Source organism: Schistocerca gregaria, chromosome X (assembly GCF_023897955.1).
Source record: "Schistocerca gregaria isolate iqSchGreg1 chromosome X, iqSchGreg1.2, whole genome shotgun sequence".
Lineage (NCBI taxonomy): Eukaryota > Metazoa > Arthropoda > Insecta > Orthoptera > Acrididae > Schistocerca > Schistocerca gregaria.
The window spans coordinates 434,403,067-434,475,155 of NC_064931.1; positions in this window are offsets into that span (position 1 = coordinate 434,403,067).

Sequence of the window (72,089 nt, forward strand, 5' to 3'; positions counted from 1 at the left end):
AACCAAGGCCCTCCGAAAAGAGATCAGCAAAATCATCGCATAGTACGAACGCACTGTCTGCATGGCCACAGGCGTTGATGCAAAGTACATTGTCCTGAATCGTGAGGCCAGAAATTTCAAATGCATCCATGCCATAAATGTTTGGAGCATTACTAGAGTGGAGATTAGGCATGGAATTGTCTCCTACTACAACATGCGCTGCAAAGTCTGTGGTACAACCAAGGTACTCAGAAAAGAGTTCAGCAAAATCATCGCACAGTGCGACCTCACTGCCTGCATGGTCACAGGCATTGATGCAAAATACATTGTCCTGAATTGCGATGACAGAATGTTCAAATGCATCCATGCCAAACATGTTTGGAGCATTACTAGAGTGGAGAATAGGCATGGAATTGTCTCTAACTACAATATGCACGGCAAAGTCTGTGGTACAACCAAGGCCCTCAAAAAGGTGATCATCATAATATCACATAGTGCCACCACACTGTCTGCATGGTCACAGGCGTTGACGCAAAGTACATTGTCCTCAGTTGCGTACTAGAGTGGAAAATAGGCATGGAATTGGCTCTAACTACAATATGCGCTGCAACGTCTGTGGTACAACCAAGGCCCTCAGAAAAGATATAATCAAAATCATCGCATATTGCGACCACACTGTCTGCGTGGTCACAGGCGTTGATGCATAGTACATTGTCCTGAATTGCGAGGCCAGAAAGTTCAAATGCATCAATGCCAAGAATGTTTGGAGCATTACTAGAGTGGAGAATAGGCATGGAATTGTCTCTAACTTTAATATGCGTTGCAATGTCTGTGGTACAACCAAGGCCCACAGAAAAGAGTTCAGCAAAATCGTCGCATACTGCGACCACACTGTCTGCATGGTCACAGACGTTGATGCAAAGTACATTGTCCTGAATTGCGAGGCTAGAAAGTTCAAATGCATCCATTGTATAAATGTTTGGAGCTTTACTAGAGTGGAGAATAGGCATGTAATTGTCTCTAACTACAATATGCACTGCAAAGTTGTGGTACAACCAAGGCCCTCAGAAAAGAGATCAGCAAAATCATCGCATAGTATGAACGCACTGTCTGCATGGCCACAGCCGTTGATGCAAAGTACATTGTCCTGAATTGTGAGGCCATAAAGTTCAAATGCATCCATGTCATAAATGTTTCGAGCATTTCTATGGTGGAGAATAAGCATGGAATTGTCTCTAACTACAATATGCGCTGAAAAGTCTGTGGTACAACCAAGGACCTCAGAAAAGATATCATCAAAATCATCGCATAGTGCCACCACACTGTCTGCGTGGTCACAGGCGTTGATGCAAAGTACATTGTCCTGAATTGCGAGGCTTGAAAGTTCAAATGCATCGATGCCAAAAATGTTTTCAGCATCACAAGAGTGGGGAATAAGCATGGATTTGTCTCTAACTGCCAAATGCGCTGCAAAGTCTGTGGTACAACCCATTCCCTCAGAAAAGAGTTCAGCAAAATCATCGCAGAGTGCTACCACACTGTCTGCATGGTCACAGGCATTGATGCAATGTACATTGTCCTCAATTGCGAGGCCAGAAAGTTCAAATGCATCCATGCCAAAAATGTATGGAGCATTACTAGAGTTGAGAATAGGCATGGAATTGTCTGTAACTGCCATATAGGCTGCAAAGTCTGTGGTACAACCAAGGCCCTATGAAAAGAGACCAGCAAAATCATCGCACAGTGGGACCTCACTGCCTGCATGGTCACAGGCGTTGATGCAAAGTACATTGTCCTCAGTTGCGAGGCCAAAAAGATCAAATGCATGCATGTCAAACATGTTTGGAGCATTACTAGAGTGGAGAACAGGCATGGAATTGTCTGTAACTACAATATGCGCTGCAACGTCTGTGGTACAACCAAGGCCCTCAGAAAAGAGATCATCAAAATCATCGCATAGTGCCACCACACTGTCTGTATGGTCACAGGCGTTGATGCAAAGTACATTGTCCTGAATTGCGAGCCCAGAAATTTGAAATTCATCCATGCCATAAACGTTTGGAGCATTAGTAGAGTGGAGAAAAGGCATGGAATTGTCTCTAACTGCAATATAGGCTGCAAAGTCTGTGGTACAACCAAGGCCCTCAGAAAAGAGATCAGCAAAATCATCGCACAGTGCGACCTCAATGCCTGCATGGTCACAGGCGTTGATGCAAAGTACATTGTTCAGAATTGCGAGGCCAGAAAGTTCAAATGCATCCATGCCAAAAATGTTTGGGGCATTACTAGAGTGGGGAATAGGCATGGATTTGTCTCTAACTGCAATATGCGCTGCAACTTCTGTGGTACAACCAAGGCCCTCTGAAAAGAGGTCAGAAAAATCTTCGCATAGTGCTACCACACTGCCTGCATGGTCACAGGCGTTGATGCAAAGTACATTGTCCTGAATTGCGAGGCAAGAACGTTCAAATTCATCCATGCCATAAATGTTTGGAGCATTACTAGAGTGGAGAATAGGCATGGAATTGTCTCTAACTGCAATATAGGCTGCAAAGTCTGTGGTACAACCAAAGCCCTCAGAAAAGAGATCAGCAAAATCATCGCACAGTGCGACCTCAATGCTTGCATGGTCACAGGCGTTGATGCAAAGTACATTGTCCTGAATGGCGAGGCCAGAATGTTCAGATGCATCCATGCCAAAAATGTTTGGGGCATTACTAGAGTGGAGAATAGGCACGGAATTGTCACCAACTGCAATATGCGCTGCAAAGTCTGTGGTACAACCAAGGCCCTCAGAAAAGAGATCAGCAAAATCATCGCATAGTGCTACCACACTGTCTGATTGGTCACAGGCGTTGAAGCAAAGTACATTGTCCTCAATTGCGAGGCCAGATAGTTCCAATGCATCTGTGCCAAAAATCTTTGGAGCATTACTAGAGTGTAGAATAGGCATGGAATTGTCTCTAACTACAATATGCGCTGCAATGTCTGTGGTACAACCAAGGCCCTCTGAAAAGAGATCAGAAAAATCATCGCACAGTGCGACCACACTGCCTGCATGGTCACAGACGTTGATGCAAAGCACATTGTCCTCAATTACGAGGCCAGACTGTTCAAATGCATCCATGGCATGAATGTTTGGAGCATTACTAGAGTGGAGAATAGGCATTGAATTGTCTCTAACTGCAATATATGCTGCAAAGTCTGTGGTACAACCAAGGCCTCAGATAAGAGATCAGGAAAATCATCGCGTAGTGCATTGTCCTGAATTGCGAGGCGGGAAAGTTCAAATGCATTCATGCCACAAATGTTTGGAGCATTACTAGAGTGGAGAATAGGCAGGGAATTGTCTCTAACTACAATATGCGCTGCAAACTCTGTGGTACAACCAAGGCCCACAGAAAAGAGATCAGCAAAATCATCGCATAGTGCATTGTCCTGAATTGCGAGGCCATATAGTTCAAATGCATCTATGCCAAAAATGTTTGGGGCATTGCTAGAGTGGAGAATAGGCATGGAATTGTCTCTAACTACAATATGGGCTGCAAAGTCTGTGGTACAACCAAGGCCCTCAGAAAAAAGGTCAGCAGTATCATCACATAGTTCGACCACACTGTCTGCATGGTCACAGGCGTTGATGCAAAGTACATTGTACTCAATTGCTAGGCCAGAATGTTCAAATTCAGCCATTCCATAAATGTTTGGAGCATTACTAGAGTGGAGAATAGGCATGGAATTGTCTCTAACTGCATGATAGGCTGCAAAGCCTGTGGTACAACCAAGGCCCTCAGAAAGGAGGTCAACAAAATCATTGCACAGTGCGACCACACTGCCTGCATGGTCACAGGCGTTGATGCAAAGTACATTGCCCTGAATTGCGAGGCCAGAAAGGTCAAATGCATCCATGCCATAAATGTTTGGAGCATTACTAGAGTGGAGAATAGGCAATGAATTGTCTCTAACTACAATATGCGCTGCAAAGTCTGTGGTACAACCTAGGCCCTCAGATAAGAGATCAGCAATATCATCGCGTAGTGCGACCACACTGTCTGCGTGGTCACAGGCATTGATGTAAAGTACATTGTCCTAAATTGTGAGGCCAGAAAGTTCAAATGCATCTATGCCAAAAATGTTTGGGGCATTACTAGAATGGAGAATATGCATGGAATTGTCTCTAACTACAATATGCAGTGCAAAGTCTGTGGTACAACCAAGGTCGTCAGAAAAGAGTTCAGCAAAATCATCGCATTGTGCATTGTCGTGAATTGCCAGGCCAAAAAGTACAAATGCATCCATGCCAAGAATGTTTGGAGCATTAATAGAGTGCAGAATAGGCATGGAATTGTCTCTAACTGCAATATGCACTGCAAAGTCTGTGGGACAACCAAGGCCCTAGGAAAAGAGATTAGCGAAATCATCGCACAGTGCGACCATACTGTCTGCATGGTCACAGGCGTTGATGCAAAGTACATTGTCCTGAATTGCGAGGCCAGAAAGTTCAAATGCATCCATGCCAAAAATGTTTGCAGCATTACTAGAGTGGAGAATATTCATGGAAATGTCTCTAACTACAATATGCGCTGCAAAGACTATGATACAACCAAGGCCCTCAGAAAAGAGATCAGCAATATCATTGCACAGTGTGACCTCACTACCTGCATGGTCACAGGCATTGATGCAAAGTACATTGTCCTGAATTGCGAGGCCAAAAAGTTCAAATGCATCCATGCCAAAAATGTATGGAGCATTACTAGAATGGAGAATAGGCATGGAATTGTATGTAACTACAATATGCGCTGCAAAGTCTGTGGTACAACCAAGGCCCTCAGAAAAGAGGTAATCAAAATCATCGCATAGTGCCACCACACTGTCTGCATGGTCACAGGCATTGATGCAAAGTACATTGTCCTGAATTGCGAGGCCAAAAAGTTCAAATGCATCCATGCCAAAAATGTATGGAGCATTACTAGAATGGAGAATCGGCTTAGAATTGTCTCTAACTACAATATGCACTGCAAAGTCTGTGGTACAACCAAGGCCCTCAGAAAAGAGATCAGCAAAATCAACGCATAGTCCCACCACACTGTCTGCATGGTCACAGGCGTTGATGCAAAGTACATCGTCCTGAATTGCGAGGCCAGAAAGTTCAAATGCACCCATGCCGAAAATGTTTGGGCATTACTAGAGTGGAGGATACGCATGGAATTGTCTCTAACTGCAATATGCACTGCAAAGTCTGAGGTACAACCTAGGCCCTCAGATAAGGGATCAGCAAAATCATCGCATAGTGCGACAACACTGTCTGCGTGGTCACAGGCGTTGATGCAAAGTACATTGTCCTCAGTTGTGAGGCCAAAAAGATCAAATGCATGCATGTCAAAAATGTTTGGAGCATTACTAGAGTGGAGAACAGGCATGGAATAGTCTGTAACTACAATATGCGCTGCAACGTCTGTGGTACAACCAAGGCCCTCAGAAAAGAGATCAGCAAAATCATCGCATAGTGCCACCACACTGTCTGTATGGTCACAGGCGTTGATGCAAAGTACATTGTCCTGAATTGCGAGGCCAGAAAGTTCAAATTCATCCATGCCATAAATGTTTGGAGCATTAATAGAGTGGAGAAAAGGCATGGAATTGTCTCTAACTGCAATATAGGCTGCAAAGTCTGTGGTACAACCAAGGCCCTCTGAAAAGAGATCAGCAAAATCATGGCACAGTGCGACCTCAATGCCTGCATGGTCACAGGCGTTGATGCAAAGTACATTGTCCTGAATTGCGAGGCCAGATTGTTCAAAAGCATCTATGCCAAAAACGTTTGGAGCATTACTAGAGTGGAGAATAGGCATGGAATTGTCTCAAACTACAATATGCGCTGCAAAGTCTGTGGTAAAACCAAGGCAATCAGAAAAGAGGTCATCACAATCATCGCATAGTGCCACCACACTGTCTGCATGGTCACAGGCGTTGATGCAAAGTACATTGTTCAGAATTGCGAGGCCAGAAAGTTCAAATGCATCCATGCCAAAAATGTTTGCAGCATTACTAGAGTGGAGAATATTCATGGAAATGTCTCTAACTACAATATGCGCTGCAAAGACTATGATACAACCAAGGCCCTCAGAAAAGAGATCAGCAAAATCATCGCATAGTGCTACCAAACTGTCTGCTTGGCCACAGGCGTTGAAGCAAAGTACATTGTCCTCAATTGCGAGGCCAGAGAGTTCGAATGCATCCGTGCCAAAAACGTTTTTAGCATTACTAGATTGGAGAATAGGCATGGAATTGTCTCTAACTACAATATGCGCTGCAAAGTCTGTGGTACAACCAAGGCCCTCAGAAAAAAGGTCAGCAACATCATTGCATAGTTCGACCACACTGTCAGCGTGGTCACAGGCGTTGATGCAAAGTATATTGTCCTGAATTCCTAGGCCAGAAAGTTCAAATTCATCCATGCCATAAATGTTTGGAGCATTACCAGGGTGGAGAATAGGCATGGAATTGTCTCTAACTGCAATATAGGCTGCAAAGTCTGTCGCACAACCAGGGCCCTCAGAAAGGAGATCAGCAATATCATTGCACAGTGTGACCTCACTACCTGCATGGTCACAGGCATTGATGCAAAGTACATTGTCCTGAATTGCGAGGTCAAAAAGTTCAAATGCATCCATACCAAAAATGTATGGAGCATTACTAGAATGGAGAATAGGCATGGAATTGTCTGTAACTACAATATGCGCTGCAAAGTCTGTGGTACAACCAAGGCCCTCAGAAAAGAGATCATGAAAATCATCGCATAGTGCCACCACACTGTCTGCATGGTCACAGGCGTTGATGCAAAGTACATTGCCCTGAATTGCGAGGCCAGAAAGTTCAAATGCATCCATGCCAAAAATGTTTGGGGCATTACTAGAGTGGGGAATAGTCATGGATTTGTCTCTAACTGCAATATGCGCTGCAAAGTGTGTGGTACAAACAAGGCCCTCAGAAAAGAGATCAGCAAAATCATCGCATAGTGCTACCACACTGTCTCCATGGTCACAGGCGTTGATGCAAAATACATTGTCCTCAATTGCGAGGCCAGAAAATTCCAATTCATCCATGCCATAAATGTTTGGAGCATTACTAGAGTGTAGAATAGGCATGGAATTGTCTCTAACTGCAATATGCGCTGCAAAGTCTGTGGTACAACCAAGGCCCTCAGATAAGAGATGAGCAAAATCATTGCATAGTGCGACCACACTGTCTGCATGGTCACAGGCGTTGATGCAAAGTACATTGTCCTGAATTGTGAGGCCAGAAAGTTCAAACACATCCATGCCAAAAATGTTTGGGGCATTACTAGAGTTGAGAATAGTCACGGAATTGTCACCAACTGCAATATGCGCTGCAAAGTCTGTGGTACAACCAAGGCCCTCAGAAAAGAGATCAGCAAAATCATCGCATAGTGCTACCACACTGTCTGCTTGGTCACAGGCGTTGAAGCAAAGTACATTGTCCTCAATTGCGAGGCCAGAGAGTTCGAATGCATCCGTGCCAAAAACGTTTTTAGCATTACTAGATTGGAGAATAGGCATGGAATTGTCTCTAACTACAATATGCGCTGCAAAGTCTGTGGTACAACCAAGGCCCTCAGAAAAAAGGTCAGCAACATCATTGCATAGTTCGACCACACTGTCAGCGTGGTCACAGGCGTTGATGCAAAGTATATTGTCCTGAATTCCTAGGCCAGAAAGTTCAAATTCATCCATGCCATAAATGTTTGGAGCATTACCAGGGTGGAGAATAGGCATGGAATTGTCTCTAACTGCAATATAGGCTGCAAAGTCTGTCGCACAACCAGGGCCCTCAGAAAGGAGATCAGCAATATCATTGCACAGTGTGACCTCACTACCTGCATGGTCACAGGCATTGATGCAAAGTACATTGTCCTGAATTGCGAGGTCAAAAAGTTCAAATGCATCCATACCAAAAATGTATGGAGCATTACTAGAATGGAGAATAGGCATGGAATTGTCTGTAACTACAATATGCGCTGCAAAGTCTGTGGTACAACCAAGGCCCTCAGAAAAGAGATCATGAAAATCATCGCATAGTGCCACCACACTGTCTGCATGGTCACAGGCGTTGATGCAAAGTACATTGCCCTGAATTGCGAGGCCAGAAAGTTCAAATGCATCCATGCCAAAAATGTTTGGGGCATTACTAGAGTGGGGAATAGTCATGGATTTGTCTCTAACTGCAATATGCGCTGCAAAGTGTGTGGTACAAACAAGGCCCTCAGAAAAGAGATCAGCAAAATCATCGCATAGTGCTACCACACTGTCTCCATGGTCACAGGCGTTGATGCAAAATACATTGTCCTCAATTGCGAGGCCAGAAAATTCCAATTCATCCATGCCATAAATGTTTGGAGCATTACTAGAGTGTAGAATAGGCATGGAATTGTCTCTAACTGCAATATGCGCTGCAAAGTCTGTGGTACAACCAAGGCCCTCAGATAAGAGATGAGCAAAATCATTGCATAGTGCGACCACACTGTCTGCATGGTCACAGGCGTTGATGCAAAGTACATTGTCCTGAATTGTGAGGCCAGAAAGTTCAAACACATCCATGCCAAAAATGTTTGGGGCATTACTAGAGTTGAGAATAGTCACGGAATTGTCACCAACTGCAATATGCGCTGCAAAGTCTGTGGTACAACCAAGGCCCTCAGAAAAGAGATCAGCAAAATCATCGCATAGTGCTACCACACTGTCTGCTTGGTCACAGGCGTTGAAGCAAAGTACATTGTCCTCAATTGCGAGGCCAGATAGTTCCAATGCATCCGTGCCAAAAATCTTTGGAGCATTACTAGAGTGTAGAATAGGCATGGAATTGTCTCTAACTACAATATGCGCTGCAAAGTCTGTGGTACAACCAAGGCCCTCAGAAGAAAGGTCAGCAATATCATCACATAGTTCGACCACACTGTCTGCATGGTCACAGGCGTTGATGCAAAGTATATTGTACTCAATTGCTAGGCCAGAATGTTCAAATTCAGCCATTCCATAAATGTTTGAAGCATTACTAGAGTGGAGAATAGGCATGGAATTGTCTCTAACTGCAAGATAGGCTGCAAAGTCTGTGGTACAACCGAGGCCCTCAGAAAGGAGGTCAACAAAATCATTACTCAGTGCGACCACACTGCCTGCATGGTCACAGGCAGTGATGCAAAGTACATTGTCAAGAATTGCGAGGCCAAAAAATTCAAATGCATCCATGCCAAAAGTATTTGGAGCATCACTAGTATGGAGAATACGCATGGAATTGTTTCTAACTACAATTTGCGCTGCAAAGTTGTGGTACAACCAAGGCCCTCAGAAAAGAATACAGCAAAATCATCGCATAGTGCCACCACACTGTCTGCATGGTCACAGGCGTTGATGCAAAGTACCTTGTCCTCAATTGCAAGGCCAGAGAGTTCCAATGCATCTGTGGCAAAAATGTTTGGAGCATTGCTAGAGTGGAGAATAGGCATGGAATTGTCTCTAACTACAATATGCGCTGCAAACTCTGTGGCACAACCAAGGCCCTCAGAAAAAAGGTCAGCAACATCATCGCATAGTACGACCACACTGTCTGCATGGTCACAGGCGTTGATGCAAAGTATATTGTCGTGAATTGCTAGGCCAGAAATTTCAAATTCATCCATGCCATAAATGTTTGGAGCATTACTAGAGTGGAGAATAGGCATGGAAATGTCTCTAACTGCAATATACGCTGCAAAGTCTGTGGTACAACCAAGGCCCTCTTAAAGGAGGTCAACAAAATCATTGCACAGTGCGACCTCACTGCCTGCATGGTCACAGGCGTTGATGCAAAGTACATTGTCCTGAATTGCGAGGCCAGAAAGGTCAAATGCATCCATGCCATAAATGTTTGGAGCATTACTAGAGTGGAGAATAGGCAATGAATTGTCTCTAACTACAATATGCGCTGCAAAGTCTGTGGTACAACCTAGGCCCTCAGATAAGAGATCAGCAAAATCATCGCGTAGTGCGACCACACTGTCTGCGTGGTCACAGGCGTTGATGCAAAGTACATTGTCCTAAATTGCGAGGCCAGAAAGTTCAAATGCATCTATGCCAAAAATGTTTGGGGCATTACTAGAATGGAGAATATGCACGGATTTGTCTCTAACTACAATATGCAGTGCAAAGTCTGTGGTACAACAAAGGTCGTCAGAAAAGAGATCAGCAAAATCATTGCATAGTGCATTGTCGTGAATTGCCAGGCCAAAAAGTTCAAATGCATCCATGCCATAAATGTTTGGAGCATTACCAGAGTGGAGAATCGGCATGGAAATGTCTCTAACTGCAATATAGGCTGCAAAGTCTGTGGTTCAACCAAGGCCCTCAGAAAGGAGGTCAACAAAATCATTGCACAGTGCGACCACACTGCCTGCATGGTCACAGGCAGTGATGCAAAGTACATTGTCAAGAATTGCGAGGCCAAAAAATTCAAATGCATCCATGCCAAAAATATTTGGAGCATCACTAGTATGGAGAATACGCATGGAATTGTTTCTAACTACAATATGCGCTGCAAAGTTGTGGTACAACCAAGGCCCTCAGAAAAGAATACAGCAAAATCATCGCATAGTGTGACCACACTGTCTGCATGGTCACAGGCGTTGATGCAAAGTACATCGTCCTGAATTGCGAGGCCAGAAAATTCAAATGCATCCATGCCAAAAATGTTTGGAGCATTACTAGAGTGGAGAATAGGCATGGAATTGTGTCTAACTACAATATGCGCTGCAAAGTCTGTGGTACAACCAAGGCCCTCAGAAAAGAGATCAGCAAAATCATCGCATAGTGCCACCACACTGTCTGCATGGTCACAGGCGTTGATGCAAAGTACCTTGTCCTCAATTGCAAGGCCAGAGAGTTCCAATGCATCCGTGGCAAAAATGTTTGGAGCATTGCTAGAGTGGAGAATAGGCATGGAATTGTCTCTAACTACAATATGCGCTGCAAACTCTGTGGCACAACCAAGGCCCTCAGAAAAAAGGTCAGCAACATCATCGCATAGTTCGACCACACTGTCTGCATGGTCACAGGCGTTGATGCAAAGTATATTGTCCTGAATTGCTAGGCCAGAAATTTCAAATTCATCCATGCCATAAATGTTTGGAGCATTACTAGAATGGAGAATATGCATGGAATTGTCTCTAACTACAATTTGCAGTGCAAAGTCTGTGGTACAACCAAGGTCGTCAGAAAAGAGATCAGCAAAATCATCGCATAGTGCATTGTCGTGAATTGCCAGGCCAAAAAGTTCAAATGCATCCATACGAAGAATGTTTGGAGCATTAATAGAGTGGAGAATAGGCATGGAATTGTCTCTATCTGCAATATGCACTGCAAAGTCTGTGGGACAACCAAGGCCCTCGGAAAAGAGATTACCGAAATCATCGCACAGTGCGATCATACTGTCTGCATGGTCACAGGCGTTGATGCAAAGTACATTGTCCTTAATTGCGAGGCCAGAAAGTTCAAATGCATCCATGCCAAAAATGTTTGCAGCATTACTAGAGTGGAGAATCTTCATCGAAATGTCTCTAAGTACAATATGCGCTGCAAAGACTATGATACAACTAAGGCCCTCAGAAAAGAGATCAGCAAAATCATCGCATAGTGCTACCAAACTGTCTGCTTGGTCACAGGCGTTGAAGCAAAGTACATTGTCCTCAATTGCGAGGCCAGAGAGTTCCAATGCATCCGTGCCAAAAATGTTTTTAGCATTACTAGAGTGGAGAATAGGCATGGAATTGTCTCTAACTACAATATGCGCTGCAAAATCAGTGGTACAACAAAGGCCCTCAGAAAAAAGGTCAGCAATATCATCACATAGTTCGACCACACTGTCTGCATGGTCACAGGCGTTGATGCAAAGTATATTGTCCTGAATTGCTGGGCCAGAAAGTTCAAATTCATCCATGCCATAAATGTTTGGAGCATTACCAGAGTGGAGAATAGGCATGGAAATGTCTCTAACTGCAATATAGGCTGCAAAGTCTGTCGTAAACCAGGGCCCTCAGAAAGGAGATCAGTAAAATCATTGCACAGTGTGACCTCACTACCTGCATGGTCACAGGCATTGATGCAAAGTACATTCTCCTGAATTGCGAGGCCAAAAAGTTCAAATGCATCCATGCCAAAAATGTATGGACCATTACTAGAATGGAGAATAGGCATGGAATTGTCTGTAACTACAATATGCGCTGCAAAGTCTGTGGTACAACCAAGGCCCTCAGAAAAGAGATCATCAAAATCATCGCATAGTGCCACCACACTGTCTGCATGGTCACAGGCGTTGAGGCAAAGTACATCGTCCTGAATTGCGAGGCCAGAAATTTCAAATGCATCCATGCCAAAAATGTTTGGAGCATTACTAGAGTGGAGAATAGGCATGGAATTGTGTCTAACTACAATATGCGCTGCAAAGTCTGTGGTACAACCAAGGCCCTCAGATAAGAGATCAGCAAAATCATCGCATAGTGCCACCACACTGTCTGCATGGTCACAGGCGTTGATGCAAAGTACCTTGTTCACAATTGCGAGGCTAGAGAGTTCCAATGCATCCATGGCAAAAATGTTTGGAGCATTGCTAGAGTGGAGAATAGGCATGGAATTGTCTCTAAATACAATATGCGCTGCAGAGTCTGTGGTACAACCAAGGACCTCAGAAAAAAGGTCAGCAACATCATCGCATAGTTCGACCACACTGTCTGCATTGTAACAGGCGGTGATGCAAAGTATATTGTCCTGAATTGCTAGGCCAGAAAGTTCAAATTCATCCATGCCATAAATGTTTGGAGCATTACTAGAGTGGAGAATAGGCATGGAAATGTCTCTAACTGCAATATAGGCTGCAAAGTCTGTGGTACAACCAAGGCCCTCTTAAAGGAGGCAACATAATCATTGCACAGTGCGACCTCACTGCCTGCATGGTCACAGGCGTTGATGCAAAGTACATTGTCCTAAATTGCGAGGCAAAAAAGATCAGATGCATCCATGCCTAAAATGTTTGGGGCATTACTAGAGTGGGGAATAGTCATGGATTTGTCTCTAACTGCAATATGTGCTGCAACGTCTGTAGTACAAACAAGGCCCTCAAAAAAGAGATCAGCAAAATCATCGCATAGTGCTACCACACTGTCTCCATGGTCACAGGCGTTGATGTAAAATACATTGTCCTGAATTGCGAGGCCAGAAAGTTCAAACACATCCATGCCAAAAATGTTTGGAGCATTACTAGAGTGGAGAATAGGCTTGGAATTGTCTCTAACTATAATATGCACTGCAAAGTCTGTGGTACAACCAAGGCCCTCAGAAAAGAGATCATCAAAATCATCGCATGGTCCCACGACACTGTCTGCATGGTCACAGGTGTTGATGCAAAGTACATTGTCCTGAATTGCGAGGCCAGAAAGTTCAAATGCATCCATGCCAAAAATGTTTGGGCATTACTAGAGTGGAGGATACGCGTGGAATTGTCTCTAGCTGCAATATGCACTGCAAAGTCTGAGGTACAACCTAGGCCCTCAGATAAGAGATCAGCAAAATCATCGCATAGTGCGACAACACTGTCTGCGTGGTCACAGGCGTTGATTCAAAGTACATTGTCCTAAATTGCGAGGCCAGAAAGTTCAAATGCATCCATGCGAAAAATTTTTGGGGCATTACTAAAATGGAGAATATGCATGGAATTGTCTCAAACTACAATATGCGCTGCAAAGACAGTGGTACAACCAAGGCCCTCAGAAAAGAGATCAACAAAATCATCGCATAGTGCACTACACTGTCTGCATGGTCACAGGCGTTGATGCAAAGTACATTGTCCTGAATTGCGAGGCCAGAAATTTCAAACGCATCGATGCCAAAAATGTTTGGTGCATTACTGGAGTGGAGAATAGGCATGGAACTGTCTGTAACTACAATATGCACTGCAAAGTTTTTGGTACAACGAAGGCCCTCAGAAAGGAGATCAGCAAAATCATCGCACAGTGCGACCACACTGCCTGCATGGTCATAGGCATTGATGCAAAGCACATTGTCCTGAATTGCGACTCCAGAATGTTCAAATGCATCCATGCCACGAATGTTTGGAGCATTACTAGAGTGGAGAATAGGCATTGAATTGTCTCTAACTGCAATATACGCTGCAAAGTCTGTGGCACAACCAAGGCCCTCAGATAAGAGATCAGCAAAATCATTGCATAGTGCGACCACACTGTCTGCATGGTCACAGGCGTTGATGCAAAGTACATTGTCCTGAATTGCGAGGCCAGAAATTTCAAATGCATCCATGCCAATAATGTATGGACCATTACTAGAGTGGAGAATAGGCATGGAATTGTCTCAAACTGCAATATGCACGGCAAAGTCTGTGGTACATCCAAGTCCCTCGGGAAAGAGATCAGCGAAATCATCGCACAGTGCGACCATACTGTCTGCATGGTCACAGGCGTTGATGCAAAGTACATTGTCCTGAATTGCGCGTCCAGAAAGTTCCAATGCATCCATGCCAAAAACGTTTGGAGCATTACTAGAGTGATGAATATGTATGGAATTATCTCTAAATACGATATGCATTTCAAAGTCTGTGCTAAAACCAAGGCTCACAGAAAAGAGATCAGCAAAATCATCGCATAGTGCGACCACACTACCTGCATGGTCACAGGCGTTGAAGCAAAGTACATTGTCCTGTATTGCGAAGCCAGAAAGATCAAATGGATCCATGCCAAAAATGTTTGGAGCATTACTAGAGTGGAGAATAGGCATGGAATTGTGTCTAACTGCAATATAGGCTACAAAGAATGTGTTACAACCAAGGCCCTCAGAAAGGAGATCAGCAAAATCATCTCACAGTGCGACCTCACTGCCTGCATGCTCACAGGCGTTGATGCAAAGTACATTGTCCAGAATTGCGAGGACATAAAGGTCAAATGCATCCATGCCATAAATGTTTGAGCATTACTGCAGTGGAGAATAGGCACTGAATTGTCTCTAACTGCAATATACGCTGCAAAGTCTGTGGTACAACCAAGGCCCACAGAAAAGAGATCAGCAAAATCATCGCATAGTGCATTGTCATGAATTGCGAGGCCATAAAGTTCAAATGCATCCATGCCAAAAATGTTTGGAGCATTACTAGAGTGATGAATAAGTATGGAATTGTCTCTAAATACGATATGCATTTCAAACTCTGTGTTACAACCAAGGCTCACAGAAAAGGGATCAGCAAAATCATCGCATAGTGCGACCACACTATCTGCATGGTCACAGGCGTTGATGCAAAGAACATTCTCCTGAAGTGGGAGGCCAGAAAGTTCAAATGCATCCATGCCAAAAATGTTTGGAGCATTACTAGAGTGGTGAACACGTATGGAATTGTCTTTAACTATAATATGCGCTGCAAAGTCTGTGGTACAACCAAGGCCCTCGGAAAAGAGATCAGCAAAATCATCGCACAGTGCGACCATACCGTCTGCATGGTCACAGGCGTTGAGGCAAAGTACATTGTCCTGAATTGCGCGTCCAGAAAGTTCCAATGCATCCATGCCAAAAATGTTTGGAGCATTACTAGAGTGATGAATATGTATGGAATTATCTCTAAATACGATATGCATTTCAAAGTCTGTGCTACAACCAAGGCTCACAGAAAAGAGATCAGCAAAATCATCGCATAGTGCGACCACACTGCCTGCATGGTCACAGGCGTTGAAGCAAAGTACATTGTCCTGAATTGCGAGGCCAGAAAGTGCAAACGCATCCATGCCGAAATTGTTTGGAGCACTACTAGAGTGGAGATAGGCATCTAATTGTCTCTAACTACGATATGTGCTGCAAAGTCTTTGGTACAACCAAGGCCCGCAGAAAGGAGATCAGTGAAATCATCGCACAGTGCGACCTCACTGTCTGCATGGTCACAGGCGTTGATGGAAAGTACATTATCCTGAATTACGAGGCCAGAAAGTTCAAATGCATCCATTCAATAATGTTTGGAGCATTACTAGAGTGGAGAATAGGAATGGAATTGTCTCTAACTGCAATATGCGCTGCAAAGTCTGTGGTACAACCAAGGCCCTCAGAAAACAGATCACCAAAATCATCGCATAGTGCGACCACACTGTCTGCATGGTCACAGGCGTTGGTGCAAAATACTCTGTCCTGAATTGCGAGGCCAGAAAGTTCAAATGCATCCATGACAAAAATGTTTGGAGCATTACTGGAGTGGAGAATAGGCATGGAATTGTCTCTAACTACAACATGCGCCGCAAAGTCTGTGGTACAATCAGAGCCCTCAGAAAAAAGATCAGCAAAATCATCGCATAGTGCGACCAACCTGTCTGCATGGTCACAGGCGTTGATGCTAAATACATTGTCCTGAATTGCGAGGCCAGAAAGTTCAAATGCATCCATGCCAAAAATGTTTGGAGCATTACTAGAGTGGAGAATAGGCATGGAATTGACTCTAACTACAATATGCGCTGCAAAGGCTGTGGTACAACCAAGGCTCACAGAAAAGAGAACATCAAAATCATCGCATAGTGCACCACACTGTCTGCATGGTCACAGGCATTGATATAAAGTACATTGTCCTGAAATGCGAGGCCAGTGACTTGAAATGCATCCATGCCAAAAATGTTTGGGGCATTACTGGAGTGGAGAATAGGCATGGAATTGTCTTTAACTGCAATATGTGCTGCAAAGTCTGTGTTACAACCAAGGTCCTCAGAAAAGGGATCATCAAAATCATCGCATAAAGCACCACACCGTCTGCATGGTCACAGGCGTTGGTGCAAAGTACACTGTCCTGAATTGCGAGGCCAGAAAGTTCAAATGCATCCATGTCAAAAATGTATAGTGCATTACTAGAGTGGATAATAAGCATGGAATTGTCTCTAACTGCAATATGCGCTGCAAAGTCTGTGGTACAACCATGGCCCTCGGAAAAGAGATCAGCGAAATCATCGCACAGTGCGACCATACTGTCTGCATGTTCACAGGCGTTGATGCAAAGTACATTGTCCTGAATTGCGAGGCCAGAAAGTTCAAATGGATCCATGCCAAAATTGTTTGGAGCATTACTATAGTGGAGAATAGGCATGGAATTGTCTCTAACTACAATATGCGCTGCAAAGTCTGTGGTACAACCAAGGCCCTCAGAAAAGAGATCAGCAAAATCATGGCATAGTACATTGGCCTGAATAGCGAGGCTGCAAAGTTCAAATGCATCCATGCCAAAAATGTTTGGAGCATTACTAGAGTGGAGAATAGGCATGGAATTGTCTCTAACTGCAATATGCGCTGCAAAATCTGTGCTACAACCAAGGCCCTCAGAAAACAGATCAACAAAATCATCGCATAATGCGACCACACTGACTGCATGGTCACAGGCGTATATGCAAAGTACATTGTCCTGAATTGCGAGGCCAGAAAGTTCAAATGCATCCATGCCAAAAGTGTTTGGAGCATTACTAGAGTGGAGAATAGGCATGGAATTGTCTCTAACTACAATATGCGCTGCAAAGTCGTTGGTACAACCAAGGCCCTCAGAAAAGAGATCATCAAAATCAACGCATAGTACCACCACACTGTCTGCATGGTCACAGGCGTTGATGCAAAATACATTGTCCTGAATTGCGAGGCCAGAAAGTTCAAATGCATCCATGCCAAAAATGTTTGGGGCATTACTAGAGTGGAGAATAGGCATGGAATTGTCTCTAACTGTAATATGCGCTTCTAAGTCTCTGGTACAACCAAGGCCCTTAGATAAGAGATCAGAAAAATCATCGCATAGTGCGACCACACTGTCTGCGTGGTCACAGGCGTTATTGCAAAGTACATTGTCCTGAATTGCGAGGCCTGAAAGTTCAAATGCATCCATGCTAAAAATGTTTGGGGCATTACTAGAATGGAGAATATGTATGGAATTGTCTCTAACTACAGAATGCGCTGCTAAGTTTTTGGTACAACCAAGACCCTCAGAAAGATGTTCAGCAAAATTATCGCACAGTGCGACCACACTGTCTGCATGGTCACAAGCGTTGATGCAAAGTACGTTGTCCTTAATTGCGAGGCCAAAAAGTTCAAATTCATCCATGCCAAAAATGTTTGGAGCATTACTAGAGTGGAGAATAGGCATGGTATTGTCTCTAACTACAATATGCGCTGCGAAGTCTGTGGTACAACCAAGGTCCTCAAAAAGAGATCATCAAAATCATCGCATAGTATGACCACACTTTCTGCATGGTCACAGTCGTTGATGCAATGTACATTGTCCTGATTTGCGAGGCCAGAAAGTTCAAATGCATCCATGAAAATAATGTTTGGAGCATTACTAGAGTGGTGAATAGGCATGGAATTGTCTCTAACTGCAATAATGCACTGCAAAGTCTGTGGAACAACCAAGTCCCTCAGAAAAGAGTTCAGCCAAGTTATCGCATAGTGCGACCACACTGTTGGCATGGTCACAGGCGTTGATGCAAAGTACACTGTCCTGAATTGCGAGGCCAGAAAGTTCAAATGCATCCATGCCAAAAATGTTTGGAGCATTACTAGAGTCGAGAATAGGCATGGAATTGTCTCTAACTACAATATGCGCTGCAAAGTCTGCGGTACAACCAAGGTCCTCAGAAAAGAGATCATCAAAATCATCGCATAGTACCACCACACGTTCTGCATGGTCACAGGCGTTGATGCAATGTACATTCTCCTTATTTGCGAGGACAGAAAGTTCAAATGCATCCATGAAAATAATGTTTGGGGCATTACTAGAGTGGAGAATAGGCATGGAATTGTCTCTAACTACAATATGCGCTGCAAAACATGTGGTACTACCAAGGCCCTCAGATAAGAGAACAGAAAAATCATCGCATATTGCGACCACACTGTCTGCGTGGTCACAGGCGTTCATGCAAAGTACATTGTCCTGAATTGCGAGGCCAGAAAGTCCAAATGCATCAATGCCAAGATTGTTTGGATCGTTACTCTAATGGAGAACAGGCATGGAATTGTCTTTAACTACAATATGCGTTGCAAAGTTTGTGGTACAACCAAGGTCCTCAGAAAAGAGATCATCAAATTCATATCATAGTACCACCACACTTTCTGCATGGTCACAGGCATTGATGCAACGTACATTGTCCTGATTTGCGAAGCCAGAACGATCAAATGCATCCATGAAAATAATGTTTGTGGCAATACTACAGTGGAGAATAGGCATGGAATTGTCTCTAACGGCAATATGCGCTGCAAAGCATGTGGTACAACCAAGGCCCTCAGATAAGAGATCAGAAAAATCATCGCATAGTGCGACAACACTGTCTGTGTGGTCACAGGCTTTAATGCAAAGTACATTGTCCTGAATTGCGAGGCCAGAAACTTCAAATGCATCCATGCTAAAAATGTTTGGGGCATTACTAGAATGGAGAATATGCATGGAATTGTCTCTAACTACAATATGCGTTGCAAAGTTTTTGGTGCAACCAAGGACTTCAGAAAGGAGATCAGCAAAATCATCGCACAGTGCGGCCACACTATCTGCATGGTCACAGGCGTTGATGCAAATTACACTGTCCTGAATTGCGAGGCCAGAGAGTTCAAATGCATCCATGCCAAAAATGTTTGGAGCATTACTAGAGTGTAGAATAGGCAAGGTATTGTCTCTAACTACAATATGCGCTGCAAAGTCAGTAGTACAACCAAGGTCCTCAGAAAAGAGATCATCAAAATCATCGCATAGCGAGACCACACTATCTGCATGGTCACAGGCATTGATGCAAAGCACATTGTCCTGAATTGCGAGGCCAGATAGTGCAAATGCAATTATGCCAAAAATGTTTGGAGCATTACGAGAGTGGAAAATAAGCATGGAATTGTCTCTAACTACAATATGCGTTGCAAAGTCTGTGGTACAACCAAGGTCCTCAGAAGAGAGATCATCAATATCTTCGCATAGTACCACCACAATTTCTGCATGGTCACAGGCGTTGATGCAAAGTACATTGTCCTGATTTGCGAGGCCATAAAGTTCAAATGCATCCATGCCAAAAATGTTTGGGGCATTACTAGAGGGGAGAATAGGCATGGAATGAACTCTAACTGCAATATGCACTGCAAAGTCTGTGGTACAACCAAGGCACTCAGAAGGGAGATGAGCAAATCATCGCATTGTGCTACCTCACCGTCTGCATGATCACAGGCGTTGATGCAAATGTACATTGTCCTGAATTGCGAGGCCAGAAAGTTCAAATGCATCATTGCCAAAAATGTTAGGAACATCACTAGAGTGGAGAATAATCATGGAATTGTCTCTAACTACAATAGGCGCTGCAAAATTTTTGGTACAACCAAGGTCCTCAGAACGGAGATTAGCAAAATCATCGCAGAGTGCTACCACGCTATCTGCATGGTCACAGGCGTTGATGCAAAGTACATTGTCATGAATTGCGAGGCCAGAAAGTTGAAATGCATCCATGCCAAAAATGTTTGGAGCATTACTGGACTGGAGAATTGGCATGGAATTGTCTCTAAGTGTAATAATGCACTGTAAAGTCTGTGATAAAACCAAGTCCGTCAGAAAAGAAATCTGCAAAATCATCGCATTGTGCGACCACACTGTCTGCATGTTAACACACGTTGATGCAAAGTACATTGTCCAGAATTGCGAGGCCAGAAAGTTCAAATGCATCCATGCCAAAAATGTTTGAAGCATTTCTAGATGGAGAATGGGCACGGAAATGTCTCTTACTGCAAAATGCGCTGCAAAGTCTGTGGTACATACCAAGCCCCTCAGATAAGAGATCAGCAAAATCATCGCATATTGCGACCACACTATCTGCGTGGTCACAGGCGTTGATACAAAGTACATTTTCCTGAATTGCGATGCCAGAAACTTCACATGCATCCATGCCAAAAATGTTTGGGGCATTCCTAGAATAGAGAATATGCAAGGAATTGTCTCTAACTACAACATGCAGTGCAAAGTCTGTGTTACAACCAAGGCCCTCGGAAAAGAGATCAGCGATATCATTGCACAGTGCGACCATACTATCTGCATGGTCACAGGAGTTGATGCAAAGTACATTGATTTCCATTGCGAGACCAGGAAGTTCAAATGCATCCATGCCAAAAATGTTTGGTGCATTACTACAGTGGAGAATAGGCATGGAATTGTCTCTAACTACAATATGCGCTGCAAAGACCGTGGTACAACCAAGGCCCTCAGAAAAGAGATCAGCAAATTCATCGCATAGTGCGACCACACTGTCTGCATGATTACAGGTGTTGATGCGAATTACATTGTACTGAATTGCGATGCCAGAAAGTTCAAATGCATCCATGCCAAAAATGTTTGGAGCATTACTAGAGTGGAGAATAGACATGGAGTTGTCTCTAACTACAATATGCGTTGCAAAGTGTGGGGTACAACCAAGGCCCTCAGAAAAGAGTTCAGCAAAGTAATCGCATAGTGCGACCACGCTGTCTGCATGGTTACAGGCGTTGATGCGAAGTACATTGTCCTGAATTGCGAGGCAAGAAAGTTCAAATGCATCCATGCCAAAAATGTTTGGAGCATTACTAGAGTGGAGAATAGGCATGGAATTGTCTCTAACTACAATATGCGTTGCAAAGTCTGTGGTACAACCATGGCCCTCAGAAAAGAGATCAGCGAAATCATCGCACAGTGCGACCATACTGTCTGCATGGTCACAGGCGTTGAAGCAAAGTACATTGTCTTGAATTGCGAGGCCAGAAACTTCAAATGCATCCATGCCAAAAATGTTTGGGGCATTCCTAGAATAGAGAATATGCATGGAATTGTCTCTAACTACAACACGCAGTGCAAAGTCTGTGTTACAACCAAGGCCCTCGGAAAAGAGATCAGCGAAATCATTGCACAGTGCGACCATACTATCTGCATGGTCACAGGAGTTGATGCAAAGTACATTGACCTCAATTGCGAGACCAGGAAGTTCAAATGCATCCATGCCAAAAATGTTTGAAGCATTACTACAGTGGAGAATAGGCATGGAATTGTCTCTAACTACAATATGCGCTGCAAAGACTGTGGTACGACCAAGGCTCTCAGAAAAGAGATCAGCATAATCATCGCATAGTGCAACCACACTGTCTGCATGGTCACAGCCGTTGATGGAAAGTACATTGTCCTGAATTGCGGGGCCAGAAAGTTCAAATGCATCCATGCCAAAAATGTTTGGAGCATTGCTAGAGTGGAGAATAGGCATGGAATTGTCTCTAAATACAATAGGCGCTGCAAAGTCTGTGGTACAACCAAGGCCCTCAGAAAAGAGATCAATAAAAATCATCGCATAGTGCGACCACACTGTCTGCATGGTCACTGGCGTTGATGCGAAGTACATTGTCCTGAATTGCGATGCCAGAAAGTTCAAATGCATCCATGCCAAAAATGTTTGGAGCATTACTAGATTACATAATAAGCATGGAATTGTATATAAGTACAATATGCGCATCTAAGTGTGTGGTACAATTAAGGCCCTCAGAAAAGTGATCAGCAAAATCAATGCATAGTGTGACCACACGGTCTGCAAGGTCACAGGCGTTGATGCAAAGTACATTGTCCTCAATTGCGAGGCCAGAAAGTTGAAATGTATCCATGCCAAAAATGTTTGGAGCATTACTAGAGTGGAGAATGGGCATGAATCGCATCTTACTACAATATGCGCTGCAAAGTCTGTGGTACAACCAAGGCCCTCAGAAAAGAGAAAACAAAATCATCGCATAGTGCGACCACACTGTCTGCATGGTCACAGGCGTTGATACAATGTACATTGTCCTGAATTGCGAGGCCAGAAACTTCAAATGCATCCATGACAAAAATGTTTTAGGCATTACTGGAGTAGAGAATAGGCATGGAATTGTCTCTAACTACAATATGCGCTGCAAAGTCAGTGGTACAACCAAGTCCCTCAGAAAAGAGAATAGCAAAATCATCGCATAGTGCGACCACACTGTCTGCATGGACACAGGCGTTGATGCAAAGTACATTGTCCTGATTTGAGAGGCCAGAAAGTTCAAATTCATCCAAGCCATAAATGTTTTTAGCATTACTAGAGTGGAAATTAAGGCATGGAGTTGTCTCTAATTGCAATATAGGCTGCAAAGTCTGTGGTACAACCAAGGCCCTCAGAAAACAGATCAGCAAAATCATCGCATAGTCCGACTACACTGTCTGCATGGTCACAGGCGTTGATGCAAAGTACATTGTCCTGAATTGCGAGGCAAGAAAGTTCAAATGCATCCATGCCAAAAATGTTTGGAGCATTACTAGAGTGGAGATTAGGCATGGAATTGTCTCTAACTACAATATGCGCTGCAAAGTCTGTGGTACAACCATGGCCCTCAGAAAAGAGATCAGCGAAATCATCGCACAGTGCGACCATACTGTCTGCATGGTCACAGGCGTTGATGCAAAGTACATTGTCTTGAATTGCGAGGGCAGAAACTTCAAATTCATCCAGGCCGAAAATGTTTGGAGCATTACTAAAGTGGAGAATAGGCATGGAATTCTCTCTAACTACAATATGCGCCGCAAAGACTGTGGAACAACCAAAGCCCTCAGAAAAGAGATCAGCAAAATCATCGCATATTGCGACCACACTATCTGCGTGGTCACAGGCGTTGATACAAAGTACATTTTCCTGAATTGCGATGCCAGAAACTTCACATGCATCCATGTCAAAAATGTTTGGGGCATTCCTAGAATAGAGAATATGCATGGAATTGTCTCTAACTACAACATGTCGTGCAAAGTCTGTGTTACAACCAAGGCCCTCGGAAAAGAGATCAGCGAAATCATTGCACAGTGCGACCATACTATCTGCATGGTCACAGGAGTTGATGCAAAGTACATTGACCTCAATTGCGAGACCAGGAAGTTCAAATGCATCCATGCCAAAAATGTTTGGTGCATTACTACAGTGGAGAATATGCATGGAATTGTCTCTAACTACAATATGCGCTGCAAAGACCGTGGTACAACCAAGGCTCTCAGAAAAGAGATCAGCATAATCATCGCATAGTGCAACCACTCTGTCTGCATGGTCACAGGCGTGATGCAAAGTACATTGTCCTGAATTGCGTTGCCAGAAAGTTCAAATAAATCCATGCCAAAAATGTTTGGAGCGTTGCTAGAGTGGAGAATAGGCATGGAATTGTCTCTAAATACAATAGGCGCTGCAAAGTCTGTGGTACAACCAAGGCCCTCAGAAAAGAGATCAGCAAAATCATCGCACAGTGCGACCACACTGTCTGCATGGTCACTGGCGTTGATGCGAAGTACATTGTCCTGAATTGCGATGCCAGAAAGTTCAAATGCATCCATGCCAAAAATGTTTGGAGCATTACTAGATTACATAATAAGCATGGAATTGTATACAAGTACAATATGCGCATCTAAGTGTGTGGTACAATTAAGGCCCTCAGAAAAGTGATCAGCAAAATCAATGCATAGTGTGACCACACGGTCTGCATGGTCACAGGCGTTGATGCAAAGTACATTGTCCTGAATTGTGAGGCCAGAAAATTCATATTCATCACTGCCAAGAATGTTTGGAGCATTACTAGAGTGGAGAATAGGCATGGAATTGTCTGTAAATACAATAGGCGCTGCAAAGTCTGTGGTACAACCAAGGCCCTCAGAAAAAAGATCAGCAAAATCATCGCATAGTGCGACCACACTGTCTGCATGGTCACAGGCGTTGATGCAACGTACATTGTCCTGAATTGCGAGGCCACCAAGTTCAAATGCAACCATGCCAAAAATGTTTGGGGCATTACTGGAGTGGAGAATAGGCATGGAATTGTCTCTAACTACAATATAGGCTGCTAAGTCTGTGGTACAACCAAGGCCGTCAGAAAAGAGATCAGCAAATTCATCGCATAGTGCGACCACACTGTCTGCATGCTTACAGGCGTTGATGCGAAGTACATTGTACAGAATTGCGATCCCAGAAAGTTCAAATGCATCCATGCCAAAAATGTTTGGAGCAGTCCTAGAGTGGAGAATAGACATGGAGTTGTCTCTAACTACAATATGCGTTGCAAAGTGTGGGGTACAACCAAGGCCCTCAGAAGAGGGTTCAGCAAAGTAATCGCATAGTGCGACCACGCTGTCTGCATGGTTACAGGCGTTGATGCGAAGTACATTGTCCTGAATTGTGAGGCAAGGAAGTTCAAATGCATCCATGCCAAAAATGTTTGGAGCATTACTAGAGTGGAGAATAGGCATGGAATTGTCTCTAACTACAATATGCGCTGCAAAGTCTGTGGTACAACCATGGCCCTCAGAAAAGTGGTCAGCGAAATCATCGCACAGTGCGACCATACTGTCTGCATGGTCACAGGCGTTGATGCAAGTACATTGTCTTGAATTGCGAGGCCAGAAACTTCTAATGCATCCAGGCCAAAAATGTTTGGAGCATTACTAAAGTGGAGAATAGGCATGGAATTCTCTCTAACTACATTATGCGCCGCAAAGACTGTGGTACAACCAAAGCCCTCAGAAAAGAGATCAGCAAAATCATCGCATAGTGCTACCATACTGTCTCCATGGTCACAGGCGTTGATGCAAAGTACATTGTCCTCAATTGCGAGGCCAGAAAGTTCAAATGCATCCATGTCAAAAATGTTTGGAGCATTACTAGATTGGAGACTACGCATAGAATTTTCTCTAACAAAAATATGCGCTGCACAGTCTGTGGTACAACCAAGGCCCTCAGAAAAAAGATCAGCAAAATCATCGCATAGTGCGACCACACTGTCAGCATGGTCACTGGCATTGATGCGAAGTACATTGTCCTGAATTGCGATGCCAGAAAGTTCAAATGCATCCACGCCAAAAATGTTTGGAGCATTATTACATTACAGAATAGGCATGGAATTGTCTATAAGTACAATATGCGCCTCAAAGTGTGTCGTACAACCAAGGCCCTCAGAAAAGTGATCAGCAAAATCAACGCATAGTGCGACCACACTGTCTGCATGGTCACAGGCGTTGATGCAATGTACATTGTCCTGAATTACGAGGCCAGAAACTTCAAATGCATCCATGACAAAAATGTTTGGGGCATTACTGGACTAGAGAATAGGCATGGATTTGTCTCTAACTACAATATGCGCTGCAAAGTCAGTGGTACAACCAAGTCCCTCAGAAAAGAGAAAAGCAAAATCATCGCATAGTGCGACCACACTGTCTGCATGGACACAGGCGTTGATGCAAAGTACATTGTCCTGATTTGAGAGGCCAGAAAGTTCAAATTCATCGAAGCAATAAATGTTTTTAGCATTACTAGAGTGGAAATTAAGGCATGGAGTTGTCTCTAACTGCAATATAGGCTGCAAAGTCTGTGGTACAACCAAGGCCCTAAGAAAACAGATCAGCAAAGTAATAGCATAGTGCGACCACTCTGTCTGCATGGTTACAGGCGTTGATGCGAAGTACATTGTACTGAATTGCGATGCCAGAAAGTTCAAATGCATCCATGCCAAAAATGTTTGGAGCATTACTAGAGTGGAGAATAGACATGTAGTTGTCTCTAACTACAATATGCGCTGCAAAGTGTGGGGTACAACCAAGGCCCTCAGATAAGAGTTCAGCAAAGTAATAGCATAGTGCGACCACTCTGTCTGCATGGTTACAGGCGTTGATGCGAAGTACATTGTCCTCAATTGCGAGGCAAGAAAGTTCAAATGCATCCATGCCAAAAATGTTTGGTGCATTACTAGAGTGGGGAATAGGCACGGAATTGTCTCTAACTACAATATGCGCAGCAAAGTCTGTGGTACAACCATGGCCCTCGGAAAAGAGATCAGCGAAATCATCGCACAGTGCGACCATACTGACTGCATGGTCACAGGCGTTGATGCAAAGTACATTGTCTTGAATTGCGAGGCCAGAAACTTCAAATGCCTCCAGGCCAAAAATGTTTGGAGCATTACTAAAGTGGAGAATAGGCATGGAATTCTCTCTAACTACAATATGCGCCGCAAAGACTGTGGTACAACCAAAGCCCTCAGAAAAGAGATCAGCAAAATCATCGCATAGTACTACCACACTGTCTCCATGGTCACAGGCGTTGATGCAAAGTACATTGTCTTCAATTGCGAGGACAGAAAGTTGAAATGCATCCATGTCAAAAATGTTTGGAGCACCATTAGAGTGGAGACTAGGCATAGAATTTTCTCTAACAAAAATATGCGCTGCACAGTCTGTGGTACAACCAAGGCCCTCAGAAAAGAGAAAAGCAAAATCATCACATAGTGCGAATAGACTGTCTGCATGGTAACAGGCGTTAATGCAATGTACATTGTCCTGAATTGCGAGGCCAGAAAGTTCAAATGCATCCATGCCAAAACTGTTTGGAGCATTACTAGAGTAGAGAATAGGCATGGAGTTGTCTCTAACTACAATATGTGTTGCAAAGTGTGTGGTACAACCAAGGCCCTCAGAAAAGAGATCAGCAAAATCATCGCATAGTTACACCACACTGTCTGCATGGTCACAGGCGTTGATGCAGAGTACACTGTCCTGAATTGCGAGGCCAGAAAGTTCCAATGCATCCATGTGAAAAATGTTTGGAGCGTTACTGAAGTGGAGAATAGGCTTGGAATTCTCTCTAACTACAATATGCGCTGCAAAGACTGTGGTACCTCCAAGGCAATCAGAAAAGAGATCAGCCAAATCATCCCATAGTGCTACCACACTGTCTCCATGGTCACAGGCGTTGATGCAAAGTACATTGTCCTGAATTGCGAGGCCAGAAAGTTCAAATGCATCCATGCCAAAAATGTTTTTGGGCATTACTGGAGTGGAGAATGGGCATGGAATTGTCTCTAACTACAATATGCGCTGCAAAGTCTGTCGTACAACCAAGTCCCTCAGAAAAGAGAAAAGCAAAATCACCGCATAGTGCGACCACATTGTATGCATTGACACATGCGTTGATGCAAAGTACATTGTCCTGATTTGAGAGGCCAGAAAGTTCAAATTCATCCATGCCATAAATGTTTTTAGCATTTCTAGAGTGGAGAATATGCATGGAATTGTCTCTAACTGCAATATAGGCTGCAAAGTCTGTGGTACAACCAAGGCCCTCAGAAAAGAGATCATCAAAATCATTGCATAGTACCAATACACTGTCTGCATGGTCACAGGCGTTGATGCAAAATACTTTGTCCTGAATTACGAGGCCAAAAAGTTCAAATGCATCCATGCCAAAAATGTTTGGGGCAATACTAGGGTGGAGAATAGGCATGGAATTGTCTCTAACTACAATATGCGCTAAAAAGTGTGGGGTACAACCAAGGCCCTCAGAAAAGAGTTCAGCAAAGTAATAGCATAGTGCGACCACTCTGTCTGCATGGTTACAGGCGTTGATGCGAAGTATATTGTCCTGAATTGCGAGGCAAGAAAGTTCAAATGCATCCATGCCAAAAATGTTTGGAGCATTACTAGAGTGGAGAATAGGCATGGAATTGTCTCTAACTACAATATGCGCTGCAAAGTCTGTGGTACAACCATGGCCCTCGGAAAAGAGATCAGCGAAATCATCGCACAGTGCGACCATAATGTCTGCATGGTCACAGGCGTTGATGCAAAGTACATTGTCTTGAATTGCGAGGCCAGAAACTTCAAATGCATCCAGGCCAAAAATGTTTGGAGCATTACTAAAGTGCAGAATAGGCATGGAATTCTCTCTAACTACAATATGCGCCGCAAAGACTGTGGTACAACCAAAGCCCTCAGAAAAGAGATCAGCAAAATCATCGCATAGTACTACCACACTGTCTCCATGGTCACAGGCGTTGATGCAAAGTACATTGTCTTGAATTGCGAGGCCAGAAATTTCAAATGCATCCATGTCAAAAATGTTTGGAGCGTCATTAGAGTGGAGACTAGGCATAGAATTTTCTCTAACAAGAATATGCGCTCTACAGTCTGTGGTACAACCAAGGCCCTCAGAAAAGAGAAAAGCAAAATCATCGCATAGTGCGAATAGACTGTCTGCATGGTAACAGGCGTTAATGCAATGTACATTGTCCTGAATTGCGAGGCCAGAAAGTTCAAATGCATCCATGACAAAAATGTTTGGGGTATTACTGGAGCGGAGAATATGCATGCAATTGTCTCTAACTACAATATGCGCTGCAAAGTCTGTGGTACAACCAAGTCCTTTAGAAAAGAGAAAAGCAAAATCATCGCTTAATGCGACCACACTGTCTGCATGGACACAGGTGTTGATGCAAAGTACATTGTCCTGATTTGAGAGGCAGGAGAGTTCAAATCCATCCATGCCATAAATGTTTTTAGCATTACTAAAGTGGAGAATAGGCATGGAATTGTCTCTAACTACAATGTAGGTTGCTAAGTCTGTGGTACAACAAAGGCCCTCAGAAAACAGATCAGCAAAATCATCGCATAGTGCGACCACACTGTCTGCATGGTTACAGGCGTTGATGCGAAGTACATTGTCCTGAATTGCGATGCCAGAAAGTTAAAATGCATCCATGCCAAAACTGTTTGGAGCATTACTAGAGTAGAGAATAGGCATGGAGTTGTCTCTAACTACAATATGTGTTGCAAAGTGTGTGGTACAACCAAGGCCCTCAGAAAAGAGATCAGCAAAATCATCGCATAGTTACACCACACTGTCTGCATGGTCACAGGCGTTGATGCAGAGTACATTGTCCTGAATTGCGAGGCCAGAAAGTTCCAATGCATCCATGTGAAAAATGTTTGGAGCGTTACTAAAGTGGAGAATAGGCATGGAATTCTCTCTAACTACAATAGGCGCTGCAAAGACTGTGGTACCTCCAAGGCCCTCAGAAAAGAGATCAGCCAAATCATCGCATAGTGCTACCACACTGTCTCCATGGTCACAGGCGTTGATGCAAAGTACATTGTCCTGAATTGCGAGGCCAGAAAGTTCAAATGCATCCATGCCAAAAATGTTTGGAGCATTACTAGAGTGGAGAATAGGCATGGAATTGTCTCTAACTACAATATGCGCTGCAAAGCCAGTGGTGCAACCAAGCAACTCAGAAAACAGATCAGCCAAATCATCGCATAGTGCGATGAGACTGTCTGCATGGTCACAGGCGTTGATGCAAAGTACATTGTCCTGAATTGCGAGGCCAGAAAGTTCAAATGCATCCATGCCAAAAATGTTTGGGGCATTACTGGAGTGGAGAATGGGCATGGAATTGTCTCTAACTACAATATGCGCTGCAAAGTCTGTGGTACAACCAAGTCCCTCAGAAAAGAGAAAAGCAAAATCATCGCATAGTGCGACCACACTGTATGCATTGACACATGCGTTGATGCAAAGTACATTGTCCTGATTTGAGAGGCCAGAAAGTTCAAATTCATCCATGCCATAAATGTTTTTAGCATTTCTAGAGTGGAGAATATGCATGGAATTGTCTCTAACTGCAATATAGGCTGCAAAGTCTGTGGTACAACCAAGGCCCTCAGAAAAGAGATCATCAAAATCATTGCATAGTACCAATACACTGTCTGCATGGTACAGGCGTTGATGCAAAATACTTTGTCCTGAATTACGAGGCCAAATAGTTCAAATGCATCCATGCCAATAATGTTTGTGGCAATACTAGGGTGGAGAATAGGCATGGAATTGTCTCTCACTACAATATGCGCTGCAAAGTCTGTGGTACAAACCAATGGATCTCAGAAAAGAGATCAGTAAAGTCATCGCATAGTGTGACCACACTGTCTGCATGGTCACAGGCGTTGATGCAAAGCACATTGTCCTGAATTGTGAGGCCAGAAAATTCAAATGCTTCACTGCCAAGAATGTTTGGAGCATTACTAGAGTGGAGAATAGGCATGGAATTGTGTCTAACTACAATATGCGTTGCAAAGTGTGTGGTACAACCAAGGCCCTCAGAAAGAGTTCAGCAAAATCATCGCATAGTGCGACCACACTGTCTGCATGGTCACTGGCGTTGATGCAAAGTACACTGTCCTGAATTGCGAGGCCAGAAAGTTCAAATGCATCAATGCCAAAAGTGTATGGGGCATTACTAGAGTGGAGAATAGGCATGGAATTGTCTCTAACTGCAATATGCACTGCAATGTCTATGGTACAACCATGGCCGCCGGAAAAGAGATCAGCGAAATCATCGCACAGTGCGACCATACTCTCTGCACGGTCACAGGCGTTGATGCAAAGTACATTGTCCTGATTTGAGAGGCTAGAAAGTACAAAGTCATCCATGCCATAAATGTTTTTAGCATTACTAGAGTGGAGAATAGGCATGGAATTGTCTCTAACTGCAATATAGGCTGCAAAGTCTGTGGTACAACCAAGGCCCTCAGAAAAGAGATCAGCAAAATAATCGCATAGGGCGACCACACTGTCTGCATGGTCACAGGCGTTGATGCAAAGTACATTGTCCTGAATTGCGAGGCCAGAAAGTTCTAATGCATCCATGCCAAAAAGTTTTGGTGCATTGCTAGAATGGAGAATATGCATGGACTTGTCTCTAACTGCAATATGCACTGCAAAGTCTGTGGTACAACCATGGCCCTCGGAAAAGAGATCAGCGAAATCATATCACAGTGCGACCATACTGTCTGCATGGTCACAGGCGTGGATGCAAAGTACATTGTCCTTAATTATGAGGCCAGAAAGTTCAAATGGATCCATGCGAAAGATGTTTGGTGCATTACTAGAGTGGAGAATAGGCATGGAATTGTCTCTAACTGCAATATGCGCTGCAAAGACTGTGGTACAACCAAGGCCCTCAGATAAGAAATCAACAAATTCATCGCATATTGTTACCACACTGCCTGCGTGGTCACAGGCGTTGATGCAAAGTACATTGTCGTGAATTGCGAGGAAAGAAAGTTCAAATGCATCAATGCCAAAAAGTTTTGGTGCAATTCTAGAATGGAGAATATGCATGGAATTGTCTCTAACTGCAATATGCGCTGCAAAGACTGTGGTAACACCAAGGACCTCAGATAAGAGATCAGCAAAATCATCGCATAGTGCTCCCACACTGTCTGCGTGGTCATAGGAGTTGATGCAAAGTACATTTTCCTCAATTGCGAGGCAAGAGAGTTCAAATGCATCCATGCCAAAAATGTTTGGAGCATTACTAGAGTGGAGAATAGGCATGGAATTGTCTCTAACAACAATATGCGCTGCACAGTCTGTGGTACAACCAAGTCCCTCAGAAAAGAGATAAGTAAATCATCGCATAGTGCGACCACACTGTCTGCATGGACACAGGCGTTGATGCAAAGTACATTGTCCCGATTTGAGAGGCCAGAAAGTTCAAATGTATCCATGACAAAAATGTTTGGGGCATTACTGGAGTGGAGAATAGGCATGGAATTGTCTTTAACTACAATATGCGCTGCAAAGTCTGTGGTACAACCAAGTCCCTCAGAAAACAGATCAGCAAAATCATCGCATAGGTCGACTACACTGTCTGCATGGTTACAGGCGTTGATGCGAAGTACATTGTCCTGAATTGCGAGGCCAAAATGTTCAAATGCATCCATGCCAAAAATGTTTGGAGCATTACTAGAGTGGAGAATACGCATGGAATTGTCTCTGACTACAATATGCGCTGCAAAGTCTGTGGTGCAAACAAATGTACCTCAGAAAAGCGATCAGCAAAATCATCGCATAGTGTGACCACACCGTCTGCATGGTCACAGGCGTTGATGCAAAGTACATTGTCCTGAATTGTGAGGCCAGAAAATTCAAATGCATCACCGCCACGAATGTTTGGAGCATTACTAGAGTGGAGAATAGGCATGGAGTTGTCTCTAACTAAAATATGCGTTGCAAAGTGTGTGGTACAACCAAGGCCCTCAGAAAAACGTTCAGGTAAATCATCGCATAGTGCGACCACACTGTCTGCATGGTCACAGACTTTGATGCAAAGTGCATTGTCCTGAATTGCGAGGCAAGAAAGATCAAATGCATCCATGCCAAAAATGTTTGGAACATTACTAGACAGGAGAATAGGCATGGAATTGTCTCTAACTACAATATGCGCTGCAAAGTCTGTGGTACAACCAAGGCCCTCAGAAAAGAGATCACCAAAATCATCGCATAGTTCCACCACTCTGTCTGCATGGTCATAGGCTTTGATGCAAAGTACACTGTCCTGAATTTCGAGGCCAGAAAGTTCAAATGCATCCATGCCAAAAATGTATGGGGCATTACTAGAGTGGAGAATAGGCATGGAATTGTCTCTAACTACAATATGCTCTGCAAAGTCTGTGGTACAACCAAGTCCCTCAGAAAAGAGAAAAGCAAAATCATCGCATATTGTGACCACACTGTCTTCGTGGTCACAGGCGTTGATGCAAAGAACATTGTCCTGAATTGCTATGCCAGCAAGTTCAAATGCATCCATGCCAAAAATGTTTGGAACATTACTAGAGTGGAGAATAGGCATGGAATTATCTCTAACTGCAATAATGCACTGCAAAGACTGTGGGACAGCCAAGGCCCTCAGAAAAGAAATCATCAAAATCATCGAATAGTGCACCACACTGTCTGCATGGTCATAGGAGTTGATGCAAAGTACATTGTCCTGAATTGCGAGGCCAGAAAGTTCAAATGCATCAATCCCAAAAATGTTTGGGGCATTACTAGAGTGGAGAATAGGTATGGAATTGTTTCTAACTGCATTATGCAGTGCAAAGTCTGTGGTACAACCAAGGCCCTCAGAAAACAGATCAGCAAAATCATCGTATAATGCGACCACACTGTCTGCATGGTCACAGCCGTTGATGCAAAGTACATTGTCCTGAATTGAGAGGCCAGGAAGTGCAAATGCATCCATGTTAAAAATGTTTGGGGCATTACTGGAGTGGAGAATAGTCATGGAATTGTCTCTAACCACAATATGCGCTGCAAAAGCTGTCGTACAGCCAAGGCCCTCAGAAAGAAGAGCAGCAAAATCATTGCAAGTGCGCCCACACTGTTTGCATGGTCACAGGCGTTGATGCAAAGTACATTGTCCGGAATTGCGAGGCCAGAAACTTCAAATGCTTCCATACCAAAAATGTATGGAGCATTTCTAGAGTGGAGAATAGGCATGGAATTGTCTCAAACTACAATATACGCTGCAAAATCTGTGGTACAACCAAGAAGCTCAGAAAACAGATCAGCAAAATCATCGCATAGTGCTACCACACTGTCTGCATGGTCACAGGCGTTGATGCAAAGTACATTGTCCTGATTTGCGAGGTCAGAAAGCTCAAATGCATCCATGCAAAAAGTTTTGGATCATTGCTAGAATGGAGAATATGCATGGAATCGTCTCTAACTACAGTATGCTGTACAAAGACTGTGGTATAACCAAGGTCCTCGGAAAAGTGATCAGCGAAATCATCGCCCAGTGCGACCATACTGTCTTCCGGGTCACTGGCGTTGATGCAAAATACATTGTCCTGAATTGCGAGGCCAGAAAGTTTAAATGCATCCATGCCAAAAACGTTAGGAGCATTACTAGAATGGAGAATAGGCATGGAATTGTCTCTAACTACAAATGCGCTGCTAAGACAGTGGTGAGACCAAGGCCCTCAGATAAGAGATCAGCAACATCATCGCATAGTGCTACCACACTGTCTGCATGGTCACAGGCGATGATGCAACGTACATTGTCCTGAATTGTGAGGCCAGAAAGTTCAAATGAATCCATGCCAAAAATGTTTGGAGCATTACTAGAGTGGAGAATAGGCATGGAATTGTCTCTAACTACAATATGCGCTGCAAAATCTGTGGTACAACCAAGGCCCTCAGAAAACAGATCAGCAAAATCAGCACATAGTGCGACCACACTGTCTGCATAGTCACAGGCGTTGATGAAAAGTGCATTGTCCTGAATTGCGAGGCGAGAAAGTTCAAATGCATCCATGCTAAAAATGTTTGGGGCATTACTAGAATGGAGAATATGCATGGAATTGTCTCTAATTACAATATGGGCTGCAAAGTTTTTGGTACAACCAAGGCCCTCAGAAAGGAGATCAGCAAAATCATCGCTTAGTGCGACCACACTGTCTGCATGGTCACAGGCGTTGATGCAAAGTACATTGACCTGAATTGCGAGGCCAGAAAGTCCAAATTCATCCATGCCATAAATGTATGGAGCTTTACTAGAGTGGAGAATAGGCATGGTATTGTCTCTAAATACAATATGCACTACAAAGACTGTGGTACAACCAAGGCCCTCAGAAAAGAAATCATCAAAATCATTGCATAGTGCAGCACACTGTCTGCATGGTCACAGGCGTTGATGCAAAGTACATTGTCCTGAATTGCGAGGCCAGAAAGTTCAAATGCATCCATGCCAAAAACGTTTGGAGAATTACTAGAGTGGAGAATAGGCATGGAATTATCTGTAACTGCAATAATGCACTGCAAAGACTGTGGTACAGCCAAGGCCCTCAGAAAAGAAATCATCAAAATCATCGCCTAGTGCACCACACTGTCTGCATGGTCACAGTCGTTGATGCAAAGTACATTGTCTCAATTGCGAGGCCAGAAAGATCAAATGCATCCATGCCAAAAATGTTTACCATTACTAGAGTAGAGAATAGGCATGGAATTGTCTCTAACTACCATATGAGCTGCAAAGTCTGTGGTACAAACAAGGCCCTCAGAAAACAGATCAGCAAAATCATCGCATAGTGCTACCACACTGTCTGCATGGTCACAAGCATTGATGCAACGTACATTGTCCTGAATTGTGAGGCCAGAAAGTTCAAATGAATCCATGCCAAAAATGTTTGGAGCATTACTAGAGTGGAGAATAGGCATGGAATTGTCTCTAACTGCATTATGCAGTGCAAAGTCTGTGGTACAACCAAGGCCCTCAGAAAACAGATCAGCAAAATCATCGCATAGTGCGACCACACTGTCTGCATGGTCACAGCCGTTGATGCAAAGTACATTGTCCTGAATTGAAAGGCCAGGAAGTGCAAATGCATCCATGTTAAAGATGTGTGGGGCATTACTGGAGTGGAGAATAGGCATGGAATTGTCTCTAACCACAATATGCGCTGCAAAGTCTGTCGTACAACCAAGGCCCTCAGAAAACAGATCAGCAAAATCATCGCAAGTGCTCCCACACTGTTTGCATGGGCACAGACGTTGATGCAAAGTACATTGTCCTGAATTGCGAGGCTAGAAAGTTCAAATTCATCCATGCCATAAATGTTTGGAGCATTACTTGAGTGGAGAATATGCATGGAATTGTCTCTAACTACAATATGCGCTGCAAAGTCTTTGGTACAACCAAGGCCCTCAGAAAACAGATCAGCAAAATCATCGCATAGTGCTACCACACTGTCTGCATGGTCACAGTCGTTGATGCAAAGTACATTGTATCAATTGCGAGGCCAGAAACTTCAATTGCATCCATGCCAAAAATGTTTACCATTACTAGAGTAGAGAATTGTCTCTGACTACAATGTGATCTGCAAAGTCTGTGGTACAACCAAGGCTGTCAGAAAACAGATCAGCAAAATCATCGCATAGTGCGACCACACTGTCTGCATGGTCACAGGCGTTGATGCAACATACATTGTCCTGAATTGTGAGGCCAGAAAGTTCAAATGCATCCATGCCAAAAATGTTTGGAGCATTACTAGATTGGAGAATAGGCATGGAATTGTCTCTAACTACAATATGCGCTGCAAAGTCTGTGGTACAACCAAGGCCCTCAGAAAACAGATAAGCAAAATCAGCACATAGTGCGACCACACTGTCTGATTGGTCACAGGCGTTGATGCAAAGTACATTGTCCTGAATTGCGAGGCCAGAAAGTTCAGATGCATTAATGCTAAAAATGTTTGGGGCATTACTAGAATGGAGAATATGCATGCAATTGTCTCTAATTACAATATGAGCTGCAAAGTTTTTGGTACAACCAAGGCCCTCAGAAAGGAGATCAGCAAAATCGTCGCTTAGTGCGACCACACTGTCTGCATGGTCACAGGCGTTGATGCAAAGTACATTGTCCTGAATTGCGAGGCCAGAAAGTTCAAATTCATCCATGCCATAAATGTTTGGAGCATTACTAAAGTGGAGAATAGGCATGGTATTGTCTCTAAGTACAATATGCGCTGCAAAGTCCGTGGTACAACCAAGGCTCTCAGAAAAGAGATCAGCAAAAATCATCGCATAGTGCGACCACACTGTCTGCATGGTCACAGGTGTTGATGCAAAGTACATTGTCCTGAATTGCGAGGCCAGAAAGTACAAATGCATCCATGCTAAAAATGTTTGGGACGTTATTAGAATGGAGAATATGCATGGAATTGTTTCTAATTACAATATGCGCTGTAAAGTTTTTGGTACAACCAAGGCCCTCAGAAAGGAGATCAGCAAAATCATCGCACAGTGTGACCACACTGTCTGCATGGTAACAGGCGTTGATGGAAAGTACATTGTCATCAATTGCGAGGCCAGAAAGTTCAAATTCATCCATGCCATAAATGTTTTGAGCATTACTAGAGTGGAGAATAGGCATGGTATTATCTCTAACTACAATATGCGCTGCAAAGTCTGTGGTACAACCAAGGCCCTAAGAAAATAGATCATCAAATGCAAAAAATAGTGCACCACACTGTCTGCATGGTCACAGTCGTTGATGCAAAGTACATTGTCCTGAATTGCGAGGCCATAAAGTTCAAATGTATCCATGCCAAAAAGTTTTGGGGCATTGCTAGAATGGAGAATATGCATGGAATTGTCTCTAACAACAATATGCGCTGCAAAGACTGTGGTAACACTAAGTGCCTCAGATAAGAGATCAGCAAAATCATCGCATAGTGCTACCACACTGACTGCATGGTCACACGAGTTGATGCAAAGTACATTGTCCTCAATTGCGACGCAAGAAAGTTAAAATGCATCCATGCCAAAAATGTTTGGAGCATTACTAGAGTGGAGAATAGGCATGGAATTGTCTCTAACTACAATATGCGCTGCACAGTCTGTGGTACAACCAAGGCCCCCAGAAAAGAGAAAAGCAAAATCATCGCATAGTGCGACCACACTGTCTGCATGGTCACAGGCGTTGATGCAAAGTACATTTTCCTGAATTGTGAGGCCAGAATGCTCAAATTCATCCATGCCATAAATGTTTGGAGCATTACTAGAGTTTAGAATAGGCATGGAATTGTCTCTAACTACAATATGCACTGCAAAGTCTGTGGTACATAAAAGGCCTTAAGAAAATAGATCATCAAAATCAACGCATAGTGCACCACACTGTATGCATGGTCACGGGCGTTGATGCAACGTACATTGTCCTGAATTGTGATGCCAGAAAGTTCAAATGAATCCATGCCAAAAATGTTTGGAGCATTACTAGAGTGGAGAATACAATAAGCGCTGCAAAGTCTGTGGTACAACCAAGGCCCTCAGAAAACAGATCAGCAAAATCAGCACATAGTGCGACCACACTGTCTGCATGGTCACAGGCGTTGATGCAAAGTACATTGTCCTGAATTGCGAGGCGAGAATGTTCAAATGCATCCATGCTAAAAATGTTTGGGGCATTACTAGAATGGAGAATATGCATGGAATTGTCTCTAATTACAATATGGGCTGCAAAGTTTTTGGTACAACCAAGGCCCTCAGAAAGGAGATCAGCAAAATCATCGCTTAGTGCGACCACACTGTCTGCATGGTCACAGGCGTTGATGCAATGTACATTGACCTGAATTGCGAGGCCAGAAAGTTCAAATTCATCCATGCCATAAATGTATGGAGCATTACTAGAGTGGAGAATAGGCATGGTTTTGTCTCTAAGTACAATATGCGCTGCAAAGTCTGTGGTACAATCAAGGCCCTCAGAAAATAGATCATCAAAATCATTGCATAGTGCACCACACTGTCTGCATGGTCACAGGCGTTGATGTAAAGTACATTGTCCTGAATTGCGAGGCCAGAAAGTTGAAATACATCCATGCCAAAAAGATTTGATGCATTGCTAGTATGGAGAATATGCATGGAATTGTCTCTAACTACAATATGCACTACAAAGACTGTGGTACAACCAAGGCCCTCAGAAAAGAAATCATCAAAATCATCGCATAGTGCAGCACACTGTGTGCATGGTCACAGGCGTTGATGCAAAGTACATTGTACTGAATTGCGAGGCCAGAACGTTCAAATGCATCCATGCCAAAAACGTTTGGAGCATTACTAGAGTGGAGAATAGGCATGGAATTGTCTCTAACTGCATTATGCAGTGCAAAGTCTGTGGTACAACCAAGGCCCTCAGAAAACAGATCAGCAAAATCATCGCATAGTGCTACCACACTGTCTGCATGGACACAGGCGTTGATGCAAAGTACATTGTCCTGATTTGCGAGGCCAGAAAGTTCAAATGCATCCATGCCAAAAAGTTTTGAAGCATTGCTAGAATGGAGAATATGCATGGAATCGTCTCTAACTACAATATGCAGTACAAAGACTGTGGTACAACCAAGGCCGTCGGAAAAGAGATCAGCGAAATCATCACGCAGTGCGACCATACTATCTGCAGGGTCACTGGCGTTGATGCAAAATACATTGCCCTGAATTGTGAGGCCAGAAAGTTCAGATGCATCCATGCCAAAAACGTTAGGAGCATTACTAGAGTGGAGAATAGGCATGGTATTGTCTTTAACTACAATATGCGCTGCTAAGACAGTGGTGACACCAAGGCCCTCAGATAAGAGATCAGCAAAATCATTGCATAGTGCTACCACACTGTCTGCATGGTCACAGGTGTTGATGCAAAGTACATTGTCCTTAATTGCGAGGCCAGAAAGTACAAATGCATCCATGCTAAAAATGTTTGGGACGTTACTAGAATGGAGAATATGCATGGAATTGTTTCTAATTACAATATGCGCTGTAAAGTTTTTGGTACAACCAAGGCCCTCAGAAAGGAGATCAGCAAAATCATCGCACAGTGCGACCACACTGTCTGCATGGTCACAGGCGTTGATGCAAAGTACATTGTCATCAATTGCGACGCCAGAAAGTTCAAATTCATCCATGCCATAAATGTATGGAGCATTACTAGAGTGGAGAATAGGCATGGTTTTGTCTCTAAGTACAATATGCGCTGCAAAGTCTTTGGTACAACCAAGGCCCTCTGAACACAGATCAGCAAAATCATCGCATAGCGCTACCACACTGTCTGCATGGACACAGGCGTTGATGCAAAGTACATTGTCCTGATTTGCGAGGCCAGAAAGTTCAAATGCATCCATGCCAAAAAGTTTTGGGGCATTGCTAGAATGGAGAATATGCATGGAATTGTCTCTAACTACAATATGCGCTGCTAAGACAGTGGTGACACCAAGGCCCTCAGATAAAAGATCATCAAAATCATTGCATAGTGCTACCACACTGTCTGCATGGTCACAGTCGTTGATGCAAAGTACATTGTCTCAATTGCAAGGCCAGAAAGTTCAATTGCATCCATGCCAAAAATGTTTACCTTTACTAGAGTAGAAAATAGGCATGGAATTGTCTCTAACTACAATATGATCTGCAAAGTCTGTGGTACAACCAAGGCCCTCAGAAAACAGATCAGCAAAATCATCGCATAGTGCTACCACACTGTCTGCATGGTCACAGGCGTTGATGCAACATACATTATCCTGAATTGTGAGGCCAGATAGTTCAAATGCATCCATGCCAAAAATATTTGGAAATTTACTAGAGTGGAGAATAGGCATGGAATTGTCTCTAACTACAATATGCGCTGCAAAGTCTATGGTACAACCAAGGCCCTCAGAAAACAGATAAGCAAAATCAGCACATAGTGCGACCACACTGTCTGATTGGTCACAGGCGTTGATGCAAAGTACATTGTCCTGAATTGCGAGGCCAGAAAGTTCAAATGTATTAATGCTAAAAATGTTTGGGGCATTACTAGAATGGAGAATATGCATGCAATTGTCTCTAATTACAATATGGCCTGCAAAGTTTTTGGTACAACCAAGGCCCTCAGAAAGGAGATCAGAGAAATCATCGCTTAGTGCGACCACACTGTCTGCATGGTCACAGGTGTTGATGCAAAGTACATTGTCCTTAATTGCGAGGCCAGAAAGTACAAATGCATCCATGCTAAAAATGTTTGGGACGTTACTAGAATGGAGAATATGCATGGAATTTTTTCTAATTACAGTATGCGCTGTAAAGTTTTTGGTACAACCAAGGCCCTCAGAAAGGAGATCAGCAAAATCATCGCACAGTGCGACCACACTGTCTGCATGGTCACAGGCGTTGATGCAAAGTACATTGTCATCAATTGCGACGCCAGAAAGTTCAAATTCATCCATGCCATAAATGTTTTGAGCATTACTAGAGTATTATCTCTAACTACAATATGCGCTGCAATGTCTGGGGTACAACCAAGGCCCTAAGAAAATAGATCATCAAATGCAAAAAATAGTGCACCACACTGTCTGCATAGTCACAGGCGTTGATGCAAAGTACATTGTCCTGAATTGCGAGGCCATAAAGTTCAAATGTATCCATGCCAAAAAGTTTTGGGGCATTGCTAGAATGGAGAATATGCATGGAATTGTCTCTAACAACAATATGCGCTGCAAAGACTGTGGTAACACCAAGTGCCTCTGATAAGAGATCAGCAAAATCATCGCATAGTGCTACCACACTGACTGCATGGTCACACGAGTTGATGCAAAGTACATTGTCCTCAATTGCGACGCAAGAAAGTTAAAATGCATCCATGCCAAAAATGTTTGGAGCATTACTAGAGTGGAGAATAGGCATGTTTTTGTCTCTAACTACAATATGCACTGCAAAGTCTGTGGTACATAAAAGGCCCTCAGAAAATAGATCATCAAAATCAACGCATAGTGCACCACACAGTATGCATGGTCACAGGCGTTGATGCAAAGTACATTGTCCTGATTTGCGAGGCCAGAAAGTTCAAATGCATCCATGCCAAAAATGTTTGGGGCAATACTAGAGTGGAGAATAGGCATGGAATTGTCTCTAACTGCAATATGAACTGCAAAGTCTGTGGTACAACCAATGCCCTCAGATAAGAGATCAGCAAAATCATCGCATATTGTGACCACATTGTCTGCGTGGTCACAGTCATTGATGCAAAGTACATTGTCCTGAATTGCGAGGTCAGAAAGTTCAAATGCATCCATGCCAAAAAGTTTTGGGGCATTGCTAGAATGGAGAATATGCATTGAATTGTTTCTAATTACAATATGCGCTGTAAAGATTTGGTACAACCAAGGCCCTCAGAAAGGAGATCAGCAAAATCATCGCATAGTGCGACCACACTGTCTGCATGGTCACAGGCGTTGATGCAAAGTACATTGTCATCAATTGCGAGGCCAGAAAGTTCAAATTCATCCATGCCAAAAATGTTTGGGGCATTACTGGAGTGGAGAATAGGCATGGAATTGTCTCTAACTACAATATGCGCTGCAAAGTCTTTGGTACAACCAAGGCTCTCAGAAAAGAGATCAGCAAAAATCATCGCATAGTGCGACCACACTGTCTGCATGGTCACAGGCGTTGATTCAAAGTACATTGTCCTGAATTGCGAGGCCAGAAAGTACAAATGCATCCATGCTAAAAATGTTTGGGGCTTTACTGGAATGGAGAATATGCATGGAATTGTTTCTAATTACAATATGCGCTGTAAAGTTTTTGGTACAACCAAGGCTCTCAGAAAAGAGATCAGCAAAATCATCGCATAGTGCTATCACACTGTCTGCATGGTCACAGGAGTAGATGCAAAGTACATTGTCCTGAATTGCGAGGCCAGAAAGTTCAAATGCATCCATGCCATAAATGTTTGGAGCATTGCTAGAGTGGAGAATATGCATGTTATTGTCTCTAACTACAATATGCGCTGCAAAGTCTGTGGTACAAAAAAGGCCCTCAGAAAATAGATCATCAAAATCAACGCATAATGCATCACACTATATGCATGGTCACAGGCGTTGATGCAAAGTACATTGTCCTGAATTGGGAGGAAAGAAAGTTCAAATGCATCCATGCCAAAAATGTTTGGGGCATTACTAGATGGAGAATATCCATGGACTTGTCTCTAACTACAATATGCGCTGCAAAGTCTGTGGTAGAACCAAGGCCCTCAGATAAGAGGTCAGCAAAATCTTCACATATTGTGACCACACTGTCTGCGTGTTCACAGGCGTTGATGCAAAGTACATAGTCCTGAATTGGGTATCCAGAAAGTTCAAATTCATCCATGCCAAATATGTTTGAAGCATTACTAGTGTGGAGAATAGGCATGGAATTGTCTCTAACTGCAATATAGGCTGCAAAGTCTGTGGTACAACCAACGCTCTCAGAAAAGAGATCAGCAAAATCAGCGCATAGTGCAACCACACTGTCTGCATGGTCACAGGCGTTGATGCAAAGTACATTGTCCTGAATTGCGAGGCCAGAAAGTTCAAATTCATCCATGCCATAAATGTTTGGAGCATTACTAGAGTGGAGAATAGGCATGGTATTGTCTGTAAGTACAATATGCGCTGCAAAGTCTGTGGTACAACCAAGGCCCTCAGAAAACAGATCATCAAAGTCAATGCATATTGCACCACACTGTCTGCATGGTCACAGGCGTTGATGCAAAGTACATTGTCCTGAATTGCGAGGACAGGAAGTTCAAATGCATCCATGCCAAAAAGATTTGGGGCATTGCTAGACTGGAGAATATGCATGGAATTGTCTCTAACTACAATATGCAGTGCAAAGTCTGTGGTACAACCAAAGCCCTCGGTAAAAAGTTCAGCGAAATCATCGCACAATGCGTCCATACTGTCTGCAGGGTCACAGGCGTTGATGCAAAGAACATTGTCCTGAATTGCGAGGCCAGAACAGATGAATCAATGCCAAAAATGTTTGGGGCATTACTGGAGTGGAGAATAGGCATGGAATTGTCTCTAACTACAATATGCGCTGCAAAGTCTGTGGTACAACCAAGGCTCTCAGAAAAGAGATCAGCAAAAATCATCGCATAGTGCGACCACACTGTCTGCATGGTCACAGGCGTTGATCCAAAGTACATTGTCCTGAATTGCGAGGCCAGAAAGTACAAATGCATCCATGCTAAAAATGTTTGGGGCATTACTGGAATGGAGAATATGCATGGAATTGTTTCTAATTACAATATGCGCTGTAAAGCTTTTGGTACAACCAAGGCCCTCAGAAAGGAGATCAGCAAAATCATCGCCCAGTGCGACCACACAGTCTGCATGGTCACAGGATTTGATGCAAAGTATATTGTCCTGAATTGCGAGGCCAGAAAGTTCAAATTCATCCATGCCAAAAATGTTGGGAGAATTACGAGAGTAGAGAATAGGCATGGAATTGTCTCTAACAACAATATGCGCTTCAAATACTGTGGTAACACCAAGTGCCTCAGATAAGAGATCAGCAAAATCATCGCATAGTGCTGTCACACTGTCTGCATGGTCACAGGAGTTGATGCAAAGTACATTGTCCTGAATTGCGAGGCCAGAAAGTTCATATTCATCCATGCCATAAATGTTTGGAGCATTACTAGATGGAGAATAGGCGTGGAATTGTCTCTGACTACAATATGCGTTGCAAAGTCTGTGGTACAACCAAGGCCCTCAGAAAAGAGATCAGCAAATTCATAGCATAGTGCGACTACACTGTCTGCATGGCCACAGGCGTTGATGCAAAGTACATTGTCCTGAATTGCGATGCCAGAAAGATCAAATGCATCCATGCCAAAAATGTTTGGGGCATTACTGGAGTGGAGAATAGGCATGGAATAGTCTCTAAATACAATATGCGCTGCAAAGTCTGTGGTACAACCAAGGCCCTCAGAAAATAGATAAGGAAAATCATCGCATAGTGCGACCACACTGTCTGCATGGTCACAGGCGTTGATGCAAAGAACATTGTCCTGAATTGCGATGCCAGAAAGTTCAAATGTATCCATATCAAAAATTGTTGGAGCATTACTAGAGTAGAGAATAGGCATGCAATTGTCTGTATGTACAACACACGCATGAAAGTTTGTGGTACAACCAAGGCCCTCAGAAAAGTGATCAGCAAAATCATCGCATATTGCGACCACACTGTCTGCATGGTCACAGGCGTTGATGCAAAGTACATATTCCCGAATTGCGAGGCCAGAAAGTTCAAATTCATCCATGCTACAAATGTTTGGAGCGTTACTAGTGTGGACATTAGGCATGGAATTGTCTCTAACTGCAATATAGGCTGCAAAGTCTGTGGTACAACCAAGGCCCTCAGAAAAGAGATCAGCAAAATCATCGCACAGTGCGACCACACTGTCTGCATGGTCACAGGCGTTGATGCAAAGTAAATTGTATTGAATTTCGAGGCCAGAAAGTTCAAATGCATCCATGCAAACATCTTTGGAGCATTAATAGAGTGGAGAATAGGCATGGAATTGTCTCTAACTACAATATGCGCTGCAAAGTCTGTGGTACACACAAATGGCCCTCAGAAAGGAGATCAGCAAAATCAATGCATAGTGTGACCACACTGTCTGCATGGTCACAGGCGTTGATGCAAAGTACATTGTCCTGAATTTCGGGGCCAGAAAGTTCAAATGCATCAATGGCAATAATGTTTGGAGTATTACTAGAGTGGAATACAGGCATGGAATTGTCTCTAACTACAATATGCGTTGCAAAGTGTGTGGTACAACCAAGGCCCCCAAAAAAGAGTTCAGCAAAATCATCGCATAGTGTGACCACACTGTCTGCATGGTCACAGACTCTGATGCAAAGTACAATGTCCTGAATTTCGAGGCAAGAAACTTCAAATGCATCCATGCCAAAAATGGCTGGAGCATTACTAGAGTGGAGAATAGGCATGGAATTATCTCTAACTAAAATATGCGCTGCAAACTCTGTGGTACAACCAAGGCCCTCAGAAAAGAGATCATCAAAATCATCGCATACTGCCACCACACTGTCTGCATGGTCACAGGCGTTGATGCAAAGTACATTGTCCAGTATTGCGAGGCCAGTAAGTTCAAATGCATCCATGCCAAAAATGTCTGGGGCATTACTACAGTGGAGAATAGGCATGGAATTGTCTCTAACTGCAATATGTGCAGCAATATCTGTTGTAACCCCAAGCCCCTCAGATAAGAAATCAGCAAAATCATCGCATAAGGCGACCACACTGTCTGCGTGGTCACAGGCGTTGATGCAAAATACATTGTCCTGAATTGTGAGGCCAGGAAGTTCAAATGCATCCATGCTAAAAATGTTTGAAGCATTACTAGAATGGAGATTATGCATGGAATTGTCTCTAACTACAATATGCGCTGCGAAGTTTTTGGTACAACCAAGGCCCTCAGAAAGGAGATCAGCAAAATCATCGCACAGTGCGACCACACTGTCTGTATTGTCACAGGCGTTGATGCAAAAGACATTGTCCTGAATTGCGAGGCCAGAAAGTTGAAAATCATCCATGCCATAAATGTTTAGAGCATTACTAGAGTGGGGAAGAGGCATGAAATTGTCTCTAACTGCAATAATGCACTGCAAAGTCTGTGGCACAACCAAGGCCCTCAGAAAAGAAATCAGCAAAATCATTGCATTGTGGACCACACTGTCTGCATGGTCACAGGCGTTGATGCAAAGTAGATTGTCCTGAATTGCGAGGCCAGAAAGTTCAAATGCATCCATGCCAAAAATGTTTGGAGCATTACTAGATGGAGAAAAGGCGTGGAATTGTCCCTGACTACAATATGCGCTGTAAAGTCTGTGGTACAACCAAGGCCCTCAGAAAAGAGATCAGCAAAATCATAGCATAGTGCGACTACACTGTCTGCATGGTCACAGGCGTTGATGCTAAGTGCATTGTCCTGAATTGCGATGCCAGAAAGATCAAATGCGTCCATGCCAAAAATGTTTGGGGCATTACTGGAGTGGAGAATAGGCATGGAATAGTCTCTAACTACAATATGCGCTGCAAAGTCTGTGGTACAACCAAGACCCTCAGAAAATAGATAAGGAAAATCATCGCATAGTGCGACCACACTGTCTGCATTTTCACAGGCGTTGATGCAAAGAACATTGTCCTGAATTGCGATGCCAGACAGTTCAAATGTATCCATGTCAAAAATGTTTGGAGCATTACTAGAGTAGAGAATAGGCATGGAATTGTCTCTATGTACAACACACGCATGAAAGTGTGTGTTACAACCAAGGCCCTCAGAAAAGTGATCAGCAAAATCATCGCATATTACGACCACACTGTCTGCATGGTCACAGCCGTTGATTCAAAGTACATTGTCCCGAATTGCGAGTTTAGAAAGTTCTAATTCATCCATGCCACAAATGTTTGGAGCGTTACTAGAGTGGACATGAGGCATGGAATTGTCTCTAACTGCAATATAGGCTGCAAAGTCTGTGGTACAACCAAGGCCCTCAGAAAAGAGATCAGGAAATCATCGCACAGTGCGACCACACTGTCTGCATGGTCACAGGCGTTGATGCAAAGTACATTGTCCTGAATTGCGAGGCCAGAAAGTTCAAATGCATCCATGCCTAAAATGTTTGGGGCATTACTAGAGTGGAGAATACGCATGGAATTGTCTCTAACTACAATATGCGCTGCAAAGTCAATGTTACAACCAAGGCCCTCAAAAAAGAGATCAGCAAAATCATCGCATACTGCAACCACACAGTCTGCAAGGTCACAGGCATTGATGCAAAGTACATTGTCCTGAATAGCGAGGCCAAAAATTTCAAATGCATCCACGCAAAAAATGTTTGGAGCATTTCTAGAGTGGAGAATAAGTATGGAATTGTCTCTAACTACAATATGCGCTGCAAAGTCTTTGGTACAACTAAGGCCCTCAGAAAAGAGATCAGCAAAATCATCGCATAGTGCGACCACACTGTCTGCATGGTCACAGGAGTTGATGCAAAGTACATTGTCCTGAATTGCGATGCCAGAAATTTCAAATGCATCCATGCCAAAAATGTTTGAATCATTACTAGAGTAGAGAATAGGCATGGAATTGGCTCTAACTACAATATGCGCTGCAAAGTCTGTGGTACAACCAAGACCCTCAGAAAAGAGATCAGCAAAATCATCGCATCGTGCAACCACACTGTCTCCATGCTCACAGGCGTCGATGCAAAGTACATTGTCCTGAATTGCGAGGCCAGAACGTTCCAATTCATCCATGCCATAAATGTTTGGAGCAATGCTAGAGTGGAGAATAGGCATGGAATTGTCTCTAACTGCAATATGCGCGGCATAGCCTGTAATACAACCAAGGCCATCAGAAAAGTGAACAGCAAAATCATCGCATAGTGCGACCATACTGCATGGTCACAGGCGTTTGATGCAAAGTACATTGTCCTGAATTGCGAAGCCAGAAAGTTCAAATGCAATCATGGCAAAAATGTTTGGGGCATTACTGGAGTGGAGAATAGACATGGAATTGTCTCTAACTACAATATGCGCAGTAAAGTCTATGGTACAACCAAGGCCCTCAGAAAAGAGATCAGCTAAATCATCGCATAGTGCGACCACAATGTCTGCATGGCCACAGGCGTTGATGCAAAGTACGTTGTCCTGAATTGCGATGCCAGAAAGTTCAAATGCGTGTTTGCCAAAAATGTTTGGAGCATTACTAGAGTGGAGAATATGTATGGAATTGTCTCTAACTACAATATGCGCTGAAAAGTCTGTGGTACAACCAAGGGCCTGAGAAAATTGATCAGCAAAACCATCACATAGTGTGACCACACTGTCTAAATGGTCACAGGCGTTGATGCAAAGTACATTGTCCTGAATTGTGATGCCAAAAATTTCAAATGTATCCATGCAAAAAATGTTTGGAGCATTGCTAGAGTGGAGAGTAGGCATGGATTTGTCTGTAACTACAATATGCTCTGCAAAGTCTGTGGTACAACCAAGGCCCTCAGAAAAGAGGTCAGCAAAATCATCGCATAGTGCGACCTCACTGTCTGCATGGTCACAGGCGTTGATGCAAACTACATTGCCCTTAATTGCGAGGCCAGATAATTAAAATGCATCCATGCCAAAAATGTTTGGAGGATTACTAGAGTGGAGAATAGGCATGGAATTGTCTCTTACTACAACATGTGCTGCAAAGCCTGTGGTACAACCATGGCCCTCAGAAAAGAGATCAGCAAAATCATCGCATAATGCGACCACTCTGTCTGCATGGTCACAGCCGTTTTTGCAAAGTACATTGTCCTGAATTGAGAGGAAAGAAAGTTCAAATGCATCTATGCAAAAAACGTTTGCAGCATTACTAGAGTGGTAAATAGACATGGAATTGCCTCTAACTACAATATGCGCTCCAAAGTCTGTTGTACAACCAAGACCCTCAGAAAATATATCAGCAAAATCATCGCATAATGCGACCACACCGCCTATTTCACCACAAGCGTTGATGCAATGTACATTGTCCTGAATTGTGATACCAGAATGTTCAACCGCATCCGTGCCACAAATGTTTGGAGCATTACTAGAGTGGAGAATAGGCATGGAATTGTCTCTAACTACAATATGCGCTGCAAAGTCTGTGGTACAACCAAGGCCCTCAGAAAAGAGATCAGCAATATCATCGCATAGTGCGACCAAACTGTCTGCATGGTCACAGCCGTTATTGCAAAGTACATTGTCCTGAATTGCGATGCCAGAAAGTTCAATTGCATCCATGTCAAAAATGTGTGGAGCATTACTAGAGTGGAAATTAGGCATGGAATTGACTCTAACTACAATATGCCTAGCAAAGTCTGTGGTACAACCAAGGCCATCAGAAAAGAGATCAGCAAAATCATTGCATTGTGCGACCACACTGTCTGCATGGTCACAGGCGTTTATGCAAAGTACATTTTTCTGAACTGCGAGGCCAGAAATTTCAAATGCATCCATACCAGAAATGTTTGGAGCATTACTAGAGTGGAGAATAGGCATATAATTGTTTCTAACGACAATATGCGCTGCAAAGTCCGTGGTACAACCAAGGGCCTAAAGAAAGAGAACTGCAAAATCATCCCACAGTGCTACCACACTGTTTGCATGGTCACAGACGTTGATCCAAAGTACATTGTCCTGAATATCGAGGCCACAAAGATCAAATGCATCAATGCCACTAATTTTTGGAACATTAATAGAAAGGAGAATAGGCATGGAATTGTCTCTAACTACAATATGCGCTACAAAGTCTGTGGAACAACCAAGGCCCTCAGCAAAATCATCGCATAGTGCAACCACACTGTGTGCATGGCCACACACGTTGATACAAAGTAAATTGTCCTGAATTGCGAGGCTAGAAAAATCAAATGCATTCATGCCAAAAATGTTTGGAGCATTACTTAAGTGAAGAATTGGCATGGAATTGTATCTAACTACAAGATGCGCTGCAAAGTCTGTGCTACAACCGAGACCCTCAGAAAAGAGATCAGCAAAATCATCGCATAGTGCGACCACACAGTCTGCATGGTCACATGCGTTGATGCAAAGTACATTGTCCTGAATTGCAAGGCCAAAAAACTAAAATGCATCCATGCAGAAAATATTTGATGAATTACGAGAGTGGAGAATAGGCATAAAACTGTCTCTAACAACAATATGCGCTGCAAAGTCTGTGGTACAACAAAGGCCCTCAGAAAAGAGATCAGTAAAATCATCCCATAGTGCGACGTCACTGTCTGCATGGTCACAGGCGTTTATGCAAATTACATTGTCCGGAATTTTGAGTCCAGAAAGTTCAAATGCATCTACGACAAATATGTTTAGAGCATTATTGGAGTGGACAATAGACATGGAATTGTCTCTAACTACAGTATGCGCTGCAAAGACCGTGGTGCAACCAGGGCCTTCAGAAAAGAGATCAGCAAAATCATCGCATAGAGCGACCACATTGTCTGCATGGTCACAGGCGTTGATGTAAAGTTCATTGTCCTGAATTGCGAGGTCAGAAAGTTCAAATGCATCCTTGCCAAAAGTGTTTCAAGCATTACTAGAGTGGAGAACAGGCATGGAATTGTCACTAACTACAATATGCGCTGCAAGGTCTGTGGTACAACTAAGGCCCTCAGATAAGACGTCAAGAAAATCATCGTATTGTGCGAACACACTGTCTGCATGCTCAAAGGTGTTGATGCAAGTTACATTGTCTTTAATTGCGAGGCCAGAAAGTTCAAATGCATCCATGCCAAAAATGTTTGGAGCGCTACTAGAGTGGAGAATAGGCATGGAATTGTCTCTAACTACAATATGCGCTGCAAGGTCTGGGTTACAACCAAGTCCCTCAAAAAAAAGATCAGCAAAATCATCGCATAGTGCGACCACACTGTCTGCATGGTCACAGGCGTTGAGGCAAAGTACATTGTCCTAAATTGCGAGAACAGAAAGTTCAAATGCATCCATGGCAAAAATGTTTGGACCATTACTAGAGTGGAGAATAGGCATGGAGTTATCCCTACCTACAATATGCGCTGCAAAGTCTGTGGTACAACCAAGGCCCTGAGAAAAGAGATCAGCAAAATCATCGCATAGTGCTGCCACACAGTGTGCATGGTCACAGGCGTTGATGCAAAGTGCATTATCCTACTGGAGTAGAGAATAGGCATGGAATTGTCTCTAACTACAATATGCGCTGCAAAGTCTGTGGTACAACCAAGGCCTCCAGAAAAGAGATGAGCAAAATCATCGCATAGAGCGACCACACTGTCTACATGGTGACAGGCGTTGGATGCAAATATCATTGTCCTGAATTGCGAGGCCAGAAAATTCAAATGCACCCGTGCCAAAATATTTGGAGCATTACTAGAATGGAAAATAGGCATGGAATTGTCTATAACTAATATATGCGCTGAAAAGTCTGTGGTAGACCCAAGGGTCTCAGAAAAGAGGTCAGCAAAAAAATCGCATAGTTCGACCACACTGTCAGCATGGTCACACGCGTTGATGCTAAGGACATTGTCCTGAATTGCGAGGCCAGAAAGTCAAATGTGTCCATGCCGAAATTGTTTGTGGCATTACTAGAGTAGAAAATGGGCATGGAATTGTCTGTAGCAACAATATGCGCTGCAAAGTCCATGGTACAAACAAGGCCGTGAGAAAAAAATCAGCAAAACCATCGCATAGTGTGACCACACTGTCCGCATGGTCACAGGCGTTTGAGCAAAGTGCGTTGTCTGAATTGCGAGGCCAAAAAGTTAAAATGCATCCATGCAAAAAATGTTTGGAGCATTACTAGAGTGGAGAATAGGCATGGAATTTCCAGTAACTACAATATGCGCTCCAAAGACTGTGGCACAACCAAGGCCCTCAGAAAAGAGATGCGCAAAATCATCGCATAGTGAGATCACACTATCTGCATGGTCACATTCGTTGTTGAAAAGTACATTGTCCTGAATTGCGAGGCCAAAAAGTTCAAATGCGTCCATGCCAATAACGTTTGGAACATTAACTGAGTGGAGATTAGGCATGGAATTGTCTCTATCTACAATATGCGCTGCAAGGTCAGTGGTACAACCAAGGCTCTCAGAAAAGACGTCAGCGAAATGATCGCAGTATGCGGCCACACTGTCTGCATGGATACAGGCGTCGATGCAAAGTACATTGTCTTGAATTTTGAGGCCAGAAAGTTCAAATGCATCCATGACAAATATGTTTTTAGCATTACTGGAGTGGAGAATAGACATACAGGTAGAACTGTCTCTAAGTAGAATATGTGCAAGAAAGTCTGTGGTACAACAAAGGCCTTCAGAAAAGAGATCAGCAAAATCATCGCATAGAGCGACAACACTGTCTACATGGTGACAGGCGTTGATGCAAAGATCATTGTCCTGAAATGCGAGGTCAGAGAGTTCAATTGCATCCATGCCAAAAGTGTTTGGAGCATTACTAGGGTGGAGAATAGGCTTGGAATTGTCTCTATCTACAATATCCGCTTCAAGGTCTGTGGTACAACCAAGGCCCTCAGAAAAGACGTCAGCGAAATGATCGCAGTATGCGGCCACACTGTCTGCATGGTTACAGGCGTTGATGCAAAGTACATTATCCTTCTGGAGTGGAGAATAGTCATGGAATTTTCTCTAACTACAATATGTGCTGTAAAGTCTGTGGTAGAACCAAGGCTCTCAGAAAAGAGGTCAGCAAAATCATCGCATAAAGCGACCACACTGTCTGCACAGTCACAGGCGTTTATGCAAGGTACATTGTCTTGAATTTTGAGGCCGGAAAGTTCAAATGCATCCATGTCAAAAATGTTTGTACAATTACTGGAGTGGAGAATAGACATGGAATTGCCTCTAAGTAGAATATGCGCTGCAAAGTGTGTGGTACAACCAAGGCCTTCAGAAAAGAGATCAGCAAAATCATCGCATAGAGCGACCACACTGTCTACATGGTGACAGACGTTGATGCAAAGATCATTGTCCTGAATTGCGAGGCCAGAAAGTTCAAATGCATCCATGCCAAAATATTTCGAGCAATACTAGAGTGGAGAATAGGCATGGAATTGTCTCTAACTACAATATGCGCTGTAAAGTCTGTGGTAGAACCAAGGGTCTCAGAAAAGAGGTCAGCAAAAAAATCGCATAGTGCGACCACACTGTCAGCATGGTCACAGGCGTTGATGCAAAGTACATTGTCCTGAATTGTGAGGCCAGAAACATCAAGTGCGTCCATGCCAATAATGTTTGGAACATTAATTGAGTGGAGAATATGCATGGAATTGTCTTTATCTACAATATGCGCTGCAAGGTCTGTGGTACAACCAAGGCCCTCGGAAAAGACGCCAGCAAAATCATCGCATTATGCAGCCACACTGTCTGCATGGTTACAGGCGTTGATGCAAAGTATATTATCCTACTGAAGTGGAGAATAGGCATGGAATTGTCTCTACCTACAATATGCGCTGCGAAGTCTATGGTACAACCAAGGCCCTCAGAAAAGAGATCAGCAAAATCATCGCATAGTGCCGCAACACTCTCTGCATGGTAACAGGCGTTGATGCAAAGTACATTGTACTGAATTGCGAGGCCAGAAAGTTTAAATGCAGCCATGCCAAAAATGTTTGGAGCATTACTAGAGTGGAGAATAGGCATGGAATTGTCTCTAACTACAATATGTGCTCCAAAGATTGTGGTAAAACCAAGGCCCTCAGAAAAGAGATCTGCAAAACCATCGCACAGTGCGACCACACTGTCCGCATGGTCACAACCGTTGATGCAAAGTTCATTGTCCTGAATTGCGAGGCCAAAAAGTTCATATGCATCAATGCAAAAACTATTTGAAGCATTACTAGATGGAGAATAGGCATGGAATTATCTCTAACTACAACATGCGCTGCAAAGTCTGTGGTAGAACCAAGGCTCACTGAAAAGTGCTCAGCAAAATAATCGCGTAGTGCGACCTCACTGTCTGCATGGTCACAGACGTTTATGCAAAGTACATTGTCCGGAATTTTGAGGATAGAAAATTCAAATGCATCTACGACAAATATGTCTAGAGCATTACTGGAATGGACAATAGACATGGAATTGTCTCTAACTACAGTATGCGCTGCAAAGACCGTGGTGCAACCAGGGCCTTCAGAAAAGAGATCAGCAAAATCATCGCATAGAGCGACCACACTGTCTGCATGGTCACGGGCGTAATGTAAAGTACATTGTCCTGAATTGCGAGGCCAGAAAGTTCAAATGCATCCTTGCCAAAAGTGTTTCAAGCATTACTAGAGTGGAGAACAGGCATGGAATTGTCACTAACTACAATATGCGCTGCAAGTTCTGTGGTACAACTAAGGCCCTCAGATAAGACGTCAGGGAAATCATCGTATTGTGCAAACACACTGTCTACATGGTTACAGGCGTTGATGCAAAGTACATTATCCTACTGGAGTTGAGAATAGGCATGGAATCGCCTCTAACTACAATATGCGCTTAAAAGTCTATGGTACAACCAAGACCATGAGAAAAGAGATCAGCAAAATCATTGCATAGTGCGACCACACTGTCTGCATGGTTCAGGCGTTGATGCATAGTACATTGTCTTGAATTGCGAGGCCAGAAAATTCAAATGCATCCATGCCAAAATTTTTGGAGCACTACTAGAGTGGAGAATAGGCATGGAATTGTCTCTAACTACAATATGCGCTGCAAAGTCTGTGGTACAACCAAGGCCCTCAGAAAAGAGGTCGCAAAAATCATCGCATAGTTCGAACATACTGTCTGCATGGTCACAGGCGTTGATGCAAAGTACATTGTCCTGAATTGCGATGCCAGAAGGTTCAAATGCATCCATGCCAAAAATGTTTGGAGTATTACTAGAGTGGAGAACAGGCATGGAATTGTCACTAACTACAATATGCGCTGCAAAGTCTGTGGTACAACCAAGGCCCTAAGAAAAGAGATCAGCAAAATCATCGAATAGTGCGACCACACTGTCTGCATGCTCAAAGGTGTTGATGCAAAGTACATTGTCTTGAATTGCGAGGCCAGAAAGTTCAAATTCATCCACGCCAAAAATGTTTGGAGCACTACTAGAGTGTAGAATAGGCATGGAATTGTCTCTAACTACAATATGCGCTGCAAGGTCTGTGTTACAACCAAGTCCCTCAAAAAAAAGATCAGCAAAATCGTCGCATAGTGAGACCACACTGTCTGCATGGTCACAGGCGTTGATGCAAAGTACATTGTCCTAAATTGCGAGAACAGAAAGTTCAAATGCATCCATGGCAAAAATGTTTTTGAACATTACTAGAGTTGAGAATAGGCATGGAAATATCTCTAACTACAATATACGCTGCAAAGTCTGTGGTACAACCAAGGCCTTCAGAAAAGAGATCAGCAAAATCATCGCATAGTGCGACCACACAATCTGCATGGTCACAGGCGTTGATGCAAAGTATAGTGTCCTGAATTGCGAGGCCAGAAAGTTCAAATGCATCCATGGCAAAAATGTTTGGACCATTACTAGAGTGGAGAATAGGCATGGAATTATTTCAACTTACAATATGCGCTGCAAAGTCTGTGGTACAACCAAGGCCTTTAGAAAAGGGATCGGCAAAATCATCGTATAGTGCGCACACACTCTCTGCATGGTCACAGATGTTGAGGCAAAGTACATTGTCCTGAATTGCGAGGCCAGAAAGTTCAAATGCACCCATGCCAAAAATGTTTGGGGCATTACTAGAGTGGATAATAGGCATGGAATTGTCTCTAACTGCAATATGCACTGCAAAGTCTGTGGTACAACTAAGGCCCTGAGACAAGAGATTAACAAAATCATCGCATAGTATGACCACACTGTCTGCATGGTCACAGGCGTTTATGCAAGGTACATTGTCTTGAATTTTGAGGCCGGAAAGTAGAAATGCATCCATGTCAAATATGTTTGTACCTCTACTGGAGTGGAGAATAGACATGGAATTGCCTCTAAGTAGAATATGCGCTGCAAAGTCTGTGGTACAACCAAGGCCTTCAGAAAAGAGATCAGCAAAATCATCGCATAGAGCGACCACACTGTCTACATGGTGACAGACGTTGATGCAAAGATCATTGTCCTGAATTGCGAGGCCAGAAAGTTCAAATGCATCCATGCCAAAATATTTCGAGCTTTACTAGAGTGGAGAATAGGCATGGAATTGTCTCTAACTACAATGTGCGCTATATAATCTGTGGTAGAACCAAGGCTCTCAGAAAAGAGGTCAGCAAAAAAATCTCATAGTGCGACCACACTTTCAGCATGGTCACAAGAGTTGATGCAAAGCACATTGTCCTGAATTGCGAGGCCAGAATGTTCAAATGCGTCCATGCCAATAATGTTTGGAACATTAATTGAGTGGAGAATAGGCATGGAATTGTCTTTATCTACAATATGCGCTGAGAGGTCTGTGGTACAACCAAGGCCCTCAGAAAAGACGCCAGGAAAATCATCGCATTATGCAGCCACACTGTCTGCATGGTTACAGGCGTTGATGCAAAATATATTATCCTACAAGTGTGGAGAATAGGCATGGAATTGTCCCTACCTACAATATGCGCTGCGAAGTCTATGGTACAACCAAGGCCCTCAGAAAAGAGATCAGCAAAATCATCGCATAGTGCGGCAACACTCTGTGCATGGTAACAGGCGTTGATGCAAAGTACATTGTACTGAATTGCGAGGTCAGAAAGTTTAAATGCATCCATGCCAAAAATGTTTGGAGCATTACTAGAGAGGAGAATAGGCGTGGAATTGTCTTCAACTACAATATGCGCTGCAAAGTCTGTGGTAGATCCAAGGCTCTCAGAAAAGCGGTCAAAAAAAAAATCGCATAGTGCGACCACACTGTGTACATGGTCAGAGGCGTTGATGCAAAGTACATTGTCCTGAATTGCGAGGCCAGAAAGTTCAAATGCAATTATGCCAAAAATGTTTGGAGCATTACTAGAGTGGAGAATAGGCATGGAATTGTCTCTACCTAAAAAATGCGCTGCAAAGTCTATAGTACAACCAAGGCCCGCAGAAAAGAGATCAGCAAAATCATCGAATAGTGCGGCACCACTCTCTGCATTGTAACAGGCGTTGATGCAAAGTACATTGTACTGAATTGCGAGGCCAGAAAGTTCAAATGCATGCATGCCAACAATGTTTGGAGCATTACTAGAGTGGAGAATAGGCATGGAATTGTCTCTAACCACAATATGCGCTCCAAAGATTGTGGTACAACCAAGGCCCTCAGAAAAGAGATCAGCAAAATCGTCGCTTAGTGAGACCACACTATCTGCATTGTTACAGGCGTTGGTGCAAAGTACATTGTCCTGATTTGCGAGGCCAGAAAGTTCAAATGCATCCATGCCAAAAATGTTTGGAGCATTACTAGTGTGGAGAATAGGCATGGAATTGTCTCTAACTACAATATGCGCTGCAAAGTCTGTGGTACAACCAAGGCCGTCAGAAAAGAGATCAGCAAAATCAACGAATAGTGCGACCACACTGTCTTCATGCTCAAAGGTGTTGATGCGAAGTACATTGTCTTGAATTGCGAGGCCAGAAAGTTCCAATGCATCTATGCCAAAAACGTTTGGAGCACTACTAGAGTGGAGAATAGGCATGGAATTGTCTCCAACTACAATATGCGCTGCAAAGTAAGTGGCACAACCAAGGCCCTCAGAAAAAAGGTCCGGAAAATCATCGCATAGTGAGATCACACTATCTGCATGGTCACATTCGTTGATGAAAAGTACATTGTCCTGAATTGTGTGGCCAGAAAGTTCAAATGCGTCCATGCCAATAATGTTTGGAACATTAATTGAGTGGAGAATAGGCATGGAATTGTCTCTAACTACAATATGCGCTGTAAAGTCTGTGGTAGAACCAAGGCTCTCAGAAAAGAGGTCAGCAAAAAAAAATCGCATAGTGTGACCACACTGTCTGCATGGTCACAGGCGTTTATGCAAAGTACATTGTCTTGAATTTTGAGGCCGGAAAGTTCAAATGCATCCATGACAAATATGTTTGTAGCATTACTGGAGTGGAGAATAGACATACAGGTAGAATTGTCTCTAAGTAGAATATGCACAGCAAAGTCTGTGGTACAACCAAGGAATTCAGAAAAGAGATCAGCAAAATCATCGCATAGAGCGACCACACTGTCTACATGGTGACAGGCGTTGATGCAAAGATCATTGTCCTGAATTGCGAGGACAGAGTGTTCAATTGCATCCATGCCAAAAGTGTTTGGAGCATTACTAGGGTGGAGAATAGGCATGGAATTGTCTCTATCTACAATATGCGCTGCAAGATCTGTGGTACAACCAAGGCCCTCAGAAAAGACGTCAGCGAAAGGATCGCAGTATGCGGCCACACTGTCTGCATGGTTACAGGCGTTGATGCAAAGTACATTATCCTACAGGAGTGGAGAATATTCATGGAATTTTCTCTAACTACAATATGCGCTGTAAAGTCTGTGGTAGAACCAAGGCTCTCAGAAAAGAGGTCAGCAAAAAAATCGCATTGTGCGACCACACTGTCTGCATGCTCACAAGCGTTTATGCAAAGTACGTCTCGAATTTTGAGGCCGGAAACTTCAAATGCATCCATGTCAAATATGTTTGTAGCATTACTGGAGTGGAGAATAGACATGGAATTGCCTCTAAGTAGAATATGCGCTGCAAAGTCTATGGTACAACCAAGCGTTTAGAAAAGAGATCAGCAAAATAATCGCATAGAGCAACCACACTGTCTACATGGTGACAGACGTTGATGCAAAGATCATTGTCCTGAATTTCGAGGCCAGAAAGTTCAAATGCATCCATGCCAAAATATTTGGAGCATTACTAGAGTGGAGAATAGGCATGGAATTGTCTCTAACTACAATATGCGCTGTAAGGTCTGTGGTAGAACCAAGGCTCTCAGAAAAGAGGTCAGCAAAAAAATCGCATAGTGCGACCACACTGTCAGCATGGTCACAGGCGTTGATGCAAAGTACATTGTCCTGAATTGCGAGGCCAGAAAATCAAATGTGTCCATGCCGAAATTGTTTTTGGCATTACTATAGTAGAGAATAGGCATGGAATTTTCTGTAACAACAATATGCGCTGCAAAGTCCATGGTACAAACAAGGTCCTGAGAAAAAAGGTCAGCAAAAGCAACGCATAGTGCGACCACACTGTCCGCATGCTCACAGGCGTTTATTCAAAGTACATTGTCTGAATTGCGAGGCCAAAAAGCTGAAATGCATCCATGCAAAAATGTTTGAAGCATTAATAGAGTGGAGAAAAGGCATGGAATTGTCTCTAATTACAATATGCGCTGCAAAGTCTGTGGTACAACCAAGGCCCTCAGAAAAGAGATCAGCAAACTCATCGCTTAGTGCAACCACACTGTGTGCATGGCCACAGATGTTGATGCAAAGTATATTGTCCTGAATTGCGAGGCTAGAAAGTTCAAATGCATCCATGCCAAAAACGTTTGGAGCATTACTAGAGTGGAGAATAGACATGGAATGGTCTATAACTACAATATGTGTTGAAAAGTCTGTGGTACAACCAGGCCCGCAGAAAAGAGATATGCAAAATCATCGCATCGTGCGACCACACCGTCTACTTGGCCACAAGCGTAGATGCAAAGTACATAGTCCTGAATTGCGAGGCCAGAATGTTCCAATGCATCTATGCCAAAAAAATTTGGAGCACTACTAGTGTGGAGAATAGGAATGAAATTGCCTCTAACTACAATTTGCGCTGCAAAGCCTGTGGTACAACCCAAGCCCTCCGAAAAGAGATCAGCAAAATCATCCCATAGTGCGACCACACTGTCTGCATGGTCACAGGCGTTGACGCAAAGTACATTGTCCTGAATTGCGAGACCAAAAAGTTCAAATGCATACATGACAAAAATGTATGGAGCATTACTAGAGTGGAGAATAGGCATGGATTGTCTCTAACTACAATATGCGCTGCAAAGTCTGTGCTACAACCAAGGCCCTCAGAAAAGAGATCAGCAAAATCATCGCATAGTGTGAACATACTGTCTGCATGGTCACAGGTGTTGATGCAAAGTACATTGTCCTGAATTGCGAGGCCAGAAAGTCAAATGTGTCCATGCCGAAATTGTCTGTGGCATTAGTTGAGTAGAAATAAGGCATGGAATTGTCTCTAACAACATTATGCGCTGCAAAGTCCATGTTACAAACAAGGCCCTGAGAAAAAAGATCAGGAAAACCTTCGCATAGTGCGACCACATTGTCCGCATGGCCACAGATGTTAATGCAAAGTACATTGTCCTGAATTGCGAGGCCAGAAAGTTCAAATGCATCCATGCCAAAAACGTTTGGAGCATTACTAGAGTGGAGAATAGACATGGAATTGTCTCTAACTACTATATGCGCTTCAAAGTCTGTGGCACAACCAAGGCCATCAGAAAAGAGATCCGCAAAATCATCGCATAGTGAGATCACACTATCTGAATGGTCACATTCGTTGATGAAAAGTACATTGTCCTGAATTGCGAGGCCAGAAAGTTCAAATGCGTCCATGCCAATAATGTTTGGAACATTAATTGAGTGGAGAATAGGCATGGAATTGTCTCTATCTACAATATGTGTTGCAAGGTCTGTGATACAACCAAGGCCCTCAGAAAAGACGTCAGCGAAATGATCGCAGATTGCGGCCACACTGACTGCATGGTTACAGGCGTTGATGCAAAGTACATTATCCTACTGGAGTGGAGAATAGGCATGGAATTGTCTCTAACTACAATATGCGCTGTAAAGTCTGTGGTAGAACCAAGGCTCTCAGAAAAGAGGTCAGCAAAAAAATCGCATAGTGCGGCCACACTGTCTGCATGGTCACAGGCGTTTATGCAAAGTACATTGTCTTGAATTTTGAGGCCGGAAATTTCAAATGCATCCATGAAAAATATGTTTGTAGCATTACTGGAGTATAGAATAGACATACAGGTAGAATTGTCTCTAACGAGAGTATGCGCTGCAAAGTCTGTGGTACAACCAAGGCCTTCAGAAACGAGATCAGCAAAATCATCGCATAGAGCGACCACACTGTCTACATGGTCAGAGGCGTTGATGCAAAGTACATTGCCATGAATTGCGAGGCCAGAAAGTTCAAATGAATCCACGCCAAAAATGTTTGTAGCATTACGAGAGTGGGGAATAGGCATGGAATTGTCTCTAACGACAATATGCGCTGCAAAGTACATGGTACAATCAAGGCCCTGACAAAAAAGATCAGCAAAACCATCGCATAATGCGACCACACTGTCCGCATGGCCACATATGTTGATGTAAAGTTCATGGTCCTGAATTGCGAGGCCAGAAAGTTCAAATGCATCCATGCCTATACCTTTGGAGCAATACTAGAGTGGAGAATAGACATGGAATTGTTTCTAACTAGTATATGCGCTCCAAAGTCTGTGGCACAACCAAGGCCCTCAGAAAAGAGATCAGCAAACTCATTTCTTAGTGCAACCACACTGTGTGCATGGCCACAGATGTTGATGCAAAGTACATTGTCCTGAATTACGAGGCCAGAAAGTTCCAATGCATCTATGCAAAAAATGTTTGGAGCACTACTAGTGTGGAGAATAGGCATGGAATTGCTCTAACTTCAATATGCGCTAAAAAGTCTATGGTACAACCAAGGCACTCGGGAAAGAGATCAGCAAAATCATCGAATAGTGCGGCACCACTCTCTGCATTGTAACAGGCGTTGATGCAAAGTACATTGTACTGAATTGCGAGGCCAGAAAGTTCAAATGCATGCATGCCAACAATGTTTGGAGCATTACTAGAGTGGAGAATAGGCATGGAATTGTCTCTAACCACAATATGCGCTCCAAAGATTGTGGTACAACCAAGGCCCTCAGAAAAGAGATCAGCAAAATCGTCGCTTAGTGAGACCACACTATCTGCATTGTTACAGGCGTTGGTGCAAAGTACATTGTCCTGATTTGCGAGGCCAGAAAGTTCAAATGCATCCATGCCAAAAATGTTTGGAGCATTACTAGTGTGGAGAATAGGCATGGAATTGTCTCTAACTACAATATGCGCTGCAAAGTCTGTGGTACAACCAAGGCCGTCAGAAAAGAGATCAGCAAAATCAACGAATAGTGCGACCACACTGTCTTCATGCTCAAAGGTGTTGATGCGAAGTACATTGTCTTGAATTGCGAGGCCAGAAAGTTCCAATGCATCTATGCCAAAAACGTTTGGAGCACTACTAGAGTGGAGAATAGGCATGGAATTGTCTCCAACTACAATATGCGCTGCAAAGTAAGTGGCACAACCAAGGCCCTCAGAAAAAAGGTCCGGAAAATCATCGCATAGTGAGATCACACTATCTGCATGGTCACATTCGTTGATGAAAAGTACATTGTCCTGAATTGTGTGGCCAGAAAGTTCAAATGCGTCCATGCCAATAATGTTTGGAACATTAATTGAGTGGAGAATAGGCATGGAATTGTCTCTAACTACAATATGCGCTGTAAAGTCTGTGGTAGAACCAAGGCTCTCAGAAAAGAGGTCAGCAAAAAAAAATCGCATAGTGTGACCACACTGTCTGCATGGTCACAGGCGTTTATGCAAAGTACATTGTCTTGAATTTTGAGGCCGGAAAGTTCAAATGCATCCATGACAAATATGTTTGTAGCATTACTGGAGTGGAGAATAGACATACAGGTAGAATTGTCTCTAAGTAGAATATGCACAGCAAAGTCTGTGGTACAACCAAGGAATTCAGAAAAGAGATCAGCAAAATCATCGCATAGAGCGACCACACTGTCTACATGGTGACAGGCGTTGATGCAAAGATCATTGTCCTGAATTGCGAGGACAGAGTGTTCAATTGCATCCATGCCAAAAGTGTTTGGAGCATTACTAGGGTGGAGAATAGGCATGGAATTGTCTCTATCTACAATATGCGCTGCAAGATCTGTGGTACAACCAAGGCCCTCAGAAAAGACGTCAGCGAAAGGATCGCAGTATGCGGCCACACTGTCTGCATGGTTACAGGCGTTGATGCAAAGTACATTATCCTACAGGAGTGGAGAATATTCATGGAATTTTCTCTAACTACAATATGCGCTGTAAAGTCTGTGGTAGAACCAAGGCTCTCAGAAAAGAGGTCAGCAAAAAAATCGCATTGTGCGACCACACTGTCTGCATGCTCACAAGCGTTTATGCAAAGTACGTCTCGAATTTTGAGGCCGGAAACTTCAAATGCATCCATGTCAAATATGTTTGTAGCATTACTGGAGTGGAGAATAGACATGGAATTGCCTCTAAGTAGAATATGCGCTGCAAAGTCTATGGTACAACCAAGCGTTTAGAAAAGAGATCAGCAAAATAATCGCATAGAGCAACCACACTGTCTACATGGTGACAGACGTTGATGCAAAGATCATTGTCCTGAATTTCGAGGCCAGAAAGTTCAAATGCATCCATGCCAAAATATTTGGAGCATTACTAGAGTGGAGAATAGGCATGGAATTGTCTCTAACTACAATATGCGCTGTAAGGTCTGTGGTAGAACCAAGGCTCTCAGAAAAGAGGTCAGCAAAAAAATCGCATAGTGCGACCACACTGTCAGCATGGTCACAGGCGTTGATGCAAAGTACATTGTCCTGAATTGCGAGGCCAGAAAATCAAATGTGTCCATGCCGAAATTGTTTTTGGCATTACTATAGTAGAGAATAGGCATGGAATTTTCTGTAACAACAATATGCGCTGCAAAGTCCATGGTACAAACAAGGTCCTGAGAAAAAAGGTCAGCAAAAGCAACGCATAGTGCGACCACACTGTCCGCATGCTCACAGGCGTTTATTCAAAGTACATTGTCTGAATTGCGAGGCCAAAAAGCTGAAATGCATCCATGCAAAAATGTTTGAAGCATTAATAGAGTGGAGAAAAGGCATGGAATTGTCTCTAATTACAATATGCGCTGCAAAGTCTGTGGTACAACCAAGGCCCTCAGAAAAGAGATCAGCAAACTCATCGCTTAGTGCAACCACACTGTGTGCATGGCCACAGATGTTGATGCAAAGTATATTGTCCTGAATTGCGAGGCTAGAAAGTTCAAATGCATCCATGCCAAAAACGTTTGGAGCATTACTAGAGTGGAGAATAGACATGGAATGGTCTATAACTACAATATGTGTTGAAAAGTCTGTGGTACAACCAGGCCCGCAGAAAAGAGATATGCAAAATCATCGCATAGTGCGACCACACCGTCTACTTGGCCACAAGCGTAGATGCAAAGTACATAGTCCTGAATTGCGAGGCCAGAATGTTCCAATGCATCTATGCCAAAAAAATTTGGAGCACTACTAGTGTGGAGAATAGGAATGAAATTGCCTCTAACTACAATTTGCGCTGCAAAGCCTGTGGTACAACCCAAGCCCTCCGAAAAGAGATCAGCAAAATCATCCCATAGTGCGACCACACTGTCTGCATGGTCACAGGCGTTGACGCAAAGTACATTGTCCTGAATTGCGAGACCAAAAAGTTCAAATGCATACATGACAAAAATGTATGGAGCATTACTAGAGTGGAGAATAGGCATGGATTGTCTCTAACTACAATATGCGCTGCAAAGTCTGTGCTACAACCAAGGCCCTCAGAAAAGAGATCAGCAAAATCATCGCATAGTGTGAACATACTGTCTGCATGGTCACAGGTGTTGATGCAAAGTACATTGTCCTGAATTGCGAGGCCAGAAAGTCAAATGTGTCCATGCCGAAATTGTCTGTGGCATTAGTTGAGTAGAAATAAGGCATGGAATTGTCTCTAACAACATTATGCGCTGCAAAGTCCATGTTACAAACAAGGCCCTGAGAAAAAAGATCAGGAAAACCTTCGCATAGTGCGACCACATTGTCCGCATGGCCACAGATGTTAATGCAAAGTACATTGTCCTGAATTGCGAGGCCAGAAAGTTCAAATGCATCCATGCCAAAAACGTTTGGAGCATTACTAGAGTGGAGAATAGACATGGAATTGTCTCTAACTACTATATGCGCTTCAAAGTCTGTGGCACAACCAAGGCCATCAGAAAAGAGATCCGCAAAATCATCGCATAGTGAGATCACACTATCTGAATGGTCACATTCGTTGATGAAAAGTACATTGTCCTGAATTGCGAGGCCAGAAAGTTCAAATGCGTCCATGCCAATAATGTTTGGAACATTAATTGAGTGGAGAATAGGCATGGAATTGTCTCTATCTACAATATGTGTTGCAAGGTCTGTGATACAACCAAGGCCCTCAGAAAAGACGTCAGCGAAATGATCGCAGATTGCGGCCACACTGACTGCATGGTTACAGGCGTTGATGCAAAGTACATTATCCTACTGGAGTGGAGAATAGGCATGGAATTGTCTCTAACTACAATATGCGCTGTAAAGTCTGTGGTAGAACCAAGGCTCTCAGAAAAGAGGTCAGCAAAAAAATCGCATAGTGCGGCCACACTGTCTGCATGGTCACAGGCGTTTATGCAAAGTACATTGTCTTGAATTTTGAGGCCGGAAATTTCAAATGCATCCATGAAAAATATGTTTGTAGCATTACTGGAGTATAGAATAGACATACAGGTAGAATTGTCTCTAACGAGAGTATGCGCTGCAAAGTCTGTGGTACAACCAAGGCCTTCAGAAACGAGATCAGCAAAATCATCGCATAGAGCGACCACACTGTCTACATGGTCAGAGGCGTTGATGCAAAGTACATTGCCATGAATTGCGAGGCCAGAAAGTTCAAATGAATCCACGCCAAAAATGTTTGTAGCATTACGAGAGTGGGGAATAGGCATGGAATTGTCTCTAACGACAATATGCGCTGCAAAGTACATGGTACAATCAAGGCCCTGACAAAAAAGATCAGCAAAACCATCGCATAATGCGACCACACTGTCCGCATGGCCACATATGTTGATGTAAAGTTCATGGTCCTGAATTGCGAGGCCAGAAAGTTCAAATGCATCCATGCCTATACCTTTGGAGCAATACTAGAGTGGAGAATAGACATGGAATTGTTTCTAACTAGTATATGCGCTCCAAAGTCTGTGGCACAACCAAGGCCCTCAGAAAAGAGATCAGCAAACTCATTTCTTAGTGCAACCACACTGTGTGCATGGCCACAGATGTTGATGCAAAGTACATTGTCCTGAATTACGAGGCCAGAAAGTTCCAATGCATCTATGCAAAAAATGTTTGGAGCACTACTAGTGTGGAGAATAGGCATGGAATTGCTCTAACTTCAATATGCGCTAAAAAGTCTATGGTACAACCAAGGCACTCGGGAAAGAGATCAGCAAAACCATCGCATAGTGCAACCACACTGTGTGCATGGTCACAGACATTGCTGCAAAGTACATTGTCCTGAACTGCGATGCCAGAAAGTTCAAATACATCGATGCCAAAATTATTTGGAGCATTACTAGAGTAAGGAATGGGCATGAAATTGTCTCTAACTACAATATGCGCTGCAAAGCCTGTGGTACAACCAAAGCCCTCCGAAAAGAGATCAGCAAAATCATCCCATAGTGCGATAACACTGTCTGCATGGTCACATGCGTTGATGCAAAGTACATTGTCCTGAACTGCGAGACCAAAAAGTTCAAATGCATTCATGACAAAAATGTATGGAGCATTACTAGAGTGGAGAATAGGCATGGAATTGTGTCTAACTATAATATGCGCTACAAAGACTGTGGCACAACCAAGGCCCTCAGAAAAGAGATCAGCAAAATCATCGCATAGTGAGATCACACTATCTGCATGGTCACATTCGTTGATGAAAAGTACATTGTCCTGAATTGCGAGGCCAGAAAGTTCAAATGCGTCCATGCCAATAATGTTTGGAACATTAATTGAGTGGAGAATAGGTATGGAATTGTCTCTATCTACAATATGCGCTGCAAGGTCTGTGGTACAACCAAGGCCCTCAGAAATGACGCCAGCAAAATCATCTCATTTTGCAGCCACACTGTCTGCATGGTTACAGGCGTTGATGCAAATTATGTTATCCTATAGGAGTGGAGAATAGGCATGGAATTGTCTCTAACTACAATGTGCGCTGTAAAGTATGTGGTAGAACCAAGGCTCTCAGAAAAGAGGTAAGCAAAATCATCGCATAGTGCGAACATACTGTCTGCATGGTCACAGGCGTTGATGCAAAGTACATTGTCCTGAATTGCGAGGCCAGAAAGTTCAAATGCATCCATGCCAAAAACGTTTGGAGCATTACTAGAGTGGGGTATAGACATGGAATTGTCTCTAACTACTATATGCGCTCCAAAGTCTGTGGCACAACCAAGGCCATCAGAAAAGAAATCCGCAAAATCATCGCATAGTGAGAGCACACTATCTGAATGATCACATTCGTTGATGAAAAGTACATTGTCCTGAATTGCGAGGCCAGAAAGTTCAAATGCGTCCATGCCAATAATGTTTGGAACATTAATTGAGTAGAGAATAAGCATGTAATTGTCACTATTTACAATTTGCGTTGCAAGGTCTGTGGTACAACCAAGGCCCTCAGAAAAGACGTCAGCGAAATGATCGCAGAATGCGGCCACACTGTCTGCATGTTTACAGGCGTTGATGCAAAGTACATTATCCTACTGGAGTGGAGAATAGGCATGGAATTGTCTCTAACTACAATATGCGCTGTAAAGTCTGTGGTAGAACCAAGGCTCTCAGAAAAGAGGTCAGCAAAAAAATCGCATAGTGCGACGACACTGTCTGCATGGTTACAGGCGTTTATGCAAAGTACATTGTCTTGAATTTTGAGGCCGGAAAGTTCAAATGCATCCATGACAAATATGTTTGTAGCATTACTGGAGTATAGAATACACATACAGGTAGAATTGTCTCAAAGTAGAATATGCGCTGCAAAGCCTGTGGTACAACCAAGGCCCTATGAAAAGAGATCAGCAAAATCATCCCATAGTGCGACCACTCTGTCTGCATGGTCACAGGCGTTGATGCAAAGTACATTGTCCTGAATTGCGAGGCCAAAAAGTTCAAATGCATACTTGACAAAAATGTACGGAGCACTACTAGAGTGGAGAATAGGCATGGAATTGAGTCTAACTACAATATGCGCTGCAAAGTCTGTGGTACAACCAATGCCCTCAGAAAAGAGTTCAGCAACATCATCGCATACTGCGACCACACTGTCTGCATGGTGACACGCGTTGGGGAAATGTACATTGTCCTGAATGTCGTGGCCAGAAAGTTCAAATGCATCGATGCCAAAAATATTTGGAGGATTACTAGAGTCAAGAATAGGCATGGAATTGTCTCTAACTACAATATGCGCTCCAAAGATTGTGGTACAACCAAGGCCCTCAGAAAAGTTATCAGCAAAATCGTCGCTTAGTGAGACCACACTATCTGCATTGTTACAGGCGTTGATGCAAAGTACACTGTCCTGATTTGCGAGGCCAGATAGTTCAAATGCATCCATTAAAATAACGTTTGGAACATTAATAGAGTGGAGAATAGGCATGGAATTGTCTCTAACTACAATATGCGCTGCAAAGTCTGTGGTACAACCAAGGCATTTATCAAAGTGATCAGCAAAACCATCGCACAGTGAGACCACACTGCCCGCATGGTCACAGGCGATGACGCAAAGTACATTGTGCTGAACTGCGAGGCCAGAAAGTTCAAATGCAACCTTGCCAAAAATGTTTCAAGCATTACTATAGTGGAGAATAGGTATGGAATTGTCACTAACTGCAGTATGCGCTGCAAGGTATGTGGTACAACTAAGGCCCTCAGATAAGACGTCAGGAAAATCATCGCATTGTGCGACCACACTGTCTGCATGGTTACAGGCATTGATGCAATGTACATTATCCTACTGGAGTGGAGAATAGGCATGGAATTGTCTCTAACTACAATATGCGCTTCAAAGTCTATGGTACAACCAAGGCCATGAGAAAAGAGATCAGCAAAATCATTGCATAGTGCGACCACACTGTTTGCATGGTTCAGGCGTTGATGCAAAGTACATTGTCCTGAATTGCGAGGCCAGAAAGTTCAAATGCACATGCCAAAAATGTTTGGAGCACTACTAGAGTGGAGAATAGGCATGGAATTGTCTCTAACGACAATATGCGCTGCAAAGCCTGTGGTACAACCAAGGCCCTCAGAAAAGAGATCAGCAAAATCATCCCATAGTGCGACCTCACGGTCTGCATGGTCACAGGCGTTGATGCGAAGTACATTGCCGTGAATTGCGAGGCCAGCAATTCAAATGCATCCATTGGAAAAATGTTTGGGGCATTACTAGAGTGGAGAATAGGCATGGAATTGTTTCTAACTGCAATATGTGGTGCAAAGTCTGTGCTAAAACCGAGGCCCTTCGAATAGAGATCAGCAAAATCATTGCACAGTGCGAGCACACTGTCTGCATGGTCACAGGCGTTGAAGCAAAGTACATTCTCCTGAATTGCGCGGCCAAAAAGTTCAAATGCATACATGACAAAAATGTATGGATCATTACTAGAGTCGAGAATAGGCATGGAATTGTGTCTAACTACAATATGCGCTGCAAGGTCTGTGGTACAACTAAGGCCCTCAGATAAGACGTCAGGAAAATCATCGCATTTTGCGACCACACTGTCTGCATGGTTACAGGCGTTGATCCAAAGTACATTATCCTACTGTAGTGGAGTATAGGCATGGAATTGTGTCTAACTACAATATGCACTGCAAAGTCTGTCGTACAACCAAGGCCCTCAGAAAAGAGATCAGCAAAATCATCGAATAGTGCGACCACACTGTCTGCATGCTCAAAGGTGTTGATGCAAAGTACATTGTCTTGAATTGCGAGGCCAGAAAGTTCAAATGCATCCATGCCAAAAATGTTTGGAGCACTACTAGAGTGGAGAATAGGCATGGAATTGTTTCGAACTACAATATGCGCTTCAAAGTCTATGCTACAACCAAGGCCCTCAGAAAAGAGATCAGCAATTTCATCGCATAGTGCGAACATACTGTGTGCATGGTCACAGGCGTTGATGAAAAGTACATTGTCCTGAATTGCGAGGCCAGAAAGTCAAATGTGTCCATGCCGAAATTGTTTGTGGCATTACTAGAGTAGAAGATAGGCATGGAATTGCCTGTAACAACAATATGCGCTGCAAAGTCCATGGTACAAACAAGCCCCTGAGAAAAAAGGTGAGGAAAACCATCGCATAGTGCGACCACACTATCCGCATGGTCACAGGCGTTAATGCAAAGTACATTGTCTGAATTGCGAGGCCACAAAGCTCAAATGCATCCATGCAAAAAATGTTTGAAGCATTAATAGAGTGGAGAATAGGCATGGAATTGTCTCTAACGACAATATGCGCTGCAAAGCCTGTGGTACAACCAAGGCCCTCAGAAAAGAGATCAGCAAAATCATCCCATAGTGCGAGCACTCTGTCTGCATAGTCACAGGCGTTGATGCAAAGTACATTCTCCTGTATTGTGAGGCCAAAAAGTTCAAATGCTTACATGACAAAAATGTATGGATCATTACTAGAGTCGAGAATAGGCATGGAATTGTGTCTAACTACAATATGCGCTGCAAAGTCTGTGGCACAACCAAGACCCTCAGAAAAGAGATCAGCAAAATCGTCGCATAGTGAGATCACACTATCTGCATGGTCACATTCGGTGATGAAAAGTATATTGTCCTGAATTGCGAGGCCCGAAAGTTCAAATGCGTCCATGCCAATAATGTTTGGAAGTTTAATTGAGTGGAGAATAGGCATGGAATTGTCTCTATCTACAATATGCGCTGCAAGGTCTGTGGTACAACCGAGGCCCTCAGAAAAGACACAAGCAAAATCATCGCATTACGCAGCCACACTGTCTGCATGGTTACAGGCGTTGATGCAAAGTATATTATCCTATTTGAGTGGAGAATAGGCATGGAATTGCCTCTAACTACAATATGTGCTGTAAAGTCTGTGGTAGAACCAAGGCTCTCAGAAAAGAGGTCAGCAAAAGAATCGCGTAGTGCGACCACACTGTCTGCATGGTCACAGGCGTTTATGCAATGTACATTGTCTTAAATTTTGAGGTCGGAAAGTTCAAATGCATCTATGACAAATATGTTTGTAGCATTACTCGAGTGGAGAATAGACATGGAATTGCCTCTAAGTAGAATATGCGCTGCAAAGTCTGTGGTACAACCAAGGCCTTCAGAAAAGGGATCAGCAAAATCATCGCATAGAGCGACCACACTGTCTACATGGTGACAGGCGTTGATGCAAAGATCATTGTCCTGAATTGCGAGGCCAGAATGTTCAAATGCATCCATGCCAAAATATTTGGAGCATTACTAGAGTGGAGAATAGGCATGGAATTGTCTCTAACTACAATATGCGCTGTAAAGTCTTTGGCAGAACCAAGGCTCTCAGAAAAGAGGTCAGCAAAAAAATCGCATAGTGCGACCACACTGTCTGCATGGACACAGGCGTTTATG